The following is a 71,215-nucleotide window of genomic DNA, read 5'->3' on the forward strand; positions in this document are numbered from 1 at the left end:
GGATCAAGATGATTCTGATTTTTCCAAAGACATGTTTAAACTCAAGGATTTTGAGTGTTGAAGGCTCCCGGAGGTGTGGATAGGATGAGAGTTTAGGAACTATAAGTGTATATTCAATATCACGTAGAACTCACAGGAATACAAAGAGAATGAATAATATGTACAACTAGAGTCCTATTACAAGTACAATATAGTTACTAGAGTCTATAAGTAAACACTACTCTAATATATAGCAACCAGGTAATTTTTAATTACAATTTCGTTCTACCTCATGCAATAATTTTTTTTAGCCTTGATTTTTTAATAGTTATTTTCGATTAGGGTATAACACCACTGGAAGCTACATATTCGACAAATCTAGAAGTCATCCCCATTGATGAAACCATTCCTGAGCAGCAGTCTTTGAAGAGAATAAACATGGATTGTTCATCATTTTCAAAGAGTTTGAAAAAGCCTAAGATTGAACTCAAGGCATGATAGTCTTGGTTGTTTTGTTTTTTATTTACCACAAACAATATTTATTTGAGTTTCAGTTCTTCTTAGTTTGACTGAGCTAATTAAATGCTTAACATATGGATTAATTAACTCATGTTTTCTTAAGGGAAAATGTAAACGAAGGAAAAATTAAAAAATGGACTAATTAACTCATGTTTACTTTTTCTCTTTTTTTTTACAAAATGACAAAATTGCTATATATCTAGACAAAAAGCATATGTTCCATACAAATGATTTAAGATAACAATTGATTCTAAAACTGAGTTGCTAGAGAACAAGTACATTTGCCCAGTTTATAAAATTCCTAAATAATGATATATAAAATATTCTCCAAAGTTAAAACACCGCATGCGTAGTCGGGTAGATCTACACATTAGCTATTAATTTGAGCAATTATTTGCTCAAACTCAAATAATGATAACATCAAAAAACATAAAATGATCCAAAACATATCTTCAATTGCACTATATAATATTTGATGTTCTAATTTAAATAATTATATATTAATCCAAATATTTTGAATATATTATAACAAATACATTCCGTGCATCGCACGGGTGAAAATACTAGTATCTATAAAAACAAAATCCTCACTTTAAGCTTCCCGCCCAAAAGAGTCTTACAATATTTAAGATGCGATTATTTCCTATTTTCCTATTCGTTGTACAATTCTACATTACAATTCCTATCATACTACAATTCTATCGTAATAAGACTACTATATATAAAAACTAAATCCTCACTTTAAGCTTCCCGCCCAAAACAGTCCTACAATATTTAGGATGCGATTATTTTCTATTTTCTTATTCGTTGTACAATTCTACATTACAATTCCTATTATACTACAATTCTATCGTAATAAGACTACTATATATAAAAACTAAATCCTCACTTTAAGCTTCCCACCCAAAACAGTCATACAATATTTAGAATGCGATTATTTCATATTTTCTTATTCGTTGTACAATTCTACATTACAATTCCTATTGTATCACAATTCTACATTACAATTCCTATCATGCTACAATTCTATTGTAATAAGATACAACCTTATATAAATCCCTAATCCTATATTGTGAACTTTAAAAGAGAAACGCAAAACGCGGTGCAATTATTTCAGACCTCTCCACCTTCAAATCTGCAAATTCTGTTGTTGCGGTCAAGATATTGTTTTATTTAATATTGCTCAATTTTGTATTGTTTTATTTAATAGGAATAAAATCATGGTCATGTTTGGCCATATTGTTTTATTTTGTATTTATTGTTATGCATTTTTTATGTTGTTAGTATGCTGCCTTTTTTTTATTTGAGTTTTTTTTAGCTTTTTGCTTGGTTTTTTAAATTTCATGATCTTCCTGAGGGAACTTGCATCCATTTAGAAACATATGTTCAAATTTAAAGATTTTGGATCGTTAAAGACTCCCAGAGGAGTGGATAGCAATAAGCTAATTGGTAAATTCCTCTTAAAATTTTGTTCTATACTGGATGTGTTATATACTGCACAAACAAATATTATTAATTAATTGGTAAAAAAATTAATAAAGTTTAATTGGTAACAAAATTTTATTTACCAAATTATGACAATAACTAAACCATTATAATTGTGAGAATAATGAAAACAAATTTGGCCTAATTTTATAAGAAAAAATAATTTATTAATTATTATTTACATCAATAATAATAATTCAAATACTTATTTATACTTCTATATCTATACTACTATTAATAAATATAAAATAATCCTTTGTGAAATTTCCGCCCAAACAATAGTAAAAATAAAATGAAAAAGAAAACTGATTTTACTAATTGATTGAAAATATATAAATATTCTAACGAAAAAAGAAATAGAAATTAGGCAAATTGGAAAGGAAAAGGACATTACTAATTGACTAAAAAATTATTTTTAGAAAACTTTTAAGAAAGTTAATTACACTTTCCTTTTGAAAACTTTAAATTATTTAAACCTAAAAAAAATAATTAAACATGTGTTGTTTGATTATTTATAATAATTACAATTAATTCATTCAACTATCGAGGAGGAAGAAAAAACTAAATGCGATACAGTGAACATGAATATACTTAAGTTATAAAAGTATAATTTCACATATATTAGTGTAATTGACTATTAATAATTGTCTAATAATTATTATGATAATTAAACTAAACATTGGTCGTTGAATTTATTTTTATAATAATTATAATTATAATTAAATTATTTCTAATTTTTCCCATATTTATTTTAGTAATAATATAATTACATAAGTCATATTACATATTGATCTTTTAAAGATAATTGTAGACAAAAAGTCATATATTATCACTTAATTGAGTAATACTTTTGCACTAATCTTATAATCAAATAAATGTACATGTTCAATATAATTTTTTTTTATAATTTTATCTTTATTTTTATTATCTAAATATATAATAAAAAATTTATCTGTGCATCGCACGGGTAATTGGACAATTATTTCCTTTAATTCAAGTAAGGAAAACATCAGAAAACATAATCGGTCCAACAAATTTCATCAATTGCGCTATATAATATTTGATGTTATAATTTATATAATTGTATATCGATCCAAATATTCTTAAAATATTATAGCAAATCCATTCCGTGCAACGCACGGGCGAAAATACTAGTATATAAAAGTAATATCCTCCTCCAAAATTTTCCCGCCCAAACGTAAGGACATTTTAGTAATATGGTAATTATTATTATTTATAATAATATTAATTATAATTAGTTATAATTCATTATTAGTAATTATGGTAATTATTATGATAGAATTTATTATTATTATGATAGAATGATATAATAAAAATAATATTAATTATAATTGATAATGGTAGTAAATCGTTATTAGTAATATGGTAAGGGTAATTATGGTAATTATTATGATAAAATTTATTTTTATTATGATAGAATAATATAGAATATAGAATAATGTTAATAATATTAATTATAATTGGTTATAATTCTTTATTAGTAATATGGTAATGGTAATGGTAATTATTATTATGATATAATTTATTTATTATGATAGAATAATAATAATTATAATTGATAGAATAATATTAATTATAATCTATATATATCTATCTAATTGATAGTAACTCATATGCATATTTGTGCCTTAATTGGCACCTAATTGATGAAAAATGAAAAAGGAAAAGAAAATCACTAATTGACTATAAATAAAAAAGATCCCTAATTGATTGAACATGAAAAAAGAAACAGAAATCAATTATTAATACTAGAAAATGAAAACTGAAAAAGGAAATGGGAATTACTAATTACCTGCAAATAAAAAAAAATCCTAACGGAAAAGGAAATGGAAATTAGGCAAATTATAAAAAAGGAAAAGGATATTACATTTTCCTTTTCAAAAACTTTAAATTATTTAAATTTTAAAAAATTAATTAAACATATTTTAAATTTTAAATTTTAAAGTTTTCAAAAGGAAAATGTAATTAACTTTCTTAAAAGTTTTTTAAAAATAATTTTTTAGTCAATTAGTAATGTCATTTTCCTTTCCAATTTGCCTAATTTCTATTTCTTTTTTCTTTAGAATATTTTTATATTTTCAATCAATTAGTAAAATCAGTTTTCTTTTCCATTTTATCTTTACTATTGTTTGGGCAGAAATTTCACAAAGGATTATTTTATATTTATTAATAGTAGTATAGATATAGAAGTATAAATAAGTATTTGAATTATTATTATTGATATAAATAATAATTAATAAATTATTTTTTCTTATAAAATTAGGCCGAATTTGTTTTCATTATTCTCACAATTATAATGGTTTAGTTATTGTCATAATTTGGTAAATAAAATTTTGTTACCAATTAAACTTTATTAATTTTTTTACCAATTAATTAATAATATTAGTTTGTGCAGTATAGAACACATCCAGTATAGAACAAAATTTTAAGATGAATTTTTCCAATTAGCTGATTGCTATCCACTCCTCTGGGAGTCTTTAACGATCCAAAATCTTTAAATTTGAACATATGTTTCTAAATGGATGCAAGTTCCCTAAGGAAGATCATGAAATTAAAAAAATCAAGCAAAAAGCTAAAAAAAACTCAAAAAAAAAAGGCAGCATACTAACAACATAAAAAATGCATAACAATAAATACAAAATAAAACAATATGACCAAACATGACCATGATTTTATTCCTATTAAATAAAACAATACAAAATTGAGCAATATTAAATAAAACAATATCTTGACCGCAACAACAGAATTTGCAGATTTGAAGGTGGAGAGGTCTGGAATAATTGCACTGCGTTTTGCGTTTCTCTTTTAAAGTTCACAATATAGGATTAATGGATTTATATAAGGTTGTATCTTATTACAATAGAATTGTAGTATGATAGGAATTGTAATGTAGAATTGTACAACGAATAGGAAAATAAGAAATAATCGCATTCTAAATATTGTATGACTGTTTTGGGTGGGAAGCTTAAAGTGAGGATTTAGTTTTTATATATAGTAGTCTTATTACGATAGAATTGTAGTATGATAGGATATATAGTAGTCTTATTACGATAGAATTGTAGTATGATAGGAATTATAGTAGTCTTATTACGATAGAATTGTAGTATGATAGGAATACAATAGGAATTGTAATGTAGAATTGTACAACGAATAGGAAAATAGGAAATACTCGCATCCTAAATATTGTATGACTGTTTTGGGTGGGAAGCTTAAAGTGAGGATTTAGTTTTTATATATAGTAGTCTTATTACGATAGAATTGTAATGTAGAATTGTACAACGAATAGGAAAATAGGAAATAATCGCATCCTAAATATTGTAGGACTGTTTTGGGCAGGAAGCTTAAAGTGAGGATTTAGTTTTTATATATAGTAGTCTTATTACAATAGAACTAGTATTTTCCCCGTGCGATGCACGAGAGAAATTTTAAGTAACTTTATTGTTTATGTTTAAAAAAAATTGATATAATCAAACATTAAGCATGAAAATTCATTCTGAAATATATTTTTCTTTAACAATATTAAATTGATTGTTATATTGAAAATCATAACATACTATTAGCATATATTATGGTGTTATTAGATACCATGTAAGATAGTTAGGAACAGATACTACATTGTAACATAGTCAGTAATACTAACAAAAAAAATATCACATGAAATTTAAAAAATTGACATTTAAATAATTCAAACTATATACAATAAAGTAGAATATCAAACTATATACAATAAACAAATGATTCTTTATTTTTTATGTGAAAAATATAAATGATGTTAAAAAATTTCAACATGAAATTTCAAAATTAGAAGAGTATGAATACTCGTGCCTCTTTGCAACCATTTAATAAAATTGGATGTTTTAAGAAAATTAAAGTTTCTTATATACAACAACATCAATGATTATTATGTGGATATGTGTTATTAAAATGATCTACAAAATAACATTTTTAAGCTATAAGTTTAGTTTATAATTATTTGGATATTACTTAAGATATAAATATATAAAAAAAATAAAAAATTTATTCTATTTTTATTGTTAACACAGTCAAAATATGTTCAAATATTATAATGATTAGTAAGACACTTATGTGACATACATACTAAAAATTTAAAATGTTAAATTATACAATGTTATTAAAAACTATTAATGTTATTAAAGTGTATATATATATATATATATATATATATATATATATATATATATAAATGTGATGAGCTTGATTCATCATATATATAATTTTGTAATTTAATAGTTATGTTGATTTGACATGAATGATTATTACTCCGTAATATGGATATTAAAGGTATGCTATTCTATATATACTTGAGTGTGTGTATATATGTTTAACATAATACTTATAATAAAAAAATTTAATTAAAATAATATATATAATAATAAATCCATAACAAAATATACAAACACAACACTATAACAACACTACAAATATAAAATTACAAATTATAAAGTCCAAACATCAATAATTATTTAATTATTTATATATATATATTCAAAATTTTGGTATACCCTTCAATTAATTAATTTAACCAACCGTTTCGGAACGAATTAATTGTTAATAAAAAATTTACAAATTATTTAAACAATAATTGAACCAAAATTTTTTGCTTAAAGAATGGTTAACCAAAATTCTTCAATTTGGTCAATTAACCAAATTTTCACCAAAATTTACACACCTCTATAAACAATAAATAATAAATTCAAATAAAATCAAACAATTCTAATATAATACAAATAATTAAATTCAGTATTTATTTAAATTTAAACAATTAAAAATGGTTTAAAAGATCATTTAAACACATATTATTTCTAAACAATTATTAATCTAAACTAAATGTATAGTAATAATCTTTATCCTTTTTTTTTTAAAAAAAAAAAAACAAATTTTATACACCCAAATACAACCTAACCCTACCCATCTTCTCTGCCGCTCTCACCCATCGCGTCTCTCTGCGTCTCCGATTCCCCTCCTCGGCGTCTCCGCCTTTCCGCTTCTCCTCCCTCACCATCTTCGCCACTCCGCTTCTCCTCCCTCGCCGTCTCCGCTTATCCACCCTCGCCGTCTCCGCTTATCCACCCTCAGCGTCTCCGCTTCTCCTCCATCGGCGTTTCCGATTCTCCTCCTCGGCGACTCCGCCTCTCCGCTTTTCCTCCCCGCCATCTCCGCTCCGCTTCTCCTCCATCAGCGTCTCCGCTTCTCCTCACCCGGCGTCTTCGACTCGCTGCCTCGGCGCACTCATAGTCTCATTTATCAGTTCCGGTTCTCCGCCCCAGGCACCTTCGGCTCTCTGCCCTCTGCGCTTTCGATTTCAAGCTCCTCTCTCATCACACCTGCAAAGCAATCCATTGAACAGGTAGTGTGTTTGAACTGTTTTATTGTAAAGTATGTGTTTCTATACTCCAAAATATGCTTGTACGACTTAGATTTAGGATTAGGATTTCACATTTCAATTTCTGTTCCATAGGTCTTATCTCCCTTCATCTATCGATTCTTCTTCCAATTTAGCAAAAAAATAAGTTTAAATTCATATGCTTTGTACATATCAACAATCACAATAAAATGTTAATAGTAACCATACATTTGTTTTTCAGGTTTTTCATGATAAAAAGGTGTAAAAGGATTAAATAAGTGGTAGCTACCATTTTCGAAGTAGTAGTAGTAGGTATGCTCAGAACTGCTTCTTCCTCTTGCAACCTATGGTAACTTATCGCCTCTTGTACTGCATTATCACTTTTTGCGATGCTTGCTTGCAACTGAATGTTTGTACTGCATCTGAATATTTATACTTCATCTTCATAAATATTAAAAATGGAGAAAGTGAATACTCTAAAATTTGAATAGAAACTCAATGACTCTATGTTTCTTGGTTTTTTCTTCTCACGGTGTAGATATGGGTTTCACCCATCACCACAAAATTATCTATTTATAGGATGTTTCTTACGAAATTTTTAATGTGTTGTACTCAACATTGGTTGTCAAGAAGGAAGTTTCGTGTACACAAAGACAAAGAGGTGCCTAGGAAATTGGAATGGAATTTAGTAAAAATAAAATTTTAAAAAATTAAGTTGTCAGTAAAGAGATTTCGTGTAGAACAGTACAAATACTTTGACTTTTGGAATATGGCCAAAACCTGCATTTTGTATGGGCGGGAATTTTTCAGCTGTTTCATTTTGCTTTAATATATATAGAGATTTTAGTATGATAGGAATTGTAATCTAGAATTGTACAACGAATAGGAAAATCATCCTGTAAGACTCTTTTGTTTTTATAGATATTATAGATATAGATTATAGAATTATTATAGAATTATAAATTATAGATATATAATATAAAAATTTATCCGTGTATCGCATGAGTAATTAGACAATTATTTGTTCTAATTCAAGCAAAGAAAACATCAGAAAACATAATTGATCCAACCAAATATTATCAATTGCGCTATATAATATTTGATGTTATAATTTATATAATTGTATATCAATCTAAATATTCTTAAAATATTATAAAAAATCCATTCCGTGCAACGCACGGGCGAAAATACTAGTTTATTTGAAAATGAATAAAGTTTGCGACGGAATTAACGACGCAATTTATTCCGTCGCAATGTGATTTTTTATTTTCTTTTGTTTTGTTTTGTTTTTTTTTTTAATAAAAGCATATTATATATATATATATATATTCTAACCCTAATTGAAATTTAAACTTCTAGCCGACGCCTCCATCTTCACCATCGCCAAACACCACCACCGTCGATCAGAGTGGCCACCGTCGTCGACCCAGCCATTGCCGAACACCAGTTACTCCTTCGCCGTCGACTCATCTCCCATCGAATCGTCGCCATCGATTCACATCCGTCTGCTGCTGGAGTGCGAACTGCAAAGCCGTGTGCTACTGGAGCTATCGAAGCCGTCTGTTGCTGCTCCCTGGAGCTCCGTTGAAGCCACCTTTCGTTGCCGTCGATTTCCGTCCGTCTGCTACTCTGCTAGTCTACTGTACAGGTAAACTGTATTCTCTATCGTCTGCTACATTATTATTATAGGCCTATATAAGAGATTTCAATATTCAATTATTCAATTTCATTGTTTCTATTTTTCAATTGTTTAGTCCTTTGATTAATTCTTTCATTGCTTTCATAGTTGATATTTCACTAGTTCATACTTCAATACTTCATACAAATGAATGAAATGATAAATTTCTGCCTGAGTGCCGTACTTCAAGTCTTTGTAGTGTTGTCTTTGTGCATTTTTCTTGTAGTGAGTGAGTCTGTATCTTATGGCAAAACGAGCTTTGCAGCTATTCGTGAGTAGTATGTGTTATTCTCCTTTTTTTTTTTTTCTGGCAATTTGTATCTATCTGATCTATTTGATACTGGAATGATTGATTTCGTATTTATGCCTCTCATGGATCTGATTAAACCCTAGCTCCTATGGATTCTTGATTGTTGTTTCAATAGGATTGTCATTTTACACAACAAACGAGGAATTAAGGAGGTTATTTTTGCCTTTTGGTGATATTAAAGAAGGTAAATATTTGTTATCTGCTCTTGATTATACCATATTACCATTCCATAAAGATTTGATTTTTTTTTGTTTTGTTTTTATGACTTATATAGATTAGTACTTTGAATTGATTTAGCAAGGCTTGTGATAGACCATAGAACCCAGAGGCCTAAAGGATTTGGATTCGTCACCTTTGAATCAGAAACTGATGCCCAGAAATCCAGAATGCTTTGAAGGCTTTGAATGGCAAGGTACATTTTTCCAATTGCATTGATGTAAGCCTGTAACTGATTTGCCTTTGGGTAAGGCTTAGGCAAATCAGTTAGACCATCCCTTCAAAGATAAGCAGAACCTTGGGCTTCTTCCATGGGCGAGAAAGGTGCTCTATTAGCTTGCCAGAAAACGATGATATGTTAGAGATGGTGCTTATGAATCTTTAAGCGGTTTCCAGATCACATGATTGCAGTATAACTAGGTATGCATTTATAAAATTTGAGTGTCGATCAATATGTTCAGTAATTTTCCCTCTTTACACTAATGATATGCTCATATGCTCCAAAATTATGCTCCAAAATTTACTCCTACGATCCAGTTTCTTCAAAACATCCCCTCAATTCAGTCCAAAATTTAGTTTTTTCAATGCAGATCGTCAGAATAGATAAAAAGGAAGCAAAACAGTAAACCATTCAATTACCCAAACAAGAGAAGCAAAATGTGTTGCACGCCAGCAGAAACGAAGAAGCCCCAAGCTTTCCCCGCCTTCTCCTAAAGCTTTGTTCAATGAGAGCTTGAGTGCATATGAATTCTTCGCCGGAAGATTGATTGATCGCGGGAGAAATTAGGGATTAGCAGAAGAAGCATGATTACTCCCGGGTCCGAACAACGAGAATGATATTTATCTTCTTAAGAAACGCCGTCGTTTCAAATGTTTTCTTTTTCCATTCAAAATTCTACTAATTTGAAACGACGGCGTTCCAAGACCATTCAAATTTCTATCAATTCTACCAAGTATCAAATTTTCCCTGGGTTGAAGTATGTAGTAATGTAGTATGACAGTGAATCTTTCAAAAAATTTAAAATGTATGTGAAAAAATATTTTCAATGTTTGGTACAATTTTTGACGTAAGATATTAAAGTTCGAGTCATAAGAGAATCTAATTTCATGATATTAAAGAAAGTAAATCCCACCTAAGAGAGGTAGAATACTTTTTCCTAAGATGACTATAAATCTATTAAATTTATTTAATTATATGTATTTATCATTTTTGGTTTATTCGTTTCATACTACATTACTACATACTTCAACCCAGGGAAAATTTGATACTTGGTAGAATTGATAAAAATTTGAATGGTCTTGGAACGCCGTCGTTTCAAATTGGTAGAATTTTGAATGGAAAAGGAAAACATTTGATACGACGGCGTTTCTTAAGAAAATAAATATCATTCTCGCTTTTCGGACCCGGGAGTAATTAGGCTTCTTCTGCTAATCCCTAATTTCTCCCGCAATCAATCAATCTTCCGGCGAAGAATTCATATGCACTCAAGCTTTCATTGAACAAAGCTTTAGGAGAAGGCGGGAAAGCTTGGGGCTTCTTCGTTTCTACTGGCGTGCAACACATTTTGCTTCTCTTGTTTGGGTAATTGAATGGTTTACTGTTTTGCTTCCTTTTTATCTATTCTGACGATCTGCATTGAAAAAACTAAATTTTGGACTGAATTGAGGGGATGTTCTGAAGAAACTGGATCGTAGGAATAAATTTTGGAGCATATGAGCATATCATTAGTGTAAAGAGGGAAAATTACTGAACATATTGATCGACACTCAAATTTTATAAATGCATACCTAATTATACTGCAATCATGTGATCTGGAAACCGCTTAAAGATTCATAAGCACCATCTCTAACATATCACCGTTTTCTGGCAAGCTAATAGAGCACCTTTCTCGCCCATGGAAGAAGCAGCCCAAGGTTCTGCTTATCTTTGAAGGGATGGTCTAGTTCTGGCCAGTTTAAATGCTTGTCGGCATTCATTTGCATAAGCATTTTCTAACATTTTGTTCTCAAGATGTCATCATGTTCAGCTGCACCATCTATTGAATTTAAGGATTCCAACCAACAAAATCTTAACCATGCTGTTGGAAACTCTTCCAACAATGGCAAAGGCACTCAAGAAAATGAGCACAAGGATGATGCTCCCAATGCAAATTATAATGGGACTGAGTATGAGGAGGATGATGAAGAAGAGGATGTAGATTTTAATCCCTTTCAAAGAGAAGTTATTTGTCCAGAAGCTTCTTCTAGCCTGAGCTCGGAAGTTGAAGGTTTGGATGCTGATGTTGCTGACAGTGGTGACAATGTTTCTGAAGTTTTGAAAGGTTATGATGGAGCAAATTCACTAGGTCTACCACAGAACTGCCTGGCCGGTGATACTGAACATGGTGAAGAGATTGTGATGCAAACTGAAGCATCTTCTGGAAAGCTTATGGAAAAACAAACTGTTTCAATACCTCAAACTGAAAATGAAACAGTAAACATTAAGAAGAATGTATCAAACAGAGGGACAGATTGTATTCAGGAGCTTGCACCCAAAGAGTCTACAACTGGTGCAAATTCAAAGATGGCCATTATGGATAGGGATGATGAGGATGCTATATGCAGGCGAACCAGAGCACGGTATTCACTTGCTGGCTTTACACTTGATGAACTGGAGACTTTTCTTCAGGAAACAGATGATGAGGATGATATTCAGAATGCTGATGATGAAGAAGAATACAGAAAATTTCTAGCAGCTGTGTTACAGGGTGTAGATGGAAGCTCAACAAATGCACAAGAGAATGAAAATGTTGATGATGAAGATGAGGATAATGATGCTGATTTTGAGCTTGAAATTGAAGAGGCATTAGAGAGTGACCTTGATGAAAACGTGAAGGATGATATTGTAGAGGAGTATGAGGCTGTTGATCAACGACCTAAGACTAGGCTAAGTAGGCGCCAAAAGACATTTGTTGAACATAAAAAAAAGGTTGCAGGAGAATCAAGTAGGCCATTACGCCCTCTGTTGCCATATTCACCAATTGCTTCATACTCTGCACTTGCAGGGAAAGGCTTGGTTCCTAGGCTTGCAACACATTGTCTGCGTCCTGTCAATGATGGATTTATAAATGGATTTACTCCATATCAGATAGGACAACTGCACTGCCTGATACATGAGCATGTTCAACTTCTTATTCAGATATTTTCTATTTGTGTTCTTGACCCTGTTAGACGAGACATTGCTTCTGATATTCAGAAATTGATCTCCGAAATGCTGTGCAAGCGTGACGAAGTATTAGCACAGGGAAGGGTACCATACCCCCAATTTTGCTTCTTCCCTCAACATATTCATCCATCAGTGGCTGGTGAAGCTCCAGATGTTTTGCCGGGACAAAGTACCCATGGATTTTCTTCTGCCTCTGATATGCAGAAAGACTTCTCTTCTGTGCAGCCTTCTAATCGAACTTCTCCTTCAACAGGACAGGTAGGATATGCCTCAAATGAGCAGGAGGGATGCTTGCGAACTCCTGAAGGCTCCTCCTGGATGCCTTACTTAGGCGATCCAACACTTTCTGTTCTTGATGTGGCTCCACTCAAATTGGTTAGAAAATTCATGGATGATGTTTTATCAGGTATGTCATGTGGGAAAAATGAATTTCATTTTGTTTATTAACTCAAATTAGGTCCTGATCCTTATTGTACACTATGTATTGACAATTGCTAACAGTTGCACAAGAATACCAGAGGCAGCCACTAGGAGCTACCAATGATGTTCGCGCTGAAAAAATTCCCCTTTTTCCTGCTTGTAACATTCAGCAATTTGCTGAAACAGATTGTCACACTCCATCTTCTTCATCTGTGGACCTGACTTCCTCATCTAATGTTCAAATAGCAAAAAAGACATTGGCTGCTTCACTAGTTGAAAGGGCCAAAAAAGAATCAATTGCACTTGTTCCAAAGAAGATTGCTAAACTGGCTCTGCAGTTCTATCCATTATTTAATCCGACCCTGTATCCTCATAAGGCACCTCCAGCAGCTGTGGTGAACCGGGTGCTCTTCACTGATGCAGAGGATAAGTAAGTTGATGCTCTGTGTGTGTGTATGTGCATACATATATTGATTAGTACTGTAAATGATATTGACTTTTAGTAATGCTTATACTTTTGCTCTTATACTAGTCACTGCTCTTCTGTGATTAGGAGAATTAATAGTAAAATAAAAACATAAGGTGATTAATGCAGGCTAAGTAGACACATTACTAAACTACTATGTAAATGATTCCCAACAGTATATACAATATAATATCACTGAAGGAATATTTTAGTCGATTTTTCATGTTATTCGCATTTCTACTTATATAGTTACAATATCAGTTGTGTTGTGTATTTGTGTTCAGTATATTTGTATGTTTATTTAATGGTCTTCATTTTTATTTTTTCACCATTTAAAAAAAATAAAATAATGGTTTTCATTTTCATTTAGTCTCATATAATGCTGTGCTGCTTTTACTTATTATGATGGAAATCTTGAAATCTTATTTTGTTCAACCTTGCTGTCTTGTAGATTATTGGCTTTGGGACTGATGGAATACAATACGGACTGGAAAGCTATTCAACAGCGGTTTCTTCCTTGCAAATCTAAGCATCAGGTGATTTTCATATTGACCTGGTATTGCCTTTTTCTTGCCCTTTTTTTATTATTTTATTTTTTAATGATTCTGTATCTTATGAACCACTTTCTCTAAAAGCAGTTCCTATACTATATTTTATGCAGATTTTTATCAGGCAGAAGAACCGCTCATCAGCTAAAGCACCTGAGAATCCAATAAAGGTAATTAGCTGCAATTTCAGTATATGGCATCAAAGTTGTCTTGAACATCAACAGCTGACCATTTTCATGATTGGCCTTCTTCTTCTTCTTCTTCTTCTATGTTTTAATGTTATCATGCATAGTAATCTTACCTGCAGAAGTTACTCCTTGATTATGTAGGCTGTTCGAAGGATGAAAAACTCCTCGTTGACCGCAGAAGAGATTGCACGGATTGAGGAAGTATGCTTGTAAAGTAACTTTTAAATCCATAATTACACTATTTTGCCCAAGCTGTCTAATCTTAATTGCCTAAATCATTCAGGGTTTGAGAGTGTTTAAACTTGACTGGATGTCAGTGTGGAAGTTCATTGTTCCATATAGAGATCCTTCTCTGTTACCTCGGCAATGGCGTATTGCTATTGGAACTCAGAAGTCATACAGATCAGATGCAAATAAAAAGGAAAGGCGACGCTTATATGAATCACAAAGAAGAAAGTCCAAGGCTGCAGCTTTGGCAAGTTTGCACTCTTCATCAGAAAAAATGGTATAGTTTTTCTTCTATATTAGTTCGCATGGCTGAACTAACATTTCCCACCTGATTGGCTGCTTTATATTATTAAAATTAGTACAATCAGATATGAAGTCATATAGTCCTCAGAAATATATATAATTTTTTATGGTCTTTAGCTTTTATGTATTCAATAATTGTTTCTGATTCTTTCAAAAAACTTATTAAGTCTCAATCTCATATTTTGAATTTAATAGTGTAAATGTATAACAAAGTACCACGTCGGCTAAACAAATATAGTATTGTGTGTATGCCTATTTTTGGTGAGAGAAGAGGGATTCCTTTCATGAGTAATGGACTCATGGTACTATCTTATCTTAAAATGAGTTGGACTTTATTTTGTAGGATAATGGCATTGGTAAAAATGTTGAAGACATGAATAGTGCGAATGATTGTACGGATAAAGATGATGAAGCTTTTGTTCACGAGGCATTTTTGGCAGATTCAAGGGCTGGTGTCTCAGTCATCTCGGCAACTAATCCTATTCCAAATCTAGCAGATGAAAGTCGTCCTTTTCCACCAGAAATGGGTGGCTCTCAAGTTGGAGAGAGAATAAATGAAAGTGGCTGTAGAGACCCTCTACCCCAAATCAACCAGTTTCCTATTTCTTTAAAGTACTGCTGTTGTATAATCCCTCTCTTATGAGGCTGCTCATTTTACATTCTCCATTGAACCATGATTCATATCTGATTTCAGGTCATCCAATACTGAGGTGTTTATGCGGCCATATCGAGCCAGAAAAAGTAGCACTGCACGCGTAGTGAAATTAGCCCCACAGCTGCCTCCTGTTAATCTTCCACCAACTGCTCGTGTTATGTCACAGTCAGCATTTAAAAGCTACCAAGGTGTAGTCTGTACAAAGGTTTCTGGTGCTAAAGCTTGTCAGGATGTAAATGCCACAACAGATAATGGGGATCTGCAAGTTGCAAGTGCTGCAAAGACAGGACTCAATTGTTCAAGAAGAGATGTGGAAGTCAGGAGTATCACTGCTGAAAGCAATACTAGCACACGGCATCATGACGATGAGTCTGAAGTCCTCAGGGATAGACAAGTGGTGGAAGAAAAGGATGGCCCAGATCTTCAGATGCATCCACTACTTTTTCGGGCTCCAGAAGATGGTCAATTGCTATATTATCCATTGAATTCTGGTCCTAATGCATATAGTTCATTCAACTTTTTTCCAGGCAGTCCACCCCAGCTAAATCTGAGTCTCTATCGCCAAACAAACCGTGGTTTTAACTTCTTTAACAAGGCTTTGAAACCCAAGGGAAAAGCTTCTACATCATGTGGTCTTGGCTTTCATCCACTTCTACAAAGAGCTGCTGATGCAAATTGTGTCTCAGAAACTGCAAACTCTGTTGCCCAACCCTCTACTTATTCAGAACTACCAAGGGAAAGACTTGCCCAACCTCCAAGCTCATTAGATGCCTCTCGAACCGAGTCATGTATGAATAATAGTTTAGTTGCTGCACATCTTAAACCCACTAGTCCTATTGGAAATTATAGTGAACCCGATCTTGAAATGCACTTGAGTCTTACATCCAGAAAACAGAAAGCTCTAGAAAGATGTGTGACTGATCACGATGTTGGAAGATCATCGAGAAGTATTTCGGAGACTGAAGTGAGGTCTCCAAATACAAGTACTTTAAACAGAATGAGCAGTAATCTTGGTTCAAGTGCTCAAGCATTGGCCGTATCCAATGAAAAGGATATTGGAAACAACGTTGATGACATATCAGGCCAGTCTCTTCCAGGAATTGTGATGGAGCAGGAAGAGCTGAGTGACTCTGAGGAAGAAGAAGAAGAAAATGTGGAGTTTGAATGCGAGGAGATGGCAGATTCAGAGGGAGAGATATCTCATTCTGAGCAGATCACTGGTGGACAAATTGAGGTACCTTTCCATTATTTCTTCAGCATTTTGAACAGCTCAATATTGGACGAAGTACCTTTTTTATTCTTGTTTTTATTTTTTTTATCTGTAATATTGTTTAGAAATACCTTCAAGTATATTATCTTGCGGCAATTTGTATGGCAGCCTATTGCAGTAATAGTTATTTCCTTGATGGCTTTTTTTTTTGTTGGTTTAATGGTCCAACAAATTTTATCAGGAGGCGGACAGAGTTGGTAGTGATGAAGACTCTGACGATCATGTACCAGTCAGACGTGGAATTTCAAAAGAGAATTCTTCTAACCCCTCTCAGTTGGTATTGAGAGATAGAGAGAGATATAGGCAGCCCAATTCCTTGTGCTTGAATTTGAATTCATTTCCACTTGCCTCACCTCCATCAAAGCTCAAGGATACTACTAGTGGTTCTGTTGGCAAAACGCAAAAGCCTGCTGGTTCTAAAAGGTCTGGAGTGAATGTTATTGACGATGAGAATAGTGCGAAAATAGAGAAGCCTGCTGCAAACATTATTCTAGAAGAGTTGAATTTGGGTTGTTTGGCTTCCTCACTCAGGAAACCAAGAAAACGTGTACGTAGATCAGATTCTATTCCCAATACTGGAGGATCTAAAAAAGGAATGCCAAGTTTGAATTCGGGCATCAGCATAGAAAGCTCAATGAAGGTGAAATCGATTGATTGATTCTCTCTCTCTCTCGGACAAGCTCGGAGTATTGGGTGGGGTTAAGGAATAACGAATACAAGCCAAGCTGAGATGGTGGGGCAGGGATGAGCCAAGAAAATTGGTTGGTGAAAGCAATTCTGAGGGAGCATGCCAAGAAAAGCCCAAACATTTTGTTGATTTCAGGATATGCACAAGTAATGTGGAACCAATAAAAGGTAAACTAATTATGCGTGCTGATGCTCCCTCCTTCACAGGGACTGTTAGTTTGTAAAGTTTGCAGGCCCTGGGCTCGCCAAACGCGACACATTCAACTCAGTTGTTGAATAGATAAATGCGGCCCCGCAGTGAAATCCCGTCTGTACAAAAGCATGAGTTTTGATTTTTGATTAGGAAAAGGAAAAGGAAAATGATGAGAATTTCTTGGAGAAAAGAGGGAATACACATCGTAGGCATCTCCATTGTGTAGAAACAACAAAGATCCTGCAAAGGTTTTCTGCGTAAGCAAAAGTTATGTTCTTGCTAAGGGATCATCTGAACACTTTTTTTTTTTTAAAGGTGTTATCATCAATCAGTGCCGGTCACCGGCTCACCGCCACCTTCCGGCCAGGCATATTTACTATTTTTTGGAATTGGGATTTAAAAAAAAGAAAAAAGGAAAAAAGAGCAGAGGCTATCATTAATTTGATTTATTTATATATGTAAAAGAAAAAAGAAAAAGAGAATAGAAATCTCAATCAACCCTTTATTTTAATAGATATTACATATATATGAATTTAAAATTACTGAGCGCTATGGCCATCACAATTCACAAGCAGTGGCAGCTAAGGAGATGCCATTGTTACAAATGTTTGCAAATGCTCTCATGTGCTTCCTTCCATATTCTCCCAATGCCCCACAGTACAGTGTTCCTCAAATATCTTCACCTGCCAATTAATTGAAGACATAAATATTTATTGAAACCAATTCAACCACATTTAGCTTAATTATTAATTATATAATTAGAGGTGAGATAATGGATGAACCCATATGTACATACCTTCTCCCAGATGAACACCCCCTGCAGGCATGGGCATGGTGGCAGTGGGAGTTTAGAATCAGCTGGAACATATCCTTGGTACTTTGAAAGCTTGTCCTTGAATTGCTTTCTTATATCCATGTTTCCATATATCCTTGGTACTTTGAAAGCTAAGCTGGGTATAATATAATATATGCTCAGCTCATGAATTGAAGAGTATAGCAAATGCTCATATATATATATATATATATATGCAAAAAGGTTAGCTGTTGCTGGAAACAGCTGCGGGCTAATCAAAGTCGCAATAATATAATATTCCTAGTAGCTAGATATAGTTTATGGTTCGCATTTCCTAGGCTTTTATCTATGTGCTTAATTCAAGAAATTAAATTCTAGTGTTTGTTAGCTGATTATAAATTAGCTTAGCTGATAGCTGATTACATGCGAAATCACTTTCTCAAAAAGTTTTTTGAAAAAGCTACTTTGAACATATTTTTATATTTTAGCATTTTAGAGCAATAAGTTATTTCAAAAAGCTAATTAATCAAACACTTATAATAATGAGTGTTTAACCAAATCAAATTTTTTGCAAAAAGCTAGCTAATAGTGGTTAAATAAGATAAAATTAACTGATAAGCTAACTACATGGCTATTGTTTTTTGTTTTTGTGGGTATCCTAAGGCCTTCCTCAGTGGAGATTTTGGTGTGGTTTTTGTACGTGTGATTAAGAAAGAGAAAATGAGGAAAAAAAAAAACAAAACAAAAAACTGAATAAAAAAATAGAAAAAAAAAGTAATTAAGTGTACGCGCCTGCATGCTTGGGCTTGAGATTTGCACCTCATGCACGTGAGACGCAAATCTTCTCCTACAGTGGGCCTTCATTACTTGCCAAAATCTCCAAATTTACAAGAGAAAAATACCCAAAGTCGATCCCTTGACATTCGTAGAAAACTTATCCTTAACATTTTACTATTTCAAAATCGCTCAAAACCCACAAATGGGGATGGCGTAAACGTACGTTTTCTTAGCATAGTGAAAGCTTTGTTTTTTTACCAACTGATTTGATGAACTTCTCAAAGTGCGTGCGTGGGGTTTACTTTCATTGTCAATTAACCTTTTTATTTCAACTAATTAATGGAATTTGATTTGTGAAAGTTATGCGGTTACGGTAAGGACACAACACATTGTGTACATTTTCCACCTGTTAGGAATATATTATTTGTATTCTGACTCTAGTTTATGTTATTTATTATGTGTCTTGCACTGTTTGTTATTCAATTGAACATTTAACAATATTTCAAATCCTCATCTGGTATCAGTAGTCTCCAGGACTCTTCTTTCATGGCAGGTCAGGGAAACAACGATGGTTCTATTCAGGCCTCCTCTGAACGGACTGTTTCGGACTTCGCGTCTTCCCCCGTTTTCCCTACCAGTTCCTTATCGTCTGCCCACCACTATGTTTCGATCAAATTGACGAATGACAATTTTTTTGTTTTGGCGAACTCAACTGACGCCGTTTTTGCGTGGGCAGAGTCTTCTCGGGTTTGTCGATGACACATTCCCGTGCCCAGTGCCGGCGGCTCCGTCGACTGATGCAACACTGGCAGCCCCATCGACTGGTGCAGCTAGGGATGGCAATGTGCCCCGTCCCCGACGGGGATCCCCGTCCCTGTCGGGGATGGAGACGGGGATGGGGAAATTTTGCGGGGATCGGGGACGGGGACGGGGAGTTTTTGGAATTCCTCGCCGGGGACGGGGACGGGGACGGGGATACCCCTCCCCGCCCTGCCCCGTCCCCGAATTAATTTTTTTTTTAAAAAAATTATATATATATTATACTCTTTATTAATTACAGAGTATTATACTGTTTGTGTATTGTTGATTTAGTTGATTAAAATCCAATTTTAATCCAATTCCTCCAATTTATACTGCTTATACTGTTTGTGTACTGTTCCGGACGACCTCCCATTTTAATCTTGATTTAGTTGATTAAATAATTTTTATATTGTTCTAATTTTATACTGTTTTACCTTTGTATTCTTTATAAGTGATTTTAGTGAAAGTGAAGGTACTTGAATTCATTAAGTTTGGTGAAGAATGAGGCAATTGTTTCAACCATACTGGCCTCTTCTTGTTAGCTTTCTCTCAATATGCAAAGAAACAATAATTTAATTTTACCGTAATATGATTGTGTCAAGCATTTTATTAAACCCTACAGGACAAAGCACCATAATTTTAATGTATATAATCTGTGTATACATTGTTAATTTTAATTATAATATGTGTTTTTTTGTTAATATGTATTGTTAATTTTAATTAAAATTGTTATTTTTTATTAATTTTTAAAAAAATTGTACTAAAATAACATTTTGACTAGGAGTTGACCGGGGATGGGGATTCCCCGTCCTCGCCAAATTCCCCGCGGGGACGGGGATGAGGAATTTTTCCCCTTCCCCGCCGGGGACGGGGACGGGGTCAGGGTGGCGGGGACGGGGACGGGGATACCCCTCCCCGCCCCCGCCCTGCCCCGTTGCCATTCCTAGGTGCATCACCGGCGACGGCATCGACGACAAATAGCGGGGTGGAGTCGGCGGCGTTGGCTACTGCTCGTGTTGCGTGGCTCCGTCAAGATCAAGCCGTCCTCTCGCTTCTAATTTCCTCGCTGTCGGAGGAGACACTGCCGCTTGCTATTGGCCGTTCCACTTCACGACAGCTTTGGTTGGCAATCGAGCAGACTCTCGGCTCGTCGACCAGGGCTCGCATCTTGCGTCTTCTCAGCCAGCTGCAGTCTCTCCGGCAAGGCGACTCCTCCGTTTCGGATTATCTTGGCCGGGCTCGTATTCTGGTCGAAGGTTTGGCTCTCGCCGGTCATGCAGTTTCCACCAACGATCAGAACCTATATGTGTTTCGCGGATTGCGGCCTGAGTACAGACCGCTGGTTGCGCCATTGACGAGAGGGGCGCCGATCTCGTTGACGGAGCTGTCCGATTATTTGACGTCGCAGGAATTCATTTGTGCTGATGACGCCACGGATCAACTACCGGTGGCAATGGCGGCTCGTCGTGGTGGTCGCGGCGGTTATCAGTCCAGCCATCAGCAGCATCCGCGCGGGCAGCAGCAGTAGAATCGTGGTTATGGTGGCTCTGGCGGTGGCCGTGGACGCTGGAGCAGAGGTCGCGGTCGCGCCTCTAGCGGCGGTCGCGGGCAGCAGTCTCAGTCGCAAGTCCGGTGCCAAATCTGTGGTGTTGCCGGTTACACAACTTTGAGTTGCTACAGGCGCTATGCTACTGGTTCGGACCCGCAGGCACACGTGGCTTATCCTTCTTCCGATTTGTCGTCTGTTGGTTCACATCAGTGGTTCCCGGACACCGGTGCGACCAATCATGCCACTCCCGATGTTTTGGCCTTATCTTTTGCTGCTGGTTATGATGGCCCGGATGTTCTCCGAGTCGGCGATGGCACAGTTATGCCTATTGTTAATGTTGGTTCTGCTTTGTTAGCCACTGTCTCTAGGTCACTTAAATTGTCTAATGTGTTGCATGTTCCGGGGTTGTCTTCCTCGTTATTGTCCGTTCAACGTTTAGCTCGTGATAATGCTATGTTCTTTGAGTTTCACCCGACCTATTTTCTTGTGAAGGATCTGTCAACTAAGGAAACCACTTTTAGAGGGGGTACTTCGGGTGGTCTATACTCTTGGCCTGTCACTAGTCGTGGTCCTACCGCTTTCGTGGCTGCGCGTTCGTCTCCTGATATTTGGCACAAGCGGCTCGGTCATCCGCACTTGCGTGTTTTGCGTCAAATTTTACCTTCATGTTCTGTTAGTTCGGTTAGGTCTAGTGATTTTTCTGGTATTTGTTCGGCTAGCCAATTAGGCAAGTCTTCTCGCTTTCCTTTACCTCGTGTTGGTCAATCTAGCTCTCATGTATTGGAATTAATATATACCGATATTTGGGGCCCTGCGCCTTTAATTTCTTTTGGTGGTTTCCGTTATTTTGTCTTGTTTGTGGATGATTACACGCGTTTTACTTGGCTTTATCCTATGCGTGTAAAAACGGATTTGTATTCTATCTTTGACAAGTTTCGGTCACTAGTTGAGCGCTCGTTTTCTCGTAAAATTGTGTCTCTGCAATCTGATTTAGGGGGAGAGTATAAGAAGCTTCACACGACTTTATCTGCTCTTGGGATTCGTCACAGGCAATCCTGTGCGTATACTCATGAGCAGAATGGTCGCGTTGAGCGTAGGCACAGGCATGTTGTTGAGACAGGCTTGGCGTTAATGGCCCAGGCTTCGGTTCCTACTCGTTTTTGGGGCTTTGCTTTTGAGACAGCTGTTTATCTGATTAATCGTATGCCTACTCGTGTGTTAGACAATGACTCGCCACATTTTCGTTTACACCGTTCTCCTCCCTCTTATTCCTTCTTACGTGTTTTTGGTTGTCTCTGTTTTCCACTTTTACGGCCTTACAATCGTAATAAGCTTCAGTTTCGCTCTACTCCATGTGTGTTTCTCGGGTATCATGACTCGTTTCGTGGCTATCGTTGTATAGATCTCAACACTAACAAGGTTTTTATCTGTCGCCATGTGCGATTCGATGAGGCTGTTTTTCCTTTTGCTGCTTCTGATTCTTTGCAGGCTCCTTTACCAGTCGCTGTTCCTTGGGGTAGGGGTGAGCAAACGGTCGGTCGGTTACATAACCGACCGAAAAACCGAAAAACCGAAAAACCGACTGTGATTTTTGACGACCATAACCGACTGAATGAAATACTATAACCGACCGAAAACCGACCGTCGATTTTCGGTCGGTTATCAAATAACCGAAAGTACACATATATTCAACAATTAATAGATATGCTATTATATATTTATATATCAATTGGCAGAATGAGTTTAAAATATTCATTTACCTGCTTAACAATAAATATTAACAGTATATACTAAATATATTAACTAAATAAAATATTAACAATAAATCAATAAATATTAACTAAATAACATATTAACAGCAAATCAATAATAACATATTAATAGAATTGCAGTAAATAATTTGTTAATTAAAAAATGTGAGTTATGGAACACAGTACGTAATAACATAGTAACGGTAAATGATTTATTAATTTTATAAAAAACTACCTACTTAATGCCTTATATATATATATATATATATATATATATGATTTATTAATTTTATAAAAAACTACCTACTTAATGCCTTATATATATATATATATATATATATATATATATATATATATATATATATNTATATATATATATATATATATATATATATATATATGTCCTTAATCAGGTGAGAACCATGTCCCAGGTGAGAACGTAAGGACAAATCCAAACCATTGATCTAGTAGATCTAACGGTTGAAATAAACAAAATTTTATAATATTTATAAAAATGACCCCGCTCATTTTAAAAGTTTATAATATTTATGAAAATGACCCCGCTCATTTTTTACTTTATTTCTCATCCGTCAGATCTTGCAGATCAATGGTTTGGATCTGTCCTCACGTTCTCACTTGGGGGCATAGTTCTCATATGATTAGGATTATATATATATATATATGTCGGTTATCGGTCATCGACCGATAACCGACCCCAAAAACCGTTAAAAAACTGAAAAACCGATTTTTTTAGAATATTGAAAATCGAAACCGACCGATAACTGATTTTTTCGGTCAGTTCGGTTATCGGTCGGTTAACCGATATTTTGCTCACCCCTACCTTGGGGAGTAGCTCCGGTTGTTTCCGAACCAGCTCATGGTATTGTTGCAGAGGACCCTGCCCCGGCTTGTGAGTCTTCGGATGCTGGGCCGGTAGGTGTGGCTACTGTCGGCCCAGGACTGGTCGTACTTGGTCACGGGCACCCGCCCCTCCTCGGTCTCATTCTATGGCCTTACGCAGCATGGGGCCAACTCAGCATGTTGCTTTGACTTTGGCGGTTGCTTTACCTGAGCCCACCTGCTTCTCTCAGGCGGTTCAGGTGCCTGAGTAGCGAGAGGCGATGGATCTTGAGTTTAATGCGCTTCTGCATAATCACACGTGGCGACTGGTCTCATTTGCTCTTGGTATGAATGTCGTGGGTTGCAAGTGGGTGTTTCGGGCTAAGCGGAAGGCGGATGGCTCCATTGAGCGTTATAAGGCTCGTCTTGTGGCGAAGGGGTTTCAATCAGGTGGCTGGAACTGATTTCTTTGAAACCTTCAGCCCGGTGGTCAAGCCGACTACAGTTCGGCTTCTTCTGTCCTTGGCTGTGTCTCGGGGCTGGACTATTCGGCAGCTGGACATTCATAATGCCTTCTTGAATGGTGCTTTGGCAGAGACGGTGTATATGCGGAAACCTCCGGGTTACGAGGACAAGTCTCAGCCGGATCATGTCTGTTTGCTTCAGCGCTCCTTATATGGGCTAAAACAGGCGCCTCGTGCATGGTTCACTCGCCTGCATGACTTTCTGGTCTCTGTTGGGTTTGTTCCCTCTAAGACAGATGTCTCGCTGTTTGTTTATTCCTCTGGTTCTGTGCAGTTGTATCTGCTGGTCTACGTTGATAATATCCTGGTTATGGGGACTGACTCAGGGCGTGTCTCGGGTCTTGTTGCAAAGATGGCGTTGGAGTTCAAGGTTCGTGATATGGGGGCTCCGTCATTCTTTCTTGGTATTCAGACGATTCCCATTTCTGATGGCATGCTTCTCTCTCAGCAGCGTTATATGACAGATATTCTCAAGCGTTCCGGTATGGTTGATTGTAAGCCTGTGTCTACTCCTGTCTCTTTAGTTCGGGAATCTGCTGACTCTCCTGTTCCTTATGCTGACCCGACGCATTTAACAGTAAATTCTTAGTCAACAATAGGACCATGTATTTACTCCAAAGATAAGAAGAATTTATAGTTGCAGAAACAATATCTTGTCTTGAACCTTTCGGTATCACAGGTAGGATCTGTCTAAAATCACCACCAAATACAGACACATTCTAGTAATTAACAATAAAAATAATTTTATTACCATTTAAATACTTTGTAATTACTTTCAATTCCTTCATTTCTTATTCTCCATTATTAGCTTAATTACAATTATTTTTTATTATACATAATTCCTTAATTCAATTATTAGCTTAATTATAATTAATTCCAAAATTCTGTAATTAGTATAATAATTAAAATATTTTAATTATTTCAGATATTAATATTTTGGAAAATTTGTGATATTCATTAACTAAAAAATAATAATTTTTTGAGTATAAAGATGATTTTATTACCATTAAATACTCTGTAATTACTTTCTTTTATTTATTAATTAATTTAAATATTTTTAATAATTTTTTTTACTACATACGGGTTGGACTTTCAAACTAATTAGAAACATAGAAACATTCTATGCAATTATATTTGCCATAATAATTACATACATACATCATATCATATCATATATATGGGTTGGACTTTCAAAAGGAAAATTGAAATGAGTTCTAAAGTATACGGGTTATGCATTGATCATTACATACATACATAGAAATTTTGATTGGTAATGCTGGGAAGTATACGGTTTGTGCATTGATCGTTGCAATATACAATTCGTTTGTTACCTATTACGGTGTACAGAGTCTTCATTTTTTATGCTTTGCAATTTTGTGAGGTTTGCTGTTGGGCTTTCATGGGCTAGTACATGTTTGCAGACTCTGCAATCTTCCTGGCTCCTGCAATGGTCTTCATTTGTTTTCCCGAATCATAGGAGTATCCGTAGATGGAGAAGATGGAGATTGCTTTAAAGGTGAATAATCAGAAAGTAAATCCGAAGAAGGCCGGAATAAATATTCTAAACATAGTTACATTTCCATTGTATTTATGAGTGTAAAATGTGATAATTATAATTTGTTAGATTTTTCAATAGGAAAGTGTAATTAATTATATAAAATTTTTAAATATTAATTCTAAATGACATTTTTGTTCCAAATGTTTAATCTCTATATATAAAATAGCAACAAGAGCAGCATTAAATACAATTTTGGCCAACTTCCCGCCGAAGCAAAAACGGCGGCGTTTAGAATGGGAAATGTTAATATAGTGATTACATTCACCGTCCAACTTTTCAGCTTCCATTCTTTATTTAAACGGCAGTAGAAGTCTGAAAAGAAACAAACTTAATTATAACTAAATATTAATGGCCGAAACACTTTGAATTTGTTTAGGAAATCGAATCGGTAAAATCGATTCGAGAATCGATGAAACCATTTAGGACTTTTATCGGGAATTAAAAAGAGAATTAATGTACACCCAGAACTCTTTGATTCTCAGACTTATATTACAGACTATATTACATGCTGAACTATTGAATACAAACATTCGCAAAAATTAAAATTTCCTTTGATTATCAGACTTGCATTCCAGTATGGGTGCGTCCTGTTTTGCGAATGAGTTATCAACCTTCATCTGCATCAACAATGGATATTTGAAAAGGAAAGAAAAGGTTAGTCCGAAATAAAGAGCAAAGAAATAGTCTTCCACGACAAAGAGGTATGTGTTCTTTCTCTCCCTTAATCTGCATCAACAATGGATATTTGAAAAATGTTAACCAAGACAGTCAAATGGATATTTGGGAACGAGAATGCATGGAGTTCATAGGGATTGGAGAAGCTGAGCTATACGACAAGCATAATCAGGTAAGTCGAGCTATGTTATTATGGTTGTTTTATCCTACCATGTAAAGGCTTAAAGTTCTGCAAAACATTACCTAATTAAGAGCTGCAAACAACATTTACAGACAAATGAGGCTCCAAGAAGGAACAATTTGTGAACCTTCATAATGCATTTCATGTATTAAGTATTGGCATGCTTAAACTGTGTGTACATTATAGGGTTTTTTAAGTGATAAGGCACAACCCAATATCTAATCTGGCACTAACCAAACCTGGAGATGCAACTGATGGTGCTATGAAGAGGTGATTGCTTGATGAACTATCTCCAACCCATTGTTCCAAAAAAGTCAAAGAGATTCAGTCAAACTAGAGAAACTGTTTCACTGAAGAGACAATTTCCGACCTAAATGGGCAGAACTATGGACAGAAAAAGTCTGGACAGTTTACAGTACACATTGCTTAGTGCATGTGATACTGTTTTATTGTTGTTTTTTAGTGGTTTGAGACTAATATCATGCAGGTTAAAAAAGGATGATCTTATGGTCAAATTATAAATTTACTTAATACTGTCTAAGACTTAGCAACTATCAGGAAAACATTATATAATGAATGTAGATTTTGTGAGTTTTTTTTTTTCAGTTATGAATCTTCTAAGGATGAAGACCTGTTACATCAGCAAGTCTGTACATCAATGGAGACTCAAGGGTACTGCCTTAAGGAGTACATTTGGAGACTAATCCTAACTATTTTAGAGGAATGTAAAACATAGTTCACACTCTACTTTAACTATTTTCTGTAGTTAATCCTAAAGTGTATGTACCATGTAAATAGGTTGAACTTAGACTAGAAAGGATGAAATTCTAATAGTTGTAGTAGCCTTATAAATTATTTATGTGAATTGTAAAGACACCGATTTCAGTTCTTTTTAACACTTGGTCATAGAAGAAAAAAAGATAAACTATATGGAGTGAAGTTACGATGTAGGCTTTGATTTGGGAAAGATGGAGTGAAGTTGCTAGAACACGAAGTAGAGAGCAGAGAGATATCTGGACAGAGGCTGAACGAGAAATTCGGGTCAGAACAAGTGGTCTCCAACCTATTTCTTCCTTTTTATACTTGGTCCATGGGCCGGATTTTTGTTTGGGCCTCAGAAAATTTGTTGGGCCAAGTCTGTAAAACTAAATTACTAATTTTATATATATATATATATATATATATATATATATATATATATATATATATATATATATATATATATATATANTGGAGTAAAGTTGCTAGAACACGAAGTAGAGAGCAGAGAGATATCTGGACAGAGGCTGAACGAGAAATTCGGGTCAGAACAAGTGGTCTCCAACCTATTTCTTCCTTTTTATACTTGGTCCATAGGCCGGATTTTTGTTTGGGCCTCAGAAAATTTGTTGGGCCAAGTCTGTAAAACTAAATTACTAATTATATATATATATATATATATATATTAGTTTAAATTGCTATTAAAAATATCAATTTTTTGTACACGGGTAATAATACGTAGCAGCATCTAGAGTTAGTAATCCTAAGAGTCAAATTTATGATTTGTAATGAGTTAGATATTACTTTTAACTACTTTTAATTCGACCACTAATGTAGTTTACAAAGATGTATTTAATAAGTTGTAAATAATATTTNCCTAAGAGTCAAATTTATGATTTGTAATGAGTTAGATATTACTTTTAACTACTTTTAATTCGACCACTAATGTAGTTTACAAAGACGTATTTAATAAGTTGTAAATAATATTTTGCTTGAGTCTATTTTAATTTGGTACTAATATTACTTATTAACAAATACTACATTCATATAATAATATTTACTTTTGTTTATAAAGAAATTATAAATTTTAAGTTCGTGAAACGCATGGATAAATTGCAAAATTATGAATAATATTAATAGACATAAACAACCAGTAATTTTTTAAATGCCTTTAAGTATGTTAATATCCAAATAACTTTATTTGAGACGTGAATAATTATAGTCCGTGCATTGCGCGGGTATATTGCTATTATCAATATCATTAATCTAGAGAGGGACAGAGATGAAGAAATTGCCATTCGTCTCTTATGTAAATATAAGACAACTGATATAAAATTGTCATTTAAATTTCAAATAAGACAGTTTTCTTTAATGTTGTCATACACAATGATTATCAACAAAAGTTAAGGTCAAACTTTAACTTATGTAGGGTTACTCTGATGTAAACCAGCTTTTGTTCATGGTAAATTGTATATTGTTGCATCAAGGATTAGCAACCCTAAATGTTACGTTTAAGAATTTTGATAGCCAACGAAGGTGGAGGGAGTAGTAATTATACTACCAATGTTGCGTACCAATTAATTTTTAATAATTTGTAAATTTCTAATATTAAATAATAAATTTGTTTAATCAAATTTTAGAAACTTTTATTGCATTAAAATAACTTTGATTACCTAATAGCATTAGTTACATTCGCGCATCGCGCGGGTACAATACTAGTATTACTAAAACATCCCTAACTTTAGGCAGGAAAAATTGGTCAAGCACTAAAAATTGCTACCTTGGCTGAGGTCAGCCTCGGCCAAGGGTTCAGCCGAGGTTAGTCTATGAGTACATGAAGCCCGAGCTCGACTGCCATGAGCACGAAGAGCCCAAGCTCAACCTCCATGAGTGCAAAGAGCCCGATCTCCATCGCCACAAATATAAGGAGCTCCAGCTTGGCCGCCATGGGCACAAGTAATCAGAATAGCGACAAGGTCCAGCCTAAATGACATCGTACGCAAAGCGAGAAAACACCACAAAGTCCTCGTATCGGAGAGAGGCCTCGACCTCAATACTTCTAAATAGAGGTAAGGACCCTGGAATCACCTATTGCCGTGAAAAATGATTAATTCTTAGCCGAGGCCGAAGCGCGCCGACCTCGATCTTGGTTATCCTTACGGGCATTACAAGGTTAAACCTCGCTTAGGGCCGAGCAAAGAGATGGGAGGGTCCATACATAGTATCGACCGTGGTTTGTCTTGGCAGTTACAAGCTGAAGACGTCGAAGGGCAAGGATGTAGAGAGGGTGTGGAATGCATAACACTTGTTCAAGTATTATCAATAAACGCTATTTTGTAAGGTGGTCCGACCCCTTAAGTGGCATTCAATAATAAAAGTAGCAAAATTTCGTCATATATCACTCATTTCCCTACTGTTCGTGGGAGGAGGAGAGGGGTCAGGCTGACTTCTCGAAGGGCCTCCGTGGCCGACCTCTCGAGCACCTAATTGAGAAATTGCGAAATTTCAAAATCAACGGCCAACCTCCTGGTCACTGTTTGGCCAACCTTATGGTCGATACCTTAGCCCACCTCATTTAAGCGGCTAAATCCCTAGGGGTAATACGAGGTCCGACTTCGCCTATCACTGAATGGGCGAGTCTTCAAGTCTAAAAACCCAAGGTTTCGACTTAAAATGACTAAACATCCTAGGGGTGGTACGAGGCCTGACCTCGCCTATCACCGAAGGGAAGAGTCTCTAGATGTAAAGCCGAATGGCCTCGACTTAGAATGACTAAACCCCCTAGGGGCGATACGTGGTCCGACCTCGCCTATCGCCGAACAAAAGAGTCTCTAGGTGTAAGATCGAATGGTCTCGACTTAGAATGACTGACACCCTAAGAGGGTACAAGGTTTGACATTGCCTACCATCAAACGGGTGTGCTAAGGGCTGAGGGTTGAGGTCCCTTGGCCTAACGCCAACACGAAAAAGAAAATAGCAATGACAAAAGCAAAGAAAAAAAATACAAGACGTAAAAAGCAAACGACAAGAACAAAAGCAAAGATCGAATATGCCACAACTTAGCCGAACCCTTCGCGGGGTCGTCTTGGCCAAACCCCTCCGCAGGGTCGTCTTGGCTGACTCCTCCGCGGGGTCATCTTGGCCAAACTCCTCCGCAGGGTCACCTTGGCCAAACTCCTCCGCGGGGTCGTCTTGGCCGACTCCTCCGCGGGGTCATCTTGGCCGACCCCTTCGCGAGGTCATCTTGGCCAAACCACCCTGCGTGGTTATCATGGCCGACTCCTCCGCAGGGTCATCTTGGTCGACCCCTCCGCGAGGTCATCTTGGCCAAACCCCTCCGCGGGGTCGTCTTGGCCGACTCCTCTACGGGGTCATCTTGGCCGACCGCTTCGCGGGGTCATCTTGGTCGACTTTCCCGCGGGGTCATCTTGGCCGACTCCTCCGCGGGGTCATCTTGGCAAAACCCTTCCGATGGGTTATCTTGGCCAACCCCTTCGCGGGGTCATCTTTTGCCGACCCCCTGGTGTCCAAGATCAAGTCGAACACAAGCTCAACATAACCTCAAGGTGGACGTGCACGCGAAACTGGGTACGGTCCGACCTCCCTAATTAAGCTAATCTTGGGCTCATCCCTAGGGAGCTCAAGTTAGAGAGTTCATCTAAAGCGGAGTCCAAGTCTTCGTGTTTGTTGAGGTTGGATCTCAAGCTCTAGAGGTCATCCGAAGCGAGGTTGGACCTCAAGCTCTAGAGGTCATCCGAAGCGGAGTCAAGTCTTTGCGTTTGTTTAGATTGGACCTCAAGCTCTAGAGGTCATACGAAGCAAAGTTGGACCTCAAGCTCTAGAGGTCATCCGAAGCGGAGTCCAAGTCTTCGCGTTTGTTGAAGTTGGACCTCAAACTCTAGAGGTCATACGAAACAAGGTTGGACCTCAAGCTCTAGAGGTCATTAAAAGAAAAGCTCAAGTCCAACCTCAACCTTGCTTTTAGATTTTGAAGTATAGAAAAAAAAAATATACATATAGATTTTAAAGTATAGATTATACACCATCCATGTCACGAATTTAAACGTCCCTAACTAAAACAGGTACACAAAAGAGGCATAAAATGATCCATTAAAAACAAAATCAGTAATGCTTCTTTAAAGTAGAGCTCCATTTCTAAAGTTTCTTCCGCTGTTGCCGGTTGGATCACTTGGATGGAAACCCTAACTTTAATTTCATTCTTGAAAATGAAAACAAAGAGAAATGCTAATTTGTCTTCGTTGTTCACTAAAATGAGTTGGAAGAGACTACGGACAGCAATCTCTACTCCCATTTCGCCCATTTTTGCGGCGGAGGCAGGTACGGTTTCTTCTGAGCCCTCACTGCGTGCTTTTCATTCTCGCCCACAAACAGTTTCTTCGAATCAATCCAAATTCAAAAAAAGCTCTAATGATTTAGACGATGCCCTAAAGTTACTCCGTCAAATGGCTCATATCAGCCCCTTGCCTTCTGTTATTGAGTTCAACAAACTGCTTTGTAGAATTGTGAAATTGAAGCATTATTCGGCAGTTGTTTCCCTCTTTCAAGAAATGCGCATTAAGGGCATCCCAATCGATGTGTATACCATTAACATTCTGGTGGATGTGTACTGCCGCTCTAGTCGAGTAGATTGCGGGTTTTGTGTACTTGGTGTGGTCTTCAAGTGTGGATTAGAGTTTAATGTGGTAACATTCAACACTCTGATCAAGGGTCTCTTTCTGGATAATAAGATTGTTGAGGCTGTAGGGCTATTCAAGAAGTTGGTGAGGGAAAATATGTGCAAAGTTGATCAAATTACTTATGGTACTGTTATAGATGGGCTTTGCAAGTCGGGCCATACACAAAATGCTCTTGATTTACTTATAGTAATGCAAGAAGAGGGACCTAAGCCTGATACTATAGCCTATAGCACTGTAATTGATTCTCTATGCAAAGACAGAATGGTTGATCAGGCTCTTGGCCTTCTCTCTGAGATGATTGAAAGAGGTGTTCCCCCGAATATCTTCACATACACTTCACTGATTCAAGGCCTTTGCAATTTTAGCCGATGGAAAGAGGTTATGAAGTTAATGAATGAGATGGTGCTACATAATGTATATCCAGATGTGTATATTTTCAGTATATTAGTGGATGCCCTCTGTAAGGAGGGGATGTTGGAAAGTGCGGAAACTATCATTCAGATCATGATTCAAAGGAACACTTATCCTAATGTCGTCACATACAACCATCTTATTGAGGGGTACTGTTTGCAAGGACGGATGGATGAAGCGAGGAAAGCTTTTGGTCGGGTGGTAGAAAGTGGCCTTCAACCTAATGTTTGGGCCTATAGCACATTAATTAATGGATACTGTAAAATAAAAGAAATGGATGAAGCGAGGAAAGTTTTTGGTCAGATGGTTGAAAGTGGCCTTCAACCTGATGTTTGGACCTATAACACATTAATTAATGGATACTGTAAAATAAAAGAAATGGATGAGGCCATGCATCTGTTTTGTGAAATTCCTCAAAAAGGGTTTCATCCTAATGTTGTTACGTATAACACAATGTTGCAGGGGTTCTTTCTGGTGGGTAGATGTTCTGCTGCACTAGAACTTTTTCAGGAGATGCTGGTTGCTGGACATAAACCAGATTCTTGCACTTCATGTGTCTTACTTGGTGGTTTGTGTGATAATGGACTTGTTGAACAGGCGATGTCAGTCTATCATCAGTTAGATAGAAACGGAAATGGTTCTCATGTTTATGATACTCTCATAATTGATAAGGTCTGCAAGATAGGACGGCTTAATATTGCACGCGATGTATTCAATGACCTCATCTCTAAAGGGCGACGCCTAAATGTGAAGACGTACACTGTAATGATAAATGGGCTCTGTCGAGGAGGATTTTTAGATGAAGCCTTAGAGTTATTAAGGAAAATGGAGAAGAATGATTGCTTACCAGATACTGTGACTTATAATGTTATTTTGCAAGAATTTGTTAGAGAGAAAAAATGCCACGAGGCAAATCTACTTTTGGATGAAATGGTTGGTAAGGGTATTTCTCTAGATCGCTGCACATTTTTCTTCTTAAACGACTTACTTGCACTTAAAACTGGAGATGAGACTGTACTAAAGGTGATACAGAAATTTGCTGCAAATCATGTAAAGTAACTACATATTTGAAATCTTTTAGCTTCTCTGCTTGTTCATGCATTGCTACTTTTGGAGGAACGTTTTCAGGGATTTCATTAGTACCTACTAGGGTGGACATCCAACTGACTGTACCATGAAGTTTGTGTTCTATCTTCGTGTTCACTAATGTGTTTTGAATATATGTATATATATAGTGGCAATTTTTTCCCTTTCATTTCCTTTTGTCGGAAAAATAGTATCCCTGCAAACTGGGAGGAGCTGCAGTGTTACTTTGATCCTAAAAAACCAGTGTAAAATTCTTCAAAGATGTATATGTGTATACATATTGCCATACAGATTCAGTTACATCTCTAGGAAGGGATTTGAAACATTCTTAGATAGGCTAAAGCTTTGCATCTTGGATTTTGGGCTCACAATTCAGGTAAGCTTAGCTTTTATGTTCATTCTTTGCAATTGAAACCATTGCTTGTGTCATTGTTGCTGATCAAAGCTTCTGCTGTTGTGAATGAAATGAGACAGGGTAATAAATCTGAAGAATTGCCAGAGCAGATGTTATGTTGTGTGAGACTGAATTAAATTGATTATGTAAATTATCAGCAGCTAGGTAGGGCCTAGGGCTGACCCTAATTATGTAAACTGAAAATTAGATTATGGAGAAATAAGAAATAATATATTCATTTTTCAAGAAAATGAATCAAATTTCTCAAAAAAAAATAATAATAAAAATACAAGTGAACCAAAAAAAAAAAAAAAACAATTTCTTAACTTTTAGGCAAACAAAAAAATATAGTTACATAGGTACATAATTTGAATGTTATTTTGGATCAGACTTCAAAATGCAAGGTAGACCATGGTTTATGGAATAAATTGTCACTTATAATAGCAAGTTAGCCTCACGTCTCTTGCCTCCTGTCACGCAAGATGTCAAGTAGATTAGTATTTTTTTAAAATCATTATTTCTGAAAAATAACAATAATTATATTAAAAAGTTACAACTACTTGCCATGGCTCTTCGTCCATATCGATCTGGATGGAGAACACATCTTCTCCCTCAATAAGTCAATATCGATCTGGATGGAGAACACATCTTCTCTCTCAATAAGTCAATATGAACATGATTGAAGAAGCTTGGCGGGCTTCTTCATCCAATCTGGACAAAGAAAGCAAAATTTTTTTATACCAACAAGGCAACAATATATAACATCAAATCTTTATCCATTTTTTTGGGGCAAAACCTACTTAAATATGGTATTTATATATAATAATAAGTTGGACAAACTATTATCTTAGTAATCAAAAGATTTTAAATTCAACTCTCAATGTGTGCAATTTTTGACTTTTTAATTTAAACAAATTATTAAGAGCAACCTAGATTGATTTGTCCTCTTTGTCCGCTAAAGTTGCTGAGGTTTTCCTTGTCATTCAAAAAGAAAGAAGTTTCTTAGGTTTCACTAAGGTAAAAGATGTTGTAATAGACAAGCCTTAATGTTTCCTGCTATACAATGGAGGTTATAGAATAGTGTTAAAACTTTGACCAAAAGTGGCTGCAGTTTGGTGGTAAGAGTTTTACGTTGTGGCCGTAGAGACCTGGGCTCGAATCCCAGCAGCCACATTTGTTGTTTCCGAATTTTTAATCCAGATAGAATTAACTCGAATTTTTCATTTTCTTTTAATCCGCGATTGGCAAATTTCAATTAATACATCTAATTCGTTTTGAAAAACCAAAATTCACTATATTTTGAGTTTTGACAGCTCCATAATTATGATTGTGATAAAACCCATCAACGAATTGAAAGAATTGCACTACTTTATTTAAGTCTTTAACTACTAGCTTAACTATGTGTTAAAATATTGTATTTTATGAGTTAAATAATATATTTTATGTATTTTTAGATCATGATCCGCACAACAATGATTGATTTCTCAATGCTTAAATAATCATTTTAAATGGTTTAAATTCGGGTAATCATAAATCTTTCTTGGAGAAATATTATCACTTACTTTAAGCACATCGAGAGCTTTTGAAACGGGATTGAATGTCTTTTATGAATTAGAATATTGTATTTTATGAGTTAAATAATATATTTTATGTGTTTTTTGACCGTGGTCCACACATCGTGGATCATAGTCTACACAATAATGATTGATTTCTCCACGTTTAAACAATCAATTTAAATGGTTAAATTCAGACAATCACAAATCTTTCTTGGTGAAACATTATCACTTTAAGCACTTCGAGATCTTTTGAAATGGGATTGAAGGTTTTTTATGAGTTAGAATATTGTATTTTATGAGTTAAATGATATATTTTATGTGTTTTTAGACCGTGGTCCAAACAACAACTTGGAGCATAGCCCACACAATAATGATTGATTTCTGAACGTTTAAATAATCATTTTAAATGGTTAAATTTAGGCAATCACAAATCTTTCTTTGTGAAACATTATCACTTACTTTAAGAACTTCGAGAGCTTTTGATCGAAATGGGATTGAAGGTCTTTTCGGCAACATATCAGAGAAGTAAATTTTTGTTTAAATTGAATGGTAATACATTTTATAAATATGGAATTGTGTTTATATGTCATTGATATTATGCTTAATCATAAGCCCACAAGATTCCGCTCCTAGAACTACTGCGGAGGTAAATGGCAAGTCGTGCAATCAATCCACCAGTCAGAATGTGCCCACGAGGCACCTCCAATCATGACAAAGTTCTAAGGTGATTTATTAAACTAAACTGCAAGCCAATTTTATCTTCTTTTTTTTTTTTTTAATACTTAGATGATCCCAGCTTCATTGGGCTAATTTTGTAGGTTTTTTTAAAAAAAAAAATAAAAAAATACTAGAGTGATCCCAACTTTGTAAGATTAATCATAATTAGTCCACAAGACCCCACTCCTAGAACCACTGCAGAAATAAATCGCAAGTCGCGCAATCAACCCACCACTCAAGCGATGAACCAAATAAGCTAAACCCGGGAGAAAAATATGAGCAATCACAATTCAGGTCATTAACGTTCCATGGCATGTAATGACTCTCCTTTATGGGAGGTCATGAGATCGAGTCTCAGTAGAGGCGATAGTGACTCTTTGTGCTTCAACAGGTTGAGGAAGTATAGATGAACAGATAGTGGTGCGTCACATCATATATGTCACATAATGTCATATAATCAAATTCAATGATGAGGCATTGATTTTTCGGGATGAAAAAGATTGAAAAAAATATAAGACAAATACTAAATTCTAAAAAATTATGAGTGTTTCAAAAAGATATCGGTTACTCATAGTGATGCTAAACTTATTCACTAAGCATGCTATTAATCGGTTGCGCTATTGGGTCTTCAGTTATTACTCGCATCACTCCAACAAATTATCTTATTTGACTCTTAGGTTGAATTTATTAAACTAATTTTATATCTAATATTTATGTTTTCACATAACTCTACCTCACTTTATCCAAAAATTAAATCGACTCCAAGTAAGGAACGTCGTGAGATGAAGATCCACGTAAATTAACACTGCCGTTTTAGGGGGTACTGTTGAATTGTTGTTTACCATAACAGGATAATATGTATACTAATGAAATGATCATAAATATTAACACATTAGTTGGTTTGCCCGAGAGGTTAAGGGGGAAGACTTAAGATCTTCTGCACACTTAGCACTTTGGGCTAAATTGCACTTGGCTAAGGATCTTAAGTGATCCTAATTTCACCGAATTTGCAAGCCATTAGAATATGAACTTGGGAATTGGCATTTATACTTCAATTATTGAAATATATTCAGCTTTATTGTTGATACACCAAATTGGTCAAAAACTCTAGCAAACCTTGACATGTATTGAACAACGATATTATATTGTTCAGTAAGTTACAAATCATGAAGGAGCATGCTAGAGGTAGTCCCGGTGTGAACCAATAAATATGTATGTATTTTTGCCAGAGGAAGAAGCATTTGTTTATCCATCCTCAATCGACCGAAACCGACCAATGCTCACCCCTAGTTAAAACAACATTTAAAATAGTAGTGTTTTAAAATTAACAGACTACATTTATTTAGTTTAAAAAATTATTATTTTGTTCAATAACTTATATTATTAATTCATATTGTCATAAGTTGTTTTACAAGTTACTTTTTTGCGTATTAATTAAAAGTAAATTGCTAATTTACTAAATATTTTATTATAAAATAGTATTATTATCCCCTAATCAAAACAATTAATAAAGAATATACATAGTTACATACTAAGAAGAGGTAAACCAACCATGTACGATGGTCTTGATTGCAAATATATATATATATATTTTTGATCGGAAGAGAGGGGGTTAACCCCAGAATAATAAACTGACAAAAACTAACACGCCCCTATAAGAGGTATTCTTCTGTGGATTCCAACACCAAACCGATCCTCATGAGCAACTTCAAGCATCTCCTGCGGAGTCTCTGTCAAAATGTTTATTCCTTGCTGTGGTGATAATCCTTTCTTAGCAAGGGCATCGGCGAGACGATTCTGCTCCCTATAAACATGCATGATTTGAACATTTGGAATACGAGATATTTCCACGGAGCATCTGTGAATTATGTTATTTCGTTGACCGAGATCCGTATGAGGTTCCCTTAAGCTTTCCACCAGTGAGCTGGAATTGCTTTCGACTATGATGTTCATAATTCCCCTTCGAGAAGCCATGCGCAGACCTTGCAAAACTCCCCAAGCCTCAGCATCTTGGATAGAGCACCGACCAATATGGTAAACGAAACCTTCCACCCAGTTCCCGTTAGTATCACGGAGGACACCCCCACAGCCCGCTAGACCAGTAGTCCGCGATACGCTTCCATCAACATTTAGCTTCACCCAGCCACTACCCGGTTTCTTCCAGGCCACTGCTGTATCCACATAGCTTCCTGTTCGAATTCCAGGAACATCCCGCCTGATGAAAACACTCGCTATCTCTTTCTCCTGCTTTCTCACCCATGAGATTTTGTCGTTTGTAGACCTCCTTTCCTCTCTGAAAATAAAGTTATTGCGCCATCTCCAAATCCACCACAACCGAATCGCGAACCGGGCAGGCCACGAATCATCTAATCCCAGTCTGCGATCGCCACGAATTTGCGCAGAGAACCAATCATTCCAATCAAGATGTCGAAGTCGGTTTAAAACAGTGGGACTAAGCACATCTTGCCATAGGGGAGTCGCTTCACGGCATCTTCGAAAAAGGTGATCGCAGTTCTCGGGCTGATCTGCACAGAACACACAATACACATTAGAGGTAATATTACGTCTAGCCCTTTCAACATTTGTTAAAATTCTTTTATGATTGACAAGCCACATAAAAAAACAAATTTTTTGGGGAACTTTCAGCGCCCAAATCCTTGTCCAGATACTATTATCATCCGTCGGTTGGGACTGAGTTGCGGCGTCATAAGCTGACCGAACTGTGAAGCAACTGTTAGTGTCATTTCCCCAACCTAACTCATCACTTGCAGCTTCAACCTCAGAGAGCATGAAACCGGCTAGCTTTTGAGAAATCTCAACAGGGAGAAGGTCCTGAAAAATTTCCCAGTTCCAACCCCGACCCTCAACCCAATAGTCAGCAACCTGAGAATAGAGCTCCGGTAGACCTAGAGGGGATTGAAGATACTTATACAAAGGTTCCGTGGTGATCCACTTATCCATCCAAAACCGAGTGGATCTACCATTTCGCACCAACCTCACCGTCCCTTCTTGTAAAAGTGGTTGGGCCGCCATGATCCCTTTCCACGTAGCCGAAGCTCGCATGCAACGTCCCATGTTCTCAAGAGTGTCTTCATGTGGAAAATATTTTGCCTTTAGGACTTGAGCCCAGAGGCTATCACGTTCTGTATTTAGACGCCAGCCAAGCTTGGCCATATAGGCCATATTAAGTTGTTGGAGTTTAAAGAGACCCAGACCCCCAGCTTCCTTCGGAGTTGTCACGATATTCCATTTAACAAGGCTGAGTTTAGACCTATTCTCAGGACCATCACTCCCCCATATGAAACGCCTTGTGCGCTTCTCCATCTCAAGACAAATCGTAGCAGGTAAGATAGACGTTTGCATAGCGTAAACCGGAATCGCGTTAAGGACCGATTTAGCAAGGGTGGACCTTCCAGCCATTGACAAAACTTTTGTCTTCCAACCTGCAAGCCTTCGATTAAACCTCTCTAATAAATCACCAAAAGAAACGCACGTAGCTCTTCCATAGATCGACTGCACCCCTAAGTATTTACCAAGGTCCTTTGTCTGCGCAATTTGAAGCCTAGACGCGATTGCATCTCCGAGATTTGGGTCCATGTTATTAGAGAACAAGACCTGCGATTTGGAATAATTTATCCGTTGGCCAGAAGCTTCGCAGAAATGGGAGAGACAGTCACGGATTAAATCAACTTGGTCCAAAGACGCCTCCGAGAAAAGGACCATGTCATCCGCAAAACAGAGTTATGAGAGGGTGGGGCTCGAAGGCGACATACGAATCCCTTTCCACAACCCCGAGTGCACTTTCTGGGAGATCATCTGGCTCAGTCTTTCAAGGCATAACACAAAAATTGCCGGAGACATTGCGTCACCCTGGCGGATACCCCTTTCCGGGCGGAAATACTGAAGGCGTTCTCCATTCCACGATATAGACATGCGTGGAGAGGGGATACAGTTCATCAGAAGAGTTATCCATTTCACATCGAACCCAACGTCCCGGAAAATGGACTGGATGAAATTCCACGAGAGACGATCGTAGGCTTTTTCAAAGTCGAGTTTTATAGCCATATAGCCCGTTCGGCCTTTTTTTGTGCGCAACAATTGCATGACCTCCTGATAAATAATTACATTGTCTGATATTTGCCAGCCTGGAACGAAAGAGCTTTGGAAAGGGCTTATCAACTTCGGAAGGATTCTTTTCAAGCGATTGGTTACGGATTTGGTAATGATCTTGTAGCTGACGTTGCATAGGCTAATCGGTCGAAATTGAGATATCACTTCCGGTGAATTTACTTTCGGAATCAGAACTAAAAGAGTGTTATTTAAATCCTCCAGAAGGTGACCGGTCTCAGCTGCGTTCGTAACAAGCTCAAAAATGATATCACCCACAACCTCCCACATCCGCTGATAAAAGGCCGCATGAAAACCGTCCGGACCAGGGGCTTTGAACGAGGCCATCTTAGTAAGGGCGGAGTGAACTTCCGCTTTGGTGAAAGGGCGGTTAAAAGTGTTCCAATCATCCCGCGGAAGGACAGGGAATTCTCCCTCTAAGACAAGTTGTTGAGGAGGCATAGCGTCCTGGGAAAATAAAGATTTAAAATACTCCCGCACATGATGTTTAAGACGAACAGGATCCGAGATCTAGTTACCAAGATCATCCCTTAGGCTTTTGATCGAATTACGAGCTTTACGAATGGTTGTGGACGCATGATAGTATGCCGTGTTTCTGTCATCGGAATTGATCCATTCTTCCCGAGAGCGTTGGAACCAAAGAAGTTCTTCTTGAAAAAGGATTTCATGATACTCATTTGTCAGGTTTTGTTCCAGTTTAGCCAAACCGCGATGGAAAGCTGTTGAAAGACGGCGTTGTACTCCACTAAGGCGGGCCAACACAGTTTTCTTCCGGCGATGTATGTTACCAAACACTGACCGGTTCCATATTGTTAAGGCAGATTCCACCCGGTTAACGTTGCTGCATACATCCCCAGTCCTAACCCAAGAATTCCGGACTAAGTTCATGAAGCTCGGATCAGTAAACCAAGCCGCCTGAAATTTGAAATAATGGCGAGTAAGACTAGAAACACGTTTCTCAATTGTGATCAAGAGGGGAGCGTGGTCTGATGCGAGCCGTGGAAGATGAGAGACCATGGATTCGGGGAAAAGCTGTCGCCACGCAACATTACAGAGAGCCCGATCTAAACGAGCACCTTTATCTATACCCGTGACCTGGCCACGAACCCAAGTTAAAGGAGGACCATTGAAGCCCATGTCGATCCAACCTTCAGAATTTATCCAATTTGCAAAATCCGAACTACGCTGAGTAGAGAAGGCGGTATAGTTGCACGTTTCATCTTTGATAAGAACCGAGTTGAAGTCCCCCGCTACTAGGCAGGGACCATCTAGCTGCAACTTTGCCATGTTTAATTCAGACCACAACCTCCGACGAAGATGGTGAGTTGGACTGCCATACACGATCGCGTAGTACCAAGGATTAAGATTATCGTCCCTAACTTGCAAAACAACGAATTGGGGATGAGTTTTGATTACAGAAACCCGCAGAGAAGCGTTCCATAAAACCCATATCCCCCCACTAAAACCAACCGACTCGACCCGGACCCAATCCGAGAAACCCAGCCGTTTACAGATAGTGTTGGCGTGGATACCCGAGACCTTTGGCTCGACAAGGCCCAAAATGGCCGGCTTATGGGTTTGGAGTAAATTTTTCAGGACGCGGTGGAACACACGACCACCAGCGCCTTGGCAGTTCCATGTGATGCAATTCATAAAAAACAACAAAAATAGAGGAAGAAAAAACAAAGAAACGACACAAAAAAGAAAAGACGCGTCAAACGGATGGAGCATTGATGTTGTGTAATGTGGTGAGGTGAATGTGAAGGTGGAAGGTGGTAAAACGAGGAAGATTCCCCGAGTGTCGTGTCTCTCAAGGATGGCGAATGGGAACCGAATTTATGTTGGCATTTAGGAGGTTGATAGGTAAGAGTTACAAGAATCAAAGGGAGAGGTTTTGTTCATGGTGAGTTTTGTAAAGGTTTTAAAGGTAAAATAAGATGGAAAATACAAAAGGTAAAAGAAGGGGTGCATGCCAAAGTTAAGCCAAAGGATTGATTATAGTAGGTAGCTTGGAATTGGGTTTCGGGATTGATCTAGGGAGTCACGGTATTGGTACCGAGTGGCGTCACACTCAGACTCTCAATCCTCATTCGGTTGAGGCATTTTATCGAACACCTTGCCTACCACTCCTCTCGGATCTCATCCTTTCGGATTAAGAGCGGAGATATAGATGAGTTGGGCTCGTGAGAGGCCGCTATCGCGCACTCTCTCACTTCCACTCGGTTCACTAACTATCCCAGCCAGAAATAGAAGCAAAGATTGAACAACATCATCCATACAATCATCAATCATACTCCCACAAATCTCAAGATCATAAGATAAAATCTAAGCATCAATCCATAGATTAACAAGGGCACCCACACCCAAACTACTCTATTCTAACATAGAAAGCATTAAATCAACAAAATAAACAAAGCAATAGATTAAAGTTGCAATCTTTAAGGAATAAAAGTTTTAGCAATATACCCAGAGATCTATGGATCTACTCCATCTTCCTTTCATCCTTCATCTTGCTTCTTCAATCTATGGAAAATCTATCTATCTAATCTACTCTAAAGAAAAGAAAAAGGATTTCCCCCAAAGGGGAGAAAACCCTAAAGAAACTAATCTAAAGGAAATTAGGGCTGCTGGGAACTTCCTGGGAAAACCTATAAAGGCCATATATATAGCCTCAAAAATCTCGCCCTAATAATTTCCGCGTTGTGTCGCGTCCACGCGGCTCACACGCGTGTGAGCGTGCGTGGTTTGCTTCTGCTGTCTTCTTCTATGTTGTAGCTCTCGACGATGCGGTTCCATAGCCACCTGCATCGCCTCATTCGGACATTCCTAGCTCCGGTTACATCCGTTTTACTGAAGTGTCGCCGGAATGCCCTGCGAAGTGCAAGAATTGTGCAAATTATATTGAAACACACAAGATTAGTCCCTAGACCTATATGCAATGAAATTACCCTATCTTAGCATGTTTCTAGGCCTAAGGACATCTATTATAGCATATTTTACACCTAAATGACCCCTAAAATATGGCTACTTTTGGCACTTATCAAGCATCAACGCCCCCCTCCGCCTGATCAAGCTCGTTTGGATTCTCAATCTCCATCACCGCATCCCCTTCCTCATCCCAAGCATTTGGAGGGTCCGCATGGTGCTCCGACATGGGGTTGGAGTTCACGTTAGGTGCAACCGCAATGGCGTCACCCGTGACCACTCTGGTTTCATTTATGACTTGCCCTCCCTGCTCGCCGCAAATGACCACATGCTCGTCCTCCTCAGCGGCACGACGCGGCCTGGACGCAGATTGATTGGCGCGAGAGGATTCTTCTTTCTCCAGGACTGACACTAGTCGGCCTTCAGCCGGTTCGTTAATAATCTGTCTCTCGTTCACCACCACATTGGCCCGTCGTGTTCGCTGATTCCTAGTGGTTGTCGCAGCAGTCTGCTGAGCAGGCTGCGTCTCACGTTGATGAACTGGTTCTCTACTATCCTCAAGGGCTGAATGGTTCTCAGAGGTTGGATCATCTTCCAGTGGCGCGAACCTTGAACCTGAAGTATTAGCCCTTGGGCCGGCAGCACTAACATTCCCGGGTAAACCCTCTATTGCCACAGTTTTCCCCGGCCCCGCTGGTCGCCCAGTAGGTCTCCGATCCCGCCTTGGAGCGATCATCCACGGACCGTAAGGCTTCGCACGAGTAGACGTTTGATGTCCTTGTTGAACCCCTGCAACTTGAGCAGTAGGATCAGCATTAGCTACCGCCTGACCAGGATCCGCGTTCTGATCTGTAGAAACGACCACAGTAGCCTCGATCGGCGAAGTCGGGCATGACTCTTGCCTATGGCCGTATAGCCCACACGAGAAGCAGACCAAGTGGATGCCCTCATATGCCACCTTCCAAACCTTCTCCTCCATAGTGAAAGTGGAGACTAAAGGTTTGGTAATGTCGAGTTCAACACAAACCCGCGCAAACTTCCCTCTCGAAACCAGACTTGTCGTGTGATCTACCCTAACAGTCCGACCAAGCTTGTTCCCAATCCTTCGCAAACTCAAATAGTTATAGTATTCCACCGGGATGCTAGGGAAACGAACCCAAACAAGAACCTTTTCCGTAGTGTCCGCAATCGGATCGAAATTCGGCACCCAATCCTTCACTATCAAATAGTGATCCAGAACCATCCACGGACCTTCGTACTTCGCAAACTCCAAATCCTCAATGAAACCAAATTTGACCAGAAAGTAGTCGTTATCTAAAGCAATTAAGTCCATGCGGCCTTTGGGCCTCCACATCGAAGTCAGACGCCGTAAAAGATAAGCATACCCCACCCGACGCCCCATCACCGTTACGATTAGGGACTGCCTCCAAGGCTCCTGGATCTGCTCCTTTTCCTTAGCAGAATAACGGATAGTCGGACATGTAGGATCGTCATCCTCATCATCAGAAAGCTCCTCAGCCTCAGTATCGGCTGGATCTTCCTCGGTGCAATTTGCGAGCATGAAAGGAATGGTCCCAGATCCACTTCCCACCACAGAATCCCGATACGATCGAGATGGTGCACCCTCGCCATTCACCAAGGGTGTTTGAATATGACCGTGAGACACGTCCTGCTGGTGGAAGCAGCATCCGCGATCTGCCTAGGGCACTCCCGATCTGCCTGTGTAGGTGACGCGTCCTGCGGGGTTTCAGCGACTACATCCGATTCAACAATCGGTTCCATCTCCGTATCCGTTTCAGCAGGGGTTCTCGTTTGCGAATCCATCGCAGCAAAGCTTGGAGAATCACTGATCGCTTTCGTCTTCTTCGTGCTTCGTTCGAGCAAATCATGCTTCTCAGAGAACCGTTGAGTCGAGAGAGAATTTGAATTTTCCATTCTTATTGTACTAACTCCAACCTGATTGCAAATATATTAATAAAAATTAAATTCATAATCTTTAAGTACGAAAATTATTTTCATCCATATCCGTCACTTCTTTCGAGATCATACCCAAACATTTCCTTTGTGCTTCATTATATACAGGCACATCATGATGGTCAAGAAAGTTCATACTACTAATATATAAACATATTCAACTTGTTTCATTATATACACACAACTCATGATCAAGAAAGTCCATACTACTAATATAAAAACATATTCAACTTGCTTCATTATATACATGTACATCATGATGAAGAAAGTCTATACTACTAATGTAAAAAACATATTCAACTTGCTTTATTATACACATGCACCTCATGGTATAAAAAAATAGTCCATACTACTAATATAAAAACATATTCAACTTGCTTCATTATATACATGCACATCATGATCAAGAAAGTCCATACTACTAATATAATCATTTGTTTCACTTGAGGGTAGAGGTAAATAGGTAATGCATTTGTGTGGGCTATTTTTATTCATGTGATTCACTTCACTTTTAAAAGTAAAGATTACTGTCATATTAACAGATTTGTAATATATTACTATTTTAATTTCTTCGCATCCCTCAAATTTCAATTATTTCTCTCTCTCTCTCTCTCTCTCTCTCTCTCTATATATATATATATATATATATATATATATATATATAATGGAAGTGCATGAGAACCTTTTCCCGTGCAAACTCAGGGACATTTTTGTAATCTCAAGCATTTTGATAAAAAAAAAAAAGTCATTTAGAATTACAATTAATACACTTTCTTTTGGGACACCTAAAATTAAGAAATGTGTTTATTGAACAATATTAATAATTAACTATAATAATAATAATAATAATAATAATAATAATAATAATAATAATAATAACAACAACAACAACAATAATAATAATAATAATAATAATAATATAATAAAAATATAATAATAATATTGATATAACTTCCATGCATATTTGTGCCTTAACTGGTAGAAAATGAAAAAGGAAATGGAAATTACTTTTTTTTGTTTGTTTGAGTGCTACTGAATCTATTACAATGTAATCTCTGATCATAGCCACTTTCTCAACCTACTGAAGCATCATCCATTTAGGAGTGTAAACCGGGACACCGGATGCCACTAGACCACAAGGTCTTCGGCGAAAATGAAAATTACTAATTGACTGAAAATAAAAAAGATCCATAATTGATTGAAAATGAAAAAGAAAATAGAAATCTATACTTTATACTATATATAAAAGCATTATCCTCCTCCCAAAGTTTCCCGCCCAAAGTTAGTGACATTTTGGTAATTTCAGTTATTTTATTTATTTATTAATTTATTAATTTATTATCCTCCTTCAATAATAATAATCTTCCAAGTTCCAAGCTTTGTCATACGTCCGGCTCTTCCATTATATTCAATTTTTTACCTGTAATATTCAATATTTCCTAATCATTTATGGTAATAATAATTTTATTCTAGGAAATTATAACATATTGATATATTAATTTTATGGTAATAAATTATAACAGTAGCGTAATTATGTTTTTTTTTTCTCCTACTAATCAGCCAAATTTCCTAAACTACTCCTCCATCTCCACCCCTCTTAATTTCTTACCCTTTTCACCTCTATCTCTCTCTCTTCATTATTTTCTATATAAACTATTGCTTATAATCATAATTCGTATTCCCTGTGAATACTGAGCCAGATTTTACCTTTATTTTTCTCTCTCTATCTCTTAAAATAAGTTTCTCCCGGAAAATCAACAACCATGAGTACTGTAAACACGGTGGGGTACCGGATTGGCAACGTGGTGGAGGTGTTGAGCAACGAGGAAGGCTTCGTGGGATCCTACTACGAGGCGACGGTGGTGGGTGGTGGGCGACGTTGTGTAATGCCTGTGGGGTGCAGTACAAGTCTGGTAGGCTCCTGCCAGAGTATCGCCCCGCGAATAGCCCTACCTTTTCAGCTGCAGCGCATTCCAATTCTCACAGAAAAGTTTTGGAGATGAGGCGGCAAAAGACGGGAGGAAAGGATGGGATCCTGAGTAACGAAGCCTGTGGATATAGGGTAGCTTGTGGTGAGTAGTTTACAGCATCTTGTGGAACTATTTTTTTTTTTTTTTTAAAGTCGAGTCAGCTTAAGGCTTAGGGATTGTTGTAATGGCCTAGATGGTTAGGGGATCATAGTTGCTTTGTTTCAATCATAATCTACTTAGGGAATCTTAAACAACAGCCCAGAATGAAGACAAATTAAAAAAAATATGTAATTCACCTACTGTATTTGTGGTTACGAATTTTAATTATAAAAAAATGCAATTCACTTACTATATTTGTGATTACGAATTTTAATTATAATAATTATAATTGATAAAAGAATTTTAAATAATAACTAGATTGATTATATTTTAATAAAGTAGAATTGGAATAAAAGGTAAGTGATACCTGTAACACCCCAATTTTCATAACCAAATTTTCATTAATATTTTTTTATTTCTTAATTGACAATTTACTAAAATCAATGTGGAAGCTTTTACTAACCAAAAGAAATGGGGTATTACCGCCACGCTCAGGTATCTTTTCTATACCCAAACGCTAAGGCTAATACTTACAACATCAAAAATATTATCCAGAGTCCAATTTAATACAATAAGAATAATTTTACAATTCGGGTATTTCACAAAATACTAAGGGGTCATTTACTAACTTGAAAAAATGAAGAATTTTCCAAAAAAATGGAGAAATGAAGGAGTGAAAGAATGGAAAATGGAGAGATTGTTTACTAAATTCATTTTTCCAAATCCTTTCTCAACTCCAATTCTCCAAATCTTATAGAAAAATGGAGAGAAGGAAATCAGCTCTCTCCAATTGGAAGAATGGAAAAAACGCGCGTGAACAGTGATTTCATGAAGAAGGTCTCCGGTTTGAATCATTCTACCAACATTTTTAAATTTACTTCCTTAGAATTAGGTCATCCACTGTGCTCTCGCTCCTTCTTCTCTTCGGCCGCGCTCTCGCTCTTTATTCTCTTCGGTCGCGCTCTCCATCGCCGCCGTTCTTCATCTCCATCACTCCCTTTCTCTCCATCTCTCCTCCTTTCACGTACAACAAAGAAGAGCTTAATCTTCCGTAGGATCTTGTCCAAGTCCACAAGTAATTATCTCAACCTATTTTATTTATTTTGATGAATAATATCTCATTTTTTTGCTATTATAATTTTGATTGTAGAACTTCAATTGTGAAATTTGATTTTAATATCTTTTTTTTCTATTGAATATATTTATTTTGAATGTAGAACTCATTTTTTGGGCTCTCCAAAATCTTGCAATTTTGATGGCTGTTGGCAGAACCTCAAATGAGGTTCTGTCAACAGAACCTCATTTTGAGGTTCTGATTTCCTCAATTGAGGTTCTAAAATCAAAACCTCAATTGAGGTTTTAATTGTAGTTCCTTTTTGTATGTTTAATTTTTGTGAATATTAGTTGAAATATTAATGAAAATTGTAAATGAGTAACTTACGGAATACGCATGACGAAGATGCAAAGTGGTTGGATAGTACCCTGGTCGTTTTTCTTGATATTGTATACATTTAGTATTAATTTATTGATTTTTTATTTAAAAATTGAAAACTGAAAAAAATTGGAGAAATGAAAAACTGGAAAAATGGATAATGAAAAACTGGAAAAATGGAAAAGGAAAACTGAAAAAATGGAAAACGAAAATGGAAAAACAGAAAAATGAAGTAAACGACACCATGACAAATGGAGTAGGTGAGTAGCAGTCTACTGGACTGTGCACGGCAGCACTGGCAAATGATGCTATCCGTTCTCCTCCACCCCAGTACACCTCCACCTATCCTTTCTATTCTCTGCCATTAGATGCTTTCTCCCCCTCTTAAATTTTCCAGCAAACAACAGTGTCTCAGATAATTTGCATTTGCTTGTTTTGCTTTTAAATTAATTTTTGTAGATATTTTCCATTTTTATAGGTCTAGCATATTTTTGAATCTGGTATTGGGTTTGCGATTGTCTATATTTGTCAGAGCTGGGGTTCTTTTTTTTTTTTTTTTTTTTTTTTGATTCATTAATGGGCATAAATAGCTTATTACGGCACAATTACTCATTTGTTATTCTTCTTGAATTTTTTTGTTACAATAAATGATTTTTTTGGTACCCAATTAAGTCCATCGATTTTGAAAATTTTAACTAATTTGGTCCTCCGTGAAAATTGTCGTTAAACATCTGTTAAATCGGGACCAAATTGGTAATTTTGCTATAGTCAAGGGACCATTTCAATAAAAAATTAATTATCAATTTGGTCCCTTGACTATAGCAAAATTACCAATTTGGTCTCGATTTAACGGATGTTTAACGGTAAAATAAACGGATGACCAAATTGGTTAAATTTTTCAAAGTCCAGAGACTTAATTGAGCAAAAAAAATTGTCGATGACCAAATTGGTAATTTCGCAATAGTCAATGGACCATTTCAGTAATAAACTCTTATAATGTTGATAGTAGCACTACGGGGTGTTTAGTTGCAAGGAGGGAATTAAGTGAGAAAAAAATTACAAATTATTATTATTATTAATCTTAAATAACAAGTAAAATTGTGTCAAAATTATAATGCAATGCAATTGTTATTTGGATACTTTTAATATAAATTTGCATCACTAGAACATATTTAATAGCTCTCAAAATTTACCTAACCATGTAACATTAAGCATCATAAGCTCACACCCAAAAAACTTCATAAAAATAAAAAGTATACAACTTAGTTAAATATAATAAAATGTTAAGCTTTTTAAATGCATACATCCAAAAAAAATCATATAGAAGGCTGAAGTTTTTTTTTTTTTTTTTTTTAAGGTTAGAAAAGAGAAGGGTAATTTTGTCTCAATGGCATTTTTTTCTTNTTTTTTTTTTTTTTTAAGGTTAGAAAAGAGAAGGGTAATTTTGTCTCAATGGCATTTTTTTCTTCCCAACCAATGCGGAATTGAAATACCTGAGGCGTCATGATATTCTAATTACATGAAAATGAGGGATTGGAATTGCAATTCCATGGAATAGCAACTCGCTACAACCAAACCAAGGAATTTGTTTGCCTTCGAAATTCGATGAGAGGGCTTTACTCACATACTCACATACTCACACAGTGAGGAGTGGGGTTTACCTCGTTAATCCAAAAAAAAAAATGGTGAGGTTTGATTACAATGAAGGCAATAGACTATACTATAGTAATCTCTCCCCCATGCATAGTTATTCAAAAGAGTCTTACAATCTTATTCCATCTATATTGATGATTGAGACATTATTATTATTATTACCGTTGAAATTACTTGATTTAAACATTTGGAATGATACGACCTTGCAAAAGACTCGGTCTAAGTGCAAAGTGGCGAATCATTGGAATCGAAGAGTTGACAGCCGGTGTTTGCAACTTGACAACAATTTCTACAAACTGGTTCAGTCCTGGTATTAGGTGGGCAGATCATATAGGCTGCTCTAGGATTGCATTCCTGAGTGCAAAACTGAGCATTTCCAAGCTCCACATTGCTTCCCAATAAAAAAATACCTATAAAATACATACAAATACATTTAAGTAAGAATGTATCATTAAACTAAACCAAAAAGAAAGACTCTTTTATTGTAACTATATATTATTATATTGCACATTTTAACAATTTTTTTTGTTTTTTATTTAAATTAATAATAACATGATGTTTTCCGTGCATCATTGTGGCAATTTTTCCCCTTTCATTTCTTTTAGTCGGAAAAATAGTATACAATGCACGATTATATATTTATATTATTAAATTTAAACCACTACACAAAAGTGGCTGTAGTTTAGTGGTGAGAATTTCACGTTGTGGCCGTGAAGACCTGGGCTCGAATCCCAGCAGCCACATTTGTTGTTTTTGACTTTCTAATCCAGTTAGAATTAACTCGAATTTTCTATTTTCTTTTAAACCGCGATTGGCAAATTAAATTTCAATTAATACATCTAATTCGTTTTGAAAAACCAAATTCAATTTTCTATTTTCTTTTAAACCGCGATTGGCAAATTAAATTTCAATTAATACATCTAATTCGTTTTGAAAAACCAAATTCACTCTATTTTGCGCAAATTATATCGTGGACCGTGGTCCACAATGCATTGTGGACCGTGGTCCCAAAGCGACGTCGTTTTGATTAATGAAAACAGACGGATGAATTCGCGCCACTCACTTTCTTTTCATATATACTGCAGTTACATTTCAACACAACTTCAGTTACATTTCAATACAACTGCAGTTACCTTTCAACACAACTGCAGTTATATTTTGATATAACTACAGTTTCATTCGATAATATAAAAACACAAAGGTGAAATTGTTATTTAGTATCTGTTCATATACACTGCAGTTACATTTCAACACAACTACAGTTACATTTTGATATAACTACAGTTTCATTGGATAATATCAAACACAAATGTGAAACTATTATTCAGTATCTTTTCATATACACTGCAGTTACATTTCAACACAACTACAGTTACATTTTGATATAACTACAGTTTCATTCGATAATATCAAAACAAATGTAAGGCAGTACCTTTTGGAATGAACTGTAGTGTCAATTACGGGGCTCCGTCTCCCACTTACTAAAACGACGTCGTTTTGGGAACGCGGTCCACGATATAAGAACTGTCTATTTTGATGAGATAATGTATTTTATGAGTAAAATAATGTACTTTATGTGTCAGAATATTATATTTTATGAGTTAAACAATATATTTTATGTGTTTTTGGATCGTGTTCCACACAACAATGATTGACTTCTAAATGCTTAAATAATCATTTTAAATGGTTTAAATTCAAGCAATCACAAATCTTTCTTGGTGAAATATTATCACTTACTTTAAGCACTCCGAGAGCTTTTGAAATGGGATAGAAGGTCCTTTATGAGTTAAATAATACGTAGTATATTTTATGTGTTTTTGGACCGCGATCCACACAACGTGAAGTATAGTCCACACAATAATGATTGATTCCTCACCATTTAAATAATCGTTTTAAATAGTTAAAATCGGGCAATCACAAATCTTTCTTAGTGAAACATTATCACTTACTTTAAGCACTTCGAAAGCTTTTGAAATGGGATTGAAGGTCTTTTCTGCAACGTAACATATATATCAGAGAAATAAATTTTTGTATAAATTGAATGGTAATACATTTTATAAATCTGGAATTGTGTTTACATGTGATTGATATTATGCTTATGACAAACTTTGGTGGGCTCCGTTTTAATTTATATAGTTTGTCTATTGTTGTTTGAAAAAATTGCACTTTTCATCTCTAAGTTACACAATAATTGTATGATTCGCCCTTGTTGGTTATTCTCACTTCATTTTCGTTTCTAAGGTATAATTGAAGTTGTAAATTTTTTTTTTCTAACAGGTTATACTTACTTCGTTCTTGTCCCTAAGCTATAACTAACATTGCAAATGTCGTCCCCAATGTTCTGTTAGAAAAAAAAAAAAAGAGATAAAATTTACAACGTCAATTATAGTTTAGAGACGAAAAGTGAGTATGACCAATAAGTTGAGACAAATCCTGCAATTGCCCTATTACTTAGGATAAAAAGTACAATTTCTCCATTTTGCTTTATTTTAAAGTTAATAGCATGTCTTATTTCTAAATTGAGATAATTTTCTTCTCCTTTAACTTTATCATGTCATGGAATATAAGTGATCGGCTGGCCTAGCACAATCCAATAATCATTATTGCATCACCATAATTTACACAGCTGTGTGAATAACGGTGAAAGCACATAATGTATATTATTCTAACTCGGTCATAAAATATATTATCTTATTCCATAAATTTCATTATTCTAACACGTACATATAAAGTACATTATTCTAACACATAAAATACATTGTTTTAGCATATAAAGTATGTTATTCTAACTTATAAAATACATTTTCGTAGCTTAAAAAATTCATTATTTTAACACGTACACAAAGCAATAAATTTTAAACATCAAAACGACATGATTTTATACTGTGGTGTAAACCACGATCCATACAATAATTTGCGAATCCAATATAACAAACTAAATGGGAAGGTAGTGTGCTAGGAGAGTAAGCCCATGAACACAACTTACGAAAAAAAAACTTATAATATACAATTTATTTAAAGAAATAAACTATGACTTTTAATTTAGTATTTATTTATAATTAAAAAATACATACATACATATATTCAATTTGCCAAATTGATTAATTTAGAGTAATCGACAGATATTCCCAAGGTAATGCTTAAATTGATGATTGACAAAATACCTAAATATGTTCCTAAAACGCATCAATTGAATACCAAATTATTTACAAGAGGATCCTTATTAAAAAAATTCTAAATTTGTTTTGTAGTTCAAGTTGTGTGAAAAAAAAAAAAAAAAACTTTAAAACAAAATTGCACTTTAACTTGCTAAAAGCTTGGCCCATCCAGGCATTTTGTCAATTTCCCTCTTGTATGTTGAAATGATTTTTTTTTAAGCTTTAACTTGCTAAAAGCTTGAAATTAATTAAGGAAGATAATAGGCGGAGGTTAGTGAAGGTCAAGTCCAGCACAACTAGAGGATTGTTGGATGAAGGCTTGAAAGACACAACTAGGATCAAGTCCAGCATCTTGCCTCTCGAATATGTGGCAGTATAAGAAAATAAAGTTGCGTAGTCTTCGCTACTACCTATAACTTTTCATTTGTGTGAGACCGTCTCACGGATCCTTATTCGTGAGACGGGTCGGGTCGGGTCAAAGCACCGTGTAAATGTCATACTTATATGTGCAAATATCATACTTATATGCTCAAATATAACACTAATCAAGAATACAATTTTGTTACTTATAACTTATAAGAGAAAAAGTAACACGTTTTTCATAATAAGTAATGTTGACAAGTGCCCCTTACTTATAAGGGCAAATATAATACTTTTGAGGAAAAATGTAATACTTTTAAATCGAAATGTAAAAGTATTGTATTTTCCCTTAAAAGTATTACATTTACCCTTATAAGTAATAAAAATTTTATTCATGATTAGTATTACATTTGAGCATATAAGTATGACACATTTGTGTATATAAGTGTTACATTTGCATCCCGACCCGACCCGACCCGGCCCGGCCCGTTTCATGGTGAGACGGTCTCACACAAGTTTTTTCTATATTGGATAATGATAAACGCTTGATCCTAACAAGTGGTTTTAGATTCAGGATATGGATCCTAGCCTCTAAAAAAATATGACGGTACGTATAAGAAAATAAAATTGTGCATTATATTCGCTACTTTAGCAATAACTTTCGACGCAGCGATACGCATTTATTTCTAAAAGGAGGGAAATGAAGATAGTTTTGGAAGTGGTGAGATATTATATGTTGTCCAACAACATGTGAATGTAAAGAAAAACAAGGCGTGTTGAAAGGGGAAGGAATAAAACACGTTTATATATATATAAATAATAATATCTGCAAAAAAGCAAAGCAAAGCAAGACTCGTGCCCAAATGAAACATTCCCAAACAAGCAAAAAAGTAAAGTGGAATATATGCATTGATAGATGATGGGATCATAAGATAAGATAATAAGCTGCATTGCATGCTCTCTCTACACACAACCATATATTGGGGAAGCAAAATTAAACCATTCTTATACGAAACCCCAAACATCCATATATAAATATCTCTAACTCTTTCTGCCAAACCATCTATTCCTCAATGACCATTCCAGCCTACCCATCTTGGGTAATTCCTCACATGCTATATCTTGTGGCTCTCACCTCTCACAAAACCCTAAAGCAAACAAAAAGGAAAAGAAAGAGAAATTTTTATGTTTTCCCAAGTGGTGATTCAGTTAGTGATATGTGTTTTCGGAAAATGTCACGGTGCATATTATTGTCGTGTCTCTTTAACTTTGAAAAGATATTAACTTTATAAGAATAGTACCGATACAAACTTGATCAATATCTTTACCATTCACTTTAGGATGGTACTGGGTATAAGGCTTACCGTGTTGATTGATATGATAGATTTTTCTATATTTTAACCTTAGCTTAATCTGATTTACATTTGTCTTGACTGTCTAATCTTATAAGAAAAATCTAGACATGTTAAACTTATTGAAGTGAAAATATCTAGTGGGAGTGATCGAACATGTGAGATTTATTAGTTTATTTACTTGAGTTTATATTTTTTTATTAAAAAAATGGATATGTTGTAAGTGTAAATTTTATAAAAATAGAGTGATCGAAATATTTTCAAGAAACATGAGGCCTACTTCAGTTAGTACAAGCCCACAACAAACAGAAGGCATACGAGTATCCCCAATTGTAGATTTTAGAAGGTTTTTGTGAGGTCAAATGTGATGCGGAAGAGAGAGAAAGTGAGGAGAGAAGATAAAAGATTCTTGCAAGTGGTGTGATTTTTGTCTAAACGGTGGGCCTCACCAAAGAATTTTTTTTAAAAAAAACACCATCAGCACCTAGTGGGGACGTGTAGTGCACGCGCCCACTGGGCGTGTTGAGGGGAGTCGCCTCCTCTTTTATTTTTGTTTTTTAAATTTTATTTTATTTTTTTTTGAAAAAAAATCAAATTAAAAACCCAACTAATGGGTTAGCTCTAATGTGCAAAATTATCAAAACCAAGACAAAGAGGTAGAAAATTCACATTTTTTTAAGGACATGTATAAAGCAAAACTAATTTTGAACATTTATATCAATATTTAGTTATTGTCAGGAAAGCATCCACATGACAAGAGAGAGAAGGAGAGAGAGAGGTTTTAGAGCTCCTCCAAGGTATTGGGATATTTAGATTCCCAAGAAAAAAAATTAATGTTGTTTCTCTTGCTGTGCGCGTTTGGCGTACAGTAGGCGCGCCGGCTTCTTTTTTTTTTTTTTTTTTTTCTTTTTTTTTTTTTTTCTTTTTTTTTTTTTTTCTTTTTTTTTTTTTTTCTTTTTTTTTTTTTTTCTTTTTTTTTTTTTTTCTTTTTTTTTTTTTTTCTTTTTTTTTTTTTTTTTTTCTTCTCTCATTTTCTCTTTCTTAATCACACTTACAAAAACTTCTCAAAAACCGCGAAATAACTCTACTACTAAGGACGCTCTAATAAGGTTTCCAAATGTAGTAGACGGGGCATGCCAAAACAATAATCGTTGTTTTGTTTATATGTTTGTAGAGGAAGAGGGTTACTATGCGACAACTACGTATGTGTAATTTTGTCAAAGATAAAATTAAAGTATGTCACGTACAGTAAATATTAAGCATGCTAGATATTACTCTGTAATAGTTTGAAACTGAGAAGTACATACTAATGAGTAAATTAGTCATTGATATGATGATGAATAAATTAAAAGTAATCACACCATATAATAATGATGAATATATATTATGTTACATAAAATTGAAACACAAAAAGTATCCAAATATCCAATGTGAATAAATTTATAAGGTAATGAAGAAAAGCAACGGTAGATATAACAATAGTAGTTGGCATCAAAACTAGAGCCAATTCAATCAAAACAACCTTGATTTTCACAAAAAAAAAAAAGAAAAAAAAAGCCTTATCTCGTCGGGCTACCTTGACCCTTACCATCAAAAGGGCGAGGCGGGTTTTGAATTTTATGGACCATATTATTGGTGGTTTTTTAGCACACCCCGCCAAATAGGGCAAATTATTGTGTGGACCATGGTCCACACAGTGCCGTGTAGACCATAACAAAAATATAGTACATTTTTAATATACTAAAAAATATATTATTTGTGTACTGAATATATATTATACAAAATAATGTACTTTTATCGGTACTCAAATAATGTACTTTTCCTGAAAATAATGCACATTTTTAATATACTAAAAGTACATTATTTGTGTACGAAACATATATTATTTGATAGTATGGTTCACACAGCTCTGTGGTCCACATAATAATGATTAGCCAAATGGCGAAAGTTGGCAAGACATGCTTGGTAAGATAGGCCTTCCTTAGGCCAATATTATTGGTAAGCTTTTTAGCCCATCCCGCTATATGACAGGCTTTGACAGGCCTCACTCTGTCGACCCGTTTCTATAGCTCTAATCAAAATTCAAAAGTGATATAGGTATGTAATTGAGTTGAACAACATAGATAAGGATTTGCATTGGGAGTTTTCTGTGATCTTTATCCTTTTGTTGGCCCACCTCCATCCCAAATCATGTGCCACATAATTGGAGTTTAGGCATGACACTTTTGGAGTGATCACTTCTGTCTAAGCTAAATTAGACATGTAATTAAATTAGAGGGAAATGATTATTAGTTAGGCTGCCACTGTTACAAATTGTCAATTTGGGCAAAGCTGAATTGGTACCCATCATTAGCACAAAGCCCCAAGTTAGGCCATTTGCTATGCCATATGTGCAGTTACTGTCCAATTAGCATACTAAATTAGCAAGCTCTTGTTGCAGGACCACTCAATCAACTCCTTTATGCTTGTACATATTTGTTTTTCATGCCACATTATTGCTCTCTAAATAATGACACTTTATATTAATTTAAACAAGCTTTTAGAGATTTTGGGGTTTAAGTGTTTTGGCTTGATTTGGCATAAGCATTTGATTATAATGATGGCAAGTTTTGAACAAGGGGTTGTGATTAAGGTTGTTTTAAGCACAAAAAAATAATTAAGAGTGTGTTTACTAACTAATTAAAGAAACAAAAACAAAAACGGGAGATATGGTTTGAAATCTGAATACATTTACTTGTCATTTCTCTAATTTGGACAAGTAAACGTGTTTAGACTACCATATTTTCGGTTTTTCATTTCTTCCGTTAGTAAACACTTCCGTAATTATTTTGGTCAATAGAATATCCTTAATCCCAATCCCTTGTTCCTATAAAACTAGCTTTATAATGATTCTCAGTTTTTCTAAACTTTAGAGATCGAACAAGTTATATTATACACTTTTTCCAATTTAGGGAGAAATGAAAAAAATTGTTGGCTTTCTCTACCTTTCAGCACCATCTCTACCTTTCGCATCAACCATCGTCTCTAACTTTCTCTTTTGTCACCGTCTCTAACTTTCTCTTTGACTACCATATATAGCATTTATCATTGACTTTTTCTGTTATTCAAATTTATACATGTTTATAACTATTGAAAATTGAGTTTCGAAAATAAATTTAAAAAAATTAGAGAAATGAAGTAAACAGACCCTCAGTGTTATGATCAAGATTCGGGCATGCCTACTAACGAGTGATTGGATATAGACATGGGACGAGTATATTGCATTGATTTGTGTCCCCTGTTTGGCCGGAGGCCATGAGGCTTTTATATATTGTTTAGAGGCAAAATTTGAGGAGTTTGCAACTTAAAGCTAGATTGATTGACAAGCCATATCATTAGCCATGAAGGTGCAAGTGGCTTAGCGCTAGTGGGAAACCACCTTGCCATGTCTATGGTGTTGTATGTAGTAGGAAGTTCCCCATGTTGAACTTGGCCCAACCTTTACTCAATTGTCCTTTTATGAGCCTTTTGATATGATTTATGGGTTTTTTTTGAGTGTTATATATATATATATATATATATATATATATATATATATATATATATATATATATATATATATAGACGGATCGGAGTATAAAGTAATGCACAAAAAGAACATATTGGGACACAAAAATCAAGTAGATTTATATCTTGGCTCAAAAATATTTTACTCTTCAATATATTTAATAAATTAAGTAACATGTTTTAATTTTATCAACAGTATAACAATATTTCAATAATGATTGATCTGGTAATAGTTGGGGAATAAAACCCAAGAATACTATATTTTGTAGGGATAGGTCAAACTAAAATTTCACTTGAAGACCTAGTTTGACGAAAAATTTGAGCAATCTATTTGATAGGAGAGGTCAACCCAAATTCCATTTAGCTTGAAGACATAGTTCGACGAAAACTTTGTCCAATGTAGTCATTAGCTAGGGTTTTGGGGACCAGTGAAATGTGAACAGTTGCCATTGTCATTGAAGAAAAAAGTGACAATGGAGAAGGCGACCAATCCGATTCTCCAGTGGGTCGAAGCAGGCGCAGGCGATCAATTTTTTTTTGAATGGTGACGACTTTTTTATTTCGATAACGGCAGTATGCATACCACGTCATTCTAATTTTACCAATAATCAACAAGACTTATTTAATTGATGTTAACAAGTTTAAGTGTTTAATTACATTTTTTAAGTTCTGAGACCTAATTTGTAAAAAAATTTAAGGATCTATTTGCCAGATCATTTTCCCTCAATATTTTTTTGGGATAACAAATTAAAAAGTATCACTTATGAGTTGATGGAAATGGGATGAATACCGATGTTGATAATTATCTGCCGGTTAGGTAGTGATTCCCATACATATTTCATAAAAACAGTGGACCCAATATGCCTATATGGTCCTCTCATTGATGACTTTGATTTAGCAAACCAACCTAAAGCTATTTCCAAAACTGTACTATCATCATCAACCAACTTTCCACAATTACAATCATTAATCATTGACCTTTTCGTAAAGATTAATGTTTAATTACCTCTCTAAAGATAGTATCATTATTGCAGTTTTATGTCCAATCCCCAAATTATATATATATTGCTCAGCAGTTAAACAAGTGTGATATGATATTTTAACTTGCAAAACAAATGTGCTAAAGACCTTTTAAAGCCACATTCACATGTAGACATGTTTTTCTTTAGATATATTCGTCATTTACTCTGCAAACTTGAACACTGAAATATGCACTTCTCAGAATTTTTCAGATTTATACATTTAGTATTAACATTTTGCATATTTAGTATTAAAAGATTTGCACTTGCAAAAATGCAAAAAGTGCATTGCACTTAGAATTTCGATTTTATAGTTTATGACCGAGTTTTTGGTTTTATTTGATTTAGTGGTTCACTTTTTACTACTTAAGGTCTAACACTTACGGTTTATATTTAAAATTTAGCTTTTTTTTTTGTTGATTTTATAAAATTTACTAGGTTTACATATTTAGTTGTTAAAGATATCATATTTAAGTGTTCAAGTTTGCATAGTGAAGTTGATGATAATTACGAAAATGACTGTATTTTTTTTAAAAAAAATTCGATAAGATCCGTCGAATTTTTACAGATGTAAGGCTGAGATTGATTCTTATTTCTCTCCTATGTTATTGTTCTCCCAAGATTCTTAGCCATATATATATATATATATATTTATAGGGTTAAGTTCCCGTGCGGTCACACACCACAAAGCATTCAGAAATGCACCGGTGTGGTGCATTGTTTTTGATGAGTGGTGCGTTTCATTGTGGTGCGTTTCTGAACACTGTGTGGTGCATTTATTCATACCTAATGGTGCAATCCGTACATGAAGCCCTGACCTCATTCGGATGTGTGTGTGTGTGTGTATGTGTGTCACTACAAGAAATTTCACATTTAGTGACAGCACAAGTTGTCACCAAAACTATCTATTTTAGTCACTAATAAAATTAGTGACCAATTTTTTAAGTCGTCACTTGCTGTTACTATATTCTCCATCACTATTGTCATCACTATTGTAATAGTGACGACTTTTGAAAAATTGTCATAATTACTCAAGACTTTTGTGACAAGATTTACTTACACAAAAAGTATTATTTGAATGATAACAATAAGGGTCACAATAAATTTACATTATGTGACCAAATATGTTATTACAAAAAAAAAAAAAAGAGATATAATGACAACTAAAATAGTTACAATTAATCATTTTATTTTGACAACACTTTAGTCACATAAATTGGACTTATTTGTGCAAATTGTTGTTGACTCAAATATGGATATCAATGACTACTTTGTATGTAACAGGAGAGACGGGAGCCGGCCCAGGGGGAAGCGCCACTTATTAAAATTGAACCCGAGTACTCCCAAAATTCTTCCCCACAAAGAGAGCTCACTTGCTACTTGAGCTACCCCATTGGGTTCATTTTTCAATATTATATTACAACTATATGTTGTAAGAAATACAACACAATCTAAATAAAAACGTTTTTAAATAAAATTTCTTGATTATTCTACACGTGAGGCACTTGATAGAGATGCATTGCTTAACATATTTGGAAGAAGCACTTTATTGCTTGCTAAGTGAGCAAAAATATATTTGATTTCAATGGCTTGTTTCTCTAAAGCTGCATGTGCGATTTCTTTAAATTTTATAACTTATACTTTTGAATTCTTTTCGCATTATTTTTCTTGAAGCTTCTATTTTTGCATGAAAAAGAATCTTCTCTTGGGTCTTTGAAGTTATCCCTTTAAGACCTAAATCACGTGTATAACTTGACTTTCTTTTTAATAACAAATCAAAATACTCAACAAGTCGTAGAGGTGCAACTGAAATCTTTTCTTTTTATTCTTCTATCCCTCTTCTTGAAGTTTATTGTGCAACGACTAAAATAATTATGATGCAATCAATCTTGCAAATCCAGAAAATGAAGAAATTTCAAAAATAGTCACAGTTGCATCATTCATTGATCTTGTATCTAAAATACTTATTGTGCATCCTTTAAATATATTAGAACTAATATAAATTTATAATTCATTTCATTTTCTAAACTCAACCTGTTTAGATTAAGTGCAAAATCTGCATCAGCCTTGACAACAAAAACACTTTAGTATTCGGACTACATGCATAATCATTTTTGTTACTATCAAGTAAATAAGTTATGAAACTAGAACAGGAGGTACTACTCATAAACCTTCTACAAATATAATAAATATTAATGTTTTGTTCAATACTTTCAAATGAGAATCTATGACACACATCTCACAACGCATGAAACATGTATGGGAAAAAACTACTACTGTCAATTATCAACATGCGCTTGAAAGATAAAGATTTCATAGTACAACTAAGATCCAGTCATATACATAACAAGGCACACTATCACTAGTAACCCAATTGCAAATAACACACTATCAATAACAAAAGAAGAGGACAAATACTAAAGATGAAGACAGTGACAATGCTATCCAAAAGATAATTAAGAAAACTTAGAGAAATTCAAATAAAAAGTAGTATTTAGATTAGACTATCGTTTTTAGACTAAGTATTTAGACCAGCGTTATTACAAAGTTGCAAACATTTATTTTAGTGACAATTATAATAAATCTCTCATATATTATCTTGCATTCATATACTTTGAATTACTGATTTAAGTAAACAAATTCAACATTCAATTACATATGCATGGACATCTCCAATATAATCTTGCATTGATATATTTTGCTATCGATTTTGTTTAATTCTAAATTTTATATATGCAAAGAAGTACATATGATGATAAAAACTAACAAGAACAGAGCCAATATCTTTTATCCATTTACTTTCTAAATTTACTAAATACTCCGTAATAACTAAAGAAATAAGAGATTGATAACAATAATGAATATTTGAGTATATTTAGGGTGTGTTTGGTAACCCGGAAAATGATTTCTGGAAATCATTTTATGGCTTCTGGTGTTTGGAAACATCCGGAAAATGTATTCAACGGAAAACATTTTCCGTGACCAAGGAAAATGAACTCATTTTCCGGAAATGAAAAGTGGCTTCGTGCGACTTTTTTTGTAAAAAAAAAAATAATTTATTTCTAATTTCTAATAAATATTATTAGTTTATATATTTTTATATTTTAAATAAAATAATAAAAATATATAATTATACATTTCTACTTATTTTCCACTCATTTTCCGGAAAATGAACCAAACACACACAGATAGTTTTCCAGAGTACATCCAAACACCGAAAATGAACTCATTTTCCGGAAAATGACTCATTTTTCGGAAAATGACTCATTTTCCAGAAAACATTTTCCAGAAGTCATTTTCCTACTTTCCAAACACATCATTAATATTTTAAATAATTAGTTTCATTTGGTAATGTTCTTTGCTTAGTAAGTTTCCTTAATTTTCAAGTTTAGGGTGAAATTCTTATGAGAATCAACTTCCCATGAGTCATGAGAACCAATCTCATACATTAAAACATACAATAGATCTATATATATGGATGAAATTAATTGGAGGTTAAAAACGCATGTGTAATATTTGACATTATGATGTGTACATATTAAGCATGTGTGCATATTAAGCATGTGATGTGTGCAACATAGGGACATGCTTAATTAATATACACACATCATAATATCTAATATGCACACACGCGTTTTTAATTCTCAATTAATATCATCTATATTTCTATTTTTGTGTGCATGAAATTGATTTTCATGGACTCATGAGGATCAGTTCTTATATCGTGGACCGCGGTCCCAAAACGACGTCGTTCTAGTAAGTGGGAGACGGAGCCCCGTAATTGACACTACAGTTCATTCCAAAAGATACTGCCTTACATTTGTTTTGATATTATCGAATGAAACTGTAGTTATATCAAAAAGTAACTGTAGTTGTGTTGAAAATAAAGTNTACTACTCATAAACCTTCTACAAATATAATAAATATTAATGTTTTGTTCAATACTTTCAAATGAGAATCTATGACACACATCTCACAACGCATGAAACATGTATGGGAAAAAACTACTACTGTCAATTATCAACATGCGCTTGAAAGATAAAGATTTCATAGTACAACTAAGATCCAGTCATATACATAACAAGGCACACTATCACTAGTAACCCAATTGCAAATAACACACTATCAATAACAAAAGAAGAGGACAAATACTAAAGATGAAGACAGTGACAATGCTATCCAAAAGATAATTAAGAAAACTTAGAGAAATTCAAATAAAAAGTAGTATTTAGATTAGACTATCGTTTTTAGACTAAGTATTTAGACCAGCGTTATTACAAAGTTGCAAACATTTATTTTAGTGACAATTATAATAAATCTCTCATATATTATCTTGCATTCATATACTTTGAATTACTGATTTAAGTAAACAAATTCAACATTCAATTACATATGCATGGACATCTCCAATATAATCTTGCATTGATATATTTTGCTATCGATTTTGTTTAATTCTAAATTTTATATATGCAAAGAAGTACATATGATGATAAAAACTAACAAGAACAGAGCCAATATCTTTTATCCATTTACTTTCTAAATTTACTAAATACTCCGTAATAACTAAAGAAATAAGAGATTGATAACAATAATGAATATTTGAGTATATTTAGGGTGTGTTTGGTAACCCGGAAAATGATTTCTGGAAATCATTTTATGGCTTCTGGTGTTTGGAAACATCCGGAAAATGTATTCAACGGAAAACATTTTCCGTGACCAAGGAAAATGAACTCATTTTCCGGAAATGAAAAGTGGCTTCGTGCGACTTTTTTTGTAAAAAAAAAAATAATTTATTTCTAATTTCTAATAAATATTATTAGTTTATATATTTTTATATTTTAAATAAAATAATAAAAATATATAATTATACATTTCTACTTATTTTCCACTCATTTTCCGGAAAATGAACCAAACACACACAGATAGTTTTCCAGAGTACATCCAAACACCGAAAATGAACTCATTTTCCGGAAAATGACTCATTTTTCGGAAAATGACTCATTTTCCAGAAAACATTTTCCAGAAGTCATTTTCCTACTTTCCAAACACATCATTAATATTTTAAATAATTAGTTTCATTTGGTAATGTTCTTTGCTTAGTAAGTTTCCTTAATTTTCAAGTTTAGGGTGAAATTCTTATGAGAATCAACTTCCCATGAGTCATGAGAACCAATCTCATACATTAAAACATACAATAGATCTATATATATGGATGAAATTAATTGGAGGTTAAAAACGCATGTGTAATATTTGACATTATGATGTGTACATATTAAGCATGTGTGCATATTAAGCATGTGATGTGTGCAACATAGGGACATGCTTAATTAATATACACACATCATAATATCTAATATGCACACACGCGTTTTTAATTCTCAATTAATATCATCTATATTTCTATTTTTGTGTGCATGAAATTGATTTTCATGGACTCATGAGGATCAGTTCTTATATCGTGGACCGCGGTCCCAAAACGACGTCGTTCTAGTAAGTGGGAGACGGAGCCCCGTAATTGACACTACAGTTCATTCCAAAAGATACTGCCTTACATTTGTTTTGATATTATCGAATGAAACTGTAGTTATATCAAAAAGTAACTGTAGTTGTGTTGAAAAGAAAGTGCAGTGTATATAAAATGATACTGAATAACAGTTTCACGTTTGTGTTTGATATTATCGAATGAAACTGTAGTGATATCAAAATGTAACTGTAGTTGTGTTGAAAAGAAACTGCAGTGTATATAAAATGATACTGAATAACAGTTTCACGTTTGTGTTTGATATTATCGAATGAAACTGTAGTGATATCAAAATGTAACTGTAGTTGTGTTGAAAAGAAACTGCAGTGTATATAAAATGATACTGAATAACAGTTTCACGTTTGTGTTTGATATTATCGAATGAAACTGTAGTGATATCAAAATGTAACTGTAGTTGTGTTGAAAAGAAACTGCAGTGTATATAAAATGATACTGAATAACAGTTTCACGTTTGTGTTTGATATTATCGAATGAAACTGTAGTGATATCAAAATGTAACTGTAGTTGTGTTGAAAAGAAACTGCAGTGTATATAAAATGATACTGAATAACAGTTTCACGTTTGTGTTTGATATTATCGAATGAAACTGTAGTGATATCAAAATGTAACTGTAGTTGTGTTGAAAAGAAACTGCAGTGTATATAAAATGATACTGAATAACAGTTTCACGTTTGTGTTTGATATTATCGAATGAAACTGTAGTGATATCAAAATGTAACTGTAGTTGTGTTGAAAAGAAACTGCAGTGTATATAAAATGATACTGAATAACAGTTTCACATTTGTGTTTTGATATTATCGAATGAAACTGTAGTTATATCAAAAAGTAACTGTAGTTGTGTTGAAAGGTAACTGCAGTTGTGTTGAAATGTAACTGCAGTATATATGAAAGGAAAGTGGATGGCGCGAATTCATCCGTCTGTTTTCATTAATCAAAACGACGTCGTTTTGGGACCGCGGTCCACAATGCATTGTGGACCACGGTCCACGATATAATTTGCGCATGAGGATGTTGGTTCTCATATAATCTCTAATATATATATATATATATATATATATATATATATATATATATATATATATATATATATATCGACACACACAAATAGGGAGATAAGCAGAGAAGAGTTACAGCAATAAATCCCAATAATATCTTCTCTTATTCTTGTGTGATTATATTATTTTGTGATCATTATATTTTGAACTTTTTTCCCTAGCTATCATTCTCTTAGTTAAAAATTTGTTTAATCATACCAAATTTGTGTATGTATTAAAAAAAGTTGTTTGATATATCTTTATAGATATGAAGAATGGCGAGTTTAGGCGAAAGTAAAAGAAGTTAAAATGTTTTCAAGTAAATTTAATTGATTTGTAAAAGTCAAGGGATAAAAATAGTTGGATTATATTACTAATCAAACACTAAAAAGTGAGAATGTCACAATAGTTAAAAGAATTAAATGTGATATTTTATTAAAATATATATATATATATATATATATATATATATATATATATATATATATATATATATGTTATGGTTAAATAAATTTAAAATTGATAATAAATGGCCAAGCTAAGTGCTCAAAACTTCAAATCAATCATAAGTTCATAGGAAATATAGTACTTTCTAGTTTCTACAAGCATTGTACGTCTGCTACTTAATTACTAGACCATCACATGTTTCTGTCACCAAAGGTGTTGTAGCATGTATTCTCATATGCTCGTTGGTTGCTTTTGATTGATTAGTTTTAAGTATCAACTCAATTTCTTTTTCTCCATTCAAACTTTTTTAATACAACAAACATTAATAAGATATATATATCTTTATCATTCAAGTTCCAAACATTAAAATAGCGCACCTTAAGTACACAAACCACGCACCTTAAGCACACAAACAAAACGTCTTAAAAACACTAATCACGCACCTAATAGTTTTTAAATGGTGCACCTTCATACACAAACCATGCACCTTAAGCATTAAAATTGCGCACCTTAACTACACAAACCATGCACCTTAAGCACACAAACCACGCACTCATTACTACAGAAAAAAAAAATACTACGTCGCACAATCACCGAGGTACTCCAGAATGGCTGAGTCACTAGTAAACTTTCTCCAAACTTGCATGAACGCCTTAGCCAATTAGGTGGGGTCTACCTGTTTCACCATGCATGGTCGGTTTTCCATCTAAGTAACGTGAGAGGTTTGACTAGCATTATAATTGTCAGAGGAAACGCTACAGTTGGTGAAACCAACCAAGATCCCATGAGAGTCAGATATAGCATCCAATCGTTGGCCCAAGAGATAGCTAAAATTGATAAGTGGACTACCCACCAAAAGTAGGGCACACAACCTGGCCTACCCCGATAGCCTGCTGCTAGCCTAAACACTCAAGCAAATCATCCTCTTACCCGACTCAGCACGTACTCCACCAGTTGGGAGGAGTGCATCGCAAAGGAAAGGGCCTAAGTACAAGGGACCTAAGGCCGCAACTAGGGCAAAAATGGGAGAACCTGTTCACGAGGAGTCATCGATGAGAGTATCGAATGTATCCCGACCATTAAGGGCCTGCATGTCGAGTAGCGGTCCTGGACCAAATAGCAGCACCTTGGCGGGCTTAACATATTTCTATATTGGAAAAATATTAACATATATTTTTTGTTGGGCTTGCATGCTAAGAAAGTTACTAAAAAAATAAAAAATAAAAATGAGTCGGTAGTAGACCTACATACAATATAAGCGGCCCAGATGCGAGTTGGAAGCTCTGCGGTCTATATACTAGACACGACAATAAACAATAGCATCTAGATGAGCTCATTGACTAGGTATGTAGCCCATGGAGGTAATAAAACAATTTTCAACTTCATTTTGTACCAGTACCCCCCAACTCGGAAAGCATGACAAGTGGCCTAGGGAAAACTGTGACTAGATTCGCAAGCAACCCGAGAATGTAATAAAAACATATTTTTTTATTATTTTCTTACTACTCTTTCACCCCCCTTTCATTTTTAGTGCTAGACCTGCAACACAGGGTAGGCGACTCAAGAGAAGAAAAAAAAAAAGTGGGCCCGCTCTCACATCTCGTACGGGGATCGCAAGGTAGATGGATCGTAAGCATCTTCACCCAGGCCAATAAGACCCGATCATCAACCCGGCGTGCAGATGTTCACTTTGGCCTACAAGGGCAAGGTACACAGCCTAGCGTGCAAAAATAAAAACAAACAAACAACATGGTCAATGCACTATCCCGCTTCTCGACGGTCAAGTTATTATTGTCGCACTTCTCTGCTGTCAACATATTATCTATCCCGCTTTTCAGCGGTCGACTTATTATCCCGCTTCTCAGCGGTCGACATATTAACTATCCTGCTTCCTAGTGGTCGACTTATTATCAGGGCCGGATTTTCATTTTTCTCTTTGCAATTTTTCTTCAATTCACAATTTATTTATACTTTGATAAGACCTCACTTATTTACCAGCACAAGGCCACGCAAATCAAAAAACCGGCCATGCTTATTATTATCACGCTTCTCAGCGGTCAACAATATTCTTTTCCCACTTTTTAGCGGTTGACTTATTATCCCATTTCTCAGTGATTGACATATTAAGTATCCCGCTTCTCAACGGTTGATTTATTATTACACCGCTTCTCAGCAGTGAACGATATTCTTTTCAATGCCCTCCATCACCCACCCCAGCTCCATTATATCTGCGTGTGTAGTATATCCTTTAGTAAAAGAAAATAATATATTATTATGTATAAAAATTATCAAAAGCTGAGATAGCTTAGTTGATATTTAATTGTTAGTTTTCATGATTTGTTTAAAAAAAAAATTAGTTGGTTTTCACTTTTCATGAAAGGTGTAGGTTCAAACCTTGCTCATTGCATTATTTGTTACAACCCTTAATACACCTTAAATATATGTTATATTTTAATTTTATCTTCTCATTAGAATTAAAATTGTGATTTGTGAGATTTATTCATAATTCTAATTGTATATTATTTGTGAAATTTATAATGTGTTACGCCTAATAAAAATTATTTAAAGTGATTAATTAATTGATACGGAATATGTTTTGTAATTGAATTATGAAAAATATTTTAAAAGAAAATGTACTTTTTATTAACTACCTAACCAATGTAATCTATAAGTTTCAAATGTGTGTTATTGTATTTAAATTAATTTATAAATACTTAGAGATTTGATTTAAATAAAATAAAAAATATTTATGAATATCATTTTAATATAGATGATATACCATTTATTTCAACCATTTCATATGTTACCATAAATATTCATATTTTTTGTCCCCACTAAACAAACTGTATGGACCCACCCTTGCCTAAGTTACAAAAATAATAGTTAAGTTGCACTTGTTTAACGGGTACCAAAATAACCTAAAACATCTATGATTTGCATAAAACACAACCTAATATGCAAATGGTTTAATATAGGCACCAAAACAACAAAATGATAACCTGAGTTACATGGTTTAATTGGCAAAAATAAGATTTATCTAAATATCTTTCCATTATTTTGCTTCTAAAATTTAGAATGAGGTAGCTACTTTTTTGTTAGTCTCATCTCATTTAGATAATTATATGTTTTTTTTTTCATTATTTGTTTCATCTAAACATCAATAAAGATAATAATTATTTCATCCACCCAACATCTACTAAATCTAAAAGGTGTCATGATATAATGAAAAATGATTGCATCTCCAATGAAATACAATAATAGACAAAAAATACTATTTATATTAAAATAGTAATCCACTGCATTTACTTTTTGTATAAACATCTACACACAATTAATTAACATATTAAAATAACTAAATTGCATATATTACCCATTATTACCATTAAGGTATGAACTCAATGAGATATCGAAAAGAGTCATTTGCATTCAACAACAAAAATTGTAATAAACTAACATATTAAACTTACAATTCGGTATACCTTCAATATGAAGTAATCTATTCTTAGTCATTCCTCCCCAATCAAGACAAACAAGTACTTCGTATTTAGCAAGGGTGTGGACCATGATCATTAAATGAAACTGTAGTAAAATTAAAATGATACTTTAGTGTTGCTATAATGAAACTAATGTGTGTGGAAAATGAAACAAAAAAACATAGAGGTCATTCAATAATGTATGTTGTCAAACAAAACTGCAATATAATTAAAATGATACATTTGTGTTGCTATAATAAAATTAGTGAGTTTGGGAACAATAATAAAACTAGTGTGT

At 35.1% G+C, this 71,215-nt stretch overlaps 4 protein-coding genes and 1 non-coding gene across 12 annotated transcripts; 3 read left to right on the forward strand and 2 right to left on the reverse strand.

The window, feature by feature from the left end:
* Window positions 1-6,922: 6,922 nt before the first annotated feature.
* On the forward strand, window positions 6,923-18,091 carry LOC116027494. Of its 8 annotated transcripts, none has more exons than XM_031269170.1 (14): window positions 6,923-7,372; window positions 7,611-7,718; window positions 8,729-9,017; window positions 9,473-9,541; window positions 9,632-9,769; window positions 11,601-13,184; window positions 13,280-13,628; window positions 14,116-14,200; window positions 14,326-14,382; window positions 14,542-14,601; window positions 14,684-14,905; window positions 15,275-15,543; window positions 15,626-16,820; window positions 17,038-18,091. In XM_031269170.1, the coding sequence occupies exons 5-14, from the start codon at window positions 9,727-9,729 to the stop codon at window positions 17,512-17,514; spliced, it is 4,341 nt and encodes a 1,446-aa protein (XP_031125030.1). In that variant the 5' UTR covers window positions 6,923-7,372; window positions 7,611-7,718; window positions 8,729-9,017; window positions 9,473-9,541; window positions 9,632-9,726; the 3' UTR covers window positions 17,515-18,091. The 8 variants fall into 8 exon arrangements, with proteins under 8 accessions (XP_031125030.1, XP_031125034.1, XP_031125027.1 ...); XM_031269174.1 differs by having other exon boundaries at window positions 7,611-7,681; window positions 11,585-13,184; XM_031269167.1 differs by having other exon boundaries at window positions 7,611-7,681.
* A 14,028-nt stretch (window positions 18,092-32,119) lies between these two features.
* LOC116027145 (putative pentatricopeptide repeat-containing protein At1g12700, mitochondrial) lies at window positions 32,120-34,698 on the forward strand. Its single transcript, XM_031268582.1, has 2 exons — window positions 32,120-34,514; window positions 34,613-34,698. Exon 1 carries the CDS (start codon window positions 32,138-32,140, stop codon window positions 34,109-34,111), a length of 1,974 nt encoding a protein of 657 aa, XP_031124442.1. The 5' UTR covers window positions 32,120-32,137; the 3' UTR covers window positions 34,112-34,514; window positions 34,613-34,698.
* Window positions 34,699-41,443: 6,745 nt separating this feature from the next.
* Window positions 41,444-42,586, reverse strand: LOC116027060. The gene has a single exon (XM_031268486.1). The coding sequence runs from the start codon at window positions 42,584-42,586 to the stop codon at window positions 41,444-41,446; it is 1,143 nt and encodes a 380-aa protein (XP_031124346.1).
* A 1,387-nt stretch (window positions 42,587-43,973) lies between these two features.
* On the reverse strand, window positions 43,974-45,419 carry LOC116027061. Its single transcript, XM_031268487.1, has one exon. It carries the CDS (start codon window positions 45,417-45,419, stop codon window positions 43,974-43,976), a length of 1,446 nt encoding a protein of 481 aa, XP_031124347.1.
* Window positions 45,420-51,657: 6,238 nt separating this feature from the next.
* TRNAH-GUG lies at window positions 51,658-51,729 on the forward strand. The gene has a single exon. It is a non-coding gene; the product is annotated as a tRNA-His (tRNA).
* Window positions 51,730-71,215: the final 19,486 nt, after the last annotated feature.

Source organism: Ipomoea triloba, chromosome 8 (assembly GCF_003576645.1).
Source record: "Ipomoea triloba cultivar NCNSP0323 chromosome 8, ASM357664v1".
NCBI classification, from domain to species: domain Eukaryota; kingdom Viridiplantae; phylum Streptophyta; class Magnoliopsida; order Solanales; family Convolvulaceae; genus Ipomoea; species Ipomoea triloba.

What these genes read in the sequence shown, in the direction of transcription:
- LOC116027494 (XM_031269170.1), top strand. Translation starts at nt 9,727, where the DNA reads ATGCCCAGAAATCCAGAATGCTTTGAAGGCTTTGAATGGCAAG. An exon ending in CTTGCAAATCTAAGCATCAG is followed by an intron (nt 14,201 to 14,325) that starts GTGATTTTCATA and finishes TATTTTATGCAG; the next exon opens with ATTTTTATCAGGCAGAAGAA. An exon ending in AGATTGCACGGATTGAGGAA is followed by an intron (nt 14,602 to 14,683) that starts GTATGCTTGTAA and finishes TAAATCATTCAG; the next exon opens with GGTTTGAGAGTGTTTAAACT.
- LOC116027145 (XM_031268582.1), top strand. Translation starts at nt 32,138, where the DNA reads ATGGAAACCCTAACTTTAATTTCATTCTTGAAAATGAAAACAAAGAGA.
- LOC116027060 (XM_031268486.1), bottom strand. Translation starts at nt 42,586, where the DNA reads ATGAATTGCATCACATGGAACTGCCAAGGCGCTGGTGGTCGTGTGTTC.
- LOC116027061 (XM_031268487.1), bottom strand. Translation starts at nt 45,419, where the DNA reads ATGCTCGCAAATTGCACCGAGGAAGATCCAGCCGATACTGAGGCTGAG.